This window comes from Oryctolagus cuniculus, chromosome 15 (genome assembly GCF_964237555.1).
Source record: "Oryctolagus cuniculus chromosome 15, mOryCun1.1, whole genome shotgun sequence".
In the NCBI taxonomy this organism is placed as follows: Eukaryota; Metazoa; Chordata; class Mammalia; order Lagomorpha; family Leporidae; genus Oryctolagus; species Oryctolagus cuniculus.
The window spans coordinates 82164848-82223573 of NC_091446.1; the positions used below are offsets into that span (position 1 = coordinate 82164848).

General features: G+C 56.7%; 1 protein-coding gene and 1 long non-coding RNA gene across 3 annotated transcripts; both read left to right on the forward strand.

Annotated features, from left to right (window-relative positions):
- The first annotated feature begins 4637 nt into the window (after positions 1-4637).
- Positions 4638-7637, forward strand: LOC138845419 (uncharacterized). The gene is made up of 2 exons (XR_011382575.1): positions 4638-4915; positions 7344-7637. It is a non-coding gene; the product is annotated as an uncharacterized lncRNA (long non-coding RNA).
- An 8477-nt stretch (positions 7638-16114) lies between these two features.
- Positions 16115-42913, forward strand: C15H10orf71 (chromosome 15 C10orf71 homolog). Of its 2 annotated transcripts, none has more exons than XM_051823700.2 (3): positions 16115-16823; positions 32836-32935; positions 35698-42913. In XM_051823700.2, exon 3 carries the CDS (start codon positions 35849-35851, stop codon positions 40211-40213), a length of 4365 nt encoding a protein of 1454 aa, XP_051679660.2. In that variant the 5' UTR covers positions 16115-16823; positions 32836-32935; positions 35698-35848; the 3' UTR covers positions 40214-42913. The 2 variants fall into 2 exon arrangements, with proteins under 2 accessions (XP_051679660.2, XP_051679659.2); XM_051823699.2 differs by lacking the exon at positions 16115-16823 and adding an exon at positions 17378-19196.
- Positions 42914-58726: the final 15813 nt, after the last annotated feature.

Here is a 58726-nt window from a genome sequence, read left to right on the forward strand (position 1 = left end):
AGTGACAGTCCCCTCCTGTGCTGCAGAACTCCCACTGGAGCCCAAAGGTACAACTGGCATGGCGCGAGCTCTGCAGAGGGACTCAGCATTCTGAACCTGTCTGTCTTAGAGTCCACTGCTGAATCCCCACGGCCCAGCCCACGCTGGTGCTCCTACAATAAGTGAATGATTCAAATCCATGCACACCAACCGTACTTAGATCGCATGGCATCCACCAGACCAAGGGAACCAGTGCTGATAGAGACACATTGCTTCCAGTCGGCCCTGTCAGCCCCTCTACCTCTCCTGCAAGCCAGCAACGCTAGGAGGGGTCTGGAGGAAGTGTGTGCACGCTTAGGCTGTGTCTCCAAGGGCTAACGTTCAGTTGCACAGGCTGTGGACTGCACAAGCCCGTGGGTGTTGGTAGAGAAAAACATGCCTGGCCCTGGATCCCTCCAACCTGCTCCATCCCAGGGTGTCCCCACTAAGCACCCGCTTCCCCACCCCAGCCCAGCCCCAGCTTTGGCTCCACCCCCTCAGCGGTTCCTTCCTTGAGAATGCTGTGACCAGCGAAGCAGAGAATGATGGCAATGACCATCACCTGGGGAAAAGAAAGGCTGGAGTGGCAGGTGGGGAGGGGGGGCCGTGCGACCCCACAGGCAGCTTTAAGTCCTGTCTGTGCCATTTGCAGGCTGCATGCCCCGGGCTCGAGGCTTTCCTGGGCTGCGCTGCACGCGGGGCTGCACCTGCCGCTGTCCCCTTATACTCATGACACACTGGGAAAGACCAAGTTGCCGTTACTTCTTTTTACAGAGGATGTCGCTGGTGGCTCGGGGCAGGGGTTCAGTGGCTGCCCAGGGTCCCACAGCTGCTGGGGGTCAAACAGCAGCTTCCCCTTGGTCCTGCTGCTGGGTGCGGTGGTGTTGCCCCAAGGCCACGGAGACTAGGAGGCAGAGGCTTGATCTCAGCTTCCTCTGCATCGCCTCCCCACGCCCCAGCTGCCTCCCAACCCAGCCGGGTCTCTAGGGTCTGCCCTTGAGCCTAACATCGGAGTAGGGGAGATGAGACTCCTCCTCCACGCAAAACCCCGCCCCCTCCTCGGTAACCGAATTTGACTGGCACTTGGTCCGCAGCCCTGGGACAGTGCCGCTGACGGCCCCGATGACAGCCCAGCTGGGACACCAGCTATATTTAGCCATGTGCTTGACCTAAGTTGCTATCTACCAGGAGCAGAACATAGACCCTCTTTAGGTGCAGGGGGTGGGGAGGTGGCAAGAGTCCCCCACCCTCTCCCAACCCAAGCCACCCACCGAGCAGTGCAACCTCCAGTTCCAAGACAAATGTTCAAATTTTGCCAAGCGCATTTGGTCAGAGAGGAAAAGCCAGCCCAGATACATGGCTAGGGGGTGAGGGCCAGACTCGGGCAGCTCCTTTGGCAGCAGGAGGCATTGAGACCCAAGAGGGTTAAGAAACACAGCAGGCTGTGGGTCACAGCGGCAGCTTCCCTCCTGCATCCCTGGGTGGTTACCAGGGGCAGGGTCTGTGGGCACTGGGGTTGCAGAGTGCTTTGATGGGAAGGCCACACGGGCTGTCCGGTGGGGTGAGTCCAACTCCTGGATAAGACTGCTCCCGCCTTTTAGGGACCACTGCCTGAATAAACACCATCACTCTTCCCTTTCGTTGATTTATTCCCATTCTACAGATTTTCAAACTGAAAGCAGCACTCGACAGAGCCGATGTGCCCAAGGAGTCGCCTGGGACGGCCACAGTAGCTCTGTGGCCCTCACGTCGCTAGTTCCCATCTCGGGGGTGCCCTGTGCTAGACGGGGAAGGAGCGTCTCATTTCCCGGAAGCACTCTTACCTCTGCTCTGTGAAGTGTCACGAAATGGGCCCGCCGGCAGCCTGCCCGCCCCCGGCTGCTGGAAGCACTCTCAGTGCCTGAACACGAAGGCCTGATTTTCCCAAGCAATTACCAGGCTGCGTCTCAGGCGCTCATGAGGAGACAGAGGGGTGGGAAGTGCTGGGCTGTGTGGCCCAGCTCTGCCTGCAGGTGCAGGCGCCGGGCAGCTGGGGGCGCTGTGGCTGGGGGGTTGGCCAGCCGTGGTCTCCCCTCCCAGCGCTCCCCTGTGTCTCTAGCCGTTTAATCTCAGGGTGCCAGAAAGCAGAGACCTCTTGTTCCAAACCACGCAGCCAGGAGCGGAGCAGGAAGAGGCGTCACACCCTGGGCTCTGCCGGCAGCACCCAAGGCTGCCTTCTCCTAAGAGAAGCTCAGAGCTCGCGTTCACCGGGAAGCTGTTCCCTCGGATCTCGCCATCAGCAGCTGGGCGCCCCGCCCTGGAGGTTACGAAAGAGAGCCTGGCCCTGTTCTGCTCGCCACATCTGGCCTCTGGCAGGGCCAGGGAGGGGCCTGTGGACAGGAGTCCCCATTCCCCGGGGCGTGTAGGAAGTAGCACGCAGCCGTGCAGTGGCCACTAAGGATGTCGACTCGCAGGCAGGGACAGTGGGAAGCCAGTGTGTGTGGGGAGTTTAACACGCGTATCTCTTTGAGCCAGTGGTTACAAATGTATCTTTTTTTTTTTTTTTTTTGACAGGCAGAGTGGACAGTGAGAGAGAGAGACAGAGAGAAAGATCTTCCTTTGCCGTTGGTTTACCCTCCAATGGCTGCCACAGCCCGTGTGCTGCGGCCAGCGCACCGCGCTGATCTGATGGCAGGAGCCAGGTGCTTATCCTGGTCTCCCATGGGGTGCAGGGCCCAAGTACCTGGGCCATCCTCCACTGCCTTCCCTGGCCACAGCAGAGAGCTGGCCTGGAAGAGGGGCAACCGGGACAGAATCCGGCGCCCCGACCGGGACTAGAACCCAGTGTGCCAGCGCCGCTAGGCGGAGGATTAGCCTAGTGAGCCGCGGCGGCGGCCCACAAATGTATCTTAAGGCAACCAGCCTCACTAGACCGAGTTCCACCTAGGGACAGCGTCAGTGTGCTGCTTTCTGAAGAGCCACGTACCAGGGAAAGCTCACACCACGGTGTTAAGGCATTCAGAATCGTGGTCCAGGAGAAGTCAGAATAACACAAAATGCTTCCAGTATAAAGTTTATTTGGAGGCTGTGGCTGTGGTGCAGCGGGTTAGGCAGCTACTTAGGACACCCACGCCCTGAATCAGAGCCCCAGCTCGGGTCCCGGCTGCTCCGCTTCCGATCCAGCTCCCTGCTAATGCACCTGGGAAAGCAGCAGAAGATGGCCCGAGTGCTTGGCCCCTGCACCCACGTGGGAGACACGGGTGGAGTTCCTGGTATCTGGCTTTAGCCTGGCCCAGACATGGCTGCTGTGGCCACTTGGGGAATGAACCAGCAGATGGAAGCTCTCGCTCTCTCTCACTCTCTCTCTCTCTCTCTTACACACACATACACACGCACACACGCACTATTTGGGATTCCTCACCGTTTTCACTTTGCTTCTCATTTCCCAGGCGAGAGACCACTGCGTTACCTTCTCCACACCCAGCCTTCCTGGAGTCCCCAGAGTCAGCCAGGCTCCTGGGCAGTCTCAGCTCCTGCTCCTACCCCTGTGCCCGTGACCCTGGGTGAGCCCTCCTCCCAGGGCAGCTGCAGCCTGAGAAAGGTGATGGGGAGAACAGGATCTGCAGTGCCAGCCGCTGGCCAGCAGGGGGCAGAAGGTGGAGCCTGGTGGGGGCTTGCCTGAGTCTGCATCTCAGGGTCCCCATGCCCAGACCCAGGGCTGGGGGAGTGGCTGTGTCTGCAGGCTCTTTTTTGGTGCTCCTTGTAACTGTCATTTCAAATATGAGCTTTTCCGGGCCGTGATGGCGTGGTTCACATGCACCTCCCTAGGGAGAGCCACTACTATCCACCAGTCCCATGCAGGAACCCTGGATCAGGCACCCCCCACAGCTCAGGGCCTCAGTTTCCCCAGGGACATGATGCTGAAGGGAGCTGCCCTGCCCAGGCTGGTTTACCCTGCAAAAGGTCCCAACAGCTGGGGATGGGACGGAGCCAGGTGAACGCCAGGAGCCAGGAGCTTCATCTGGGTCTCCTGTTTGGCTGCAGGGGCCCAAGCACTTGGGTCATCCTCCACTGCTTTCCCAGGCGCATTGGCAGGGAGCTGATTTGGAAGTGAAGCAACCGGGATTCGAACCAGTGTTCTGATGTGGGATGCTGACGTCACAAGCAGCGGCTTAACCTACTGCGCCACAACCCTGGCCCTCCAAATCAGAGATGTTTTACTGCTGTACAAAGAAGTCAGGGTAAGATCTTTAGGAAAGCAGACCCTCAGAAAGTAGAAATCAATCTCTTGTCTGTTTTCGTGAGATGATAATGCAGACAGAATTAGACCACAAACCTGCCTGTGTCATACACACACACACATATGCACACACACATGCACACACATACCTGCACACACACGTGCACACACACACATGCACACACACATGCCTGTACACATTTCCAGCTCTCCCCACCACCCCCAAAATAGGCACCCTGAAAAGCGCATATGGAAAACTCAGGACCCCCCCCCAAGGAGTTTAGGAGGAAAAGATGGAATCTGGGTCTGAATGGGGGGGGGGTGTTGGGGGGGAGTTAAATTGGAGGGAAAACAAGCTCGGAGATTGGACTTAAAATAGATCAAAGACTGGGCTATTTTCGTCTTTCTGGGGAGGGAAGCCTGGGAGGGGAAGGGGGTGATTTTTCCCAATGCACTTGCTAGAGGCAAAGATGTGTCCCGTGGTCCCAGTGCTCGGTGCACGGTGCTCCAGCTCTCTGCCCAGACCCAGGAGGTGGGGGCTGAGTACCAGGACGCCTCTTCCACTGAGCTGCTTTCCACTGAGTGCCAACCTCAGATTAAGGGGTGAATTCCGGATTTAATAGCTGTTGTCTTTACTTAATCGGCACCCAAATGCCAAGTCGACAGCCCGCTTTACAGGTAAGACAACTGAGGCTGAGGGTGGGTACATGACTCGCTCACACTCACATGGCTGGAATGTAAGGGCAGATGCCTGTGCCTTTCCCTTCTCTGCCTGCCTCGGCGGGGTGGGGGCATGTGGGGCGGTCCCCAGTCATCCAGGAAAGCTGGGAGGGCTGGGAGGGGGTGTGGACAGGAGGCTGACATTCCATGGCGGCGGTGGGAAGGATTCGCTGTGGTCACAACTTTGCTTTAAGTCTCTCTCGCTCTCTCTCAAGTGCAGCCATCACGTTGGAGGTTTCCCCCTCCAGTAGAGGCTGACCCGGCGTTTTGACAGCCGTGGCTGCTAGTGAAGTAGTTCGCGAAGGGTGTGGCCAGGGTTCAGAGGCTTTATCTCGCTCCCAATGAAAGCCTCGGCCCCTGGCAGGCCTGGTTTCGGGCGGAGGGCACTCGCAAGGATGACCTTGGTGTTGGTGACATCAGATGTCTGCCTGCCTCGCCTCGTTATGCAACGCTTTGTTTTGAAGAGTTCTTCAGAGTAATGGAGAATGCCGGAGTCTGGTGGGAGATGAGGGGCAGGGGGAGCGCCCGGCATGGATTGTCACCTGTCGTTGGCCAGGCATACGCCGGTGTAAGTGAAAGGCACATCTGTGTGACAAAAAGCTGGCAGAAAATGGAATCGCAAGTATATTTTGGTGCAAAAAGAAAAAAAATTAAATCCACGCGTGGTTGTCTCAGAATGCACATTTCCCGTGTGCTTTTTGAAGTCTCCTTGCGTCCCAGCTCTCACAACTCTTTCTGCAGCGAGGTCAACATCTTTTAATGCCATCCCCCCAACCCGCGGTGAGCCGTCTGAAGCTCCTTCAGACGTCATGGCCGCCATTCTTGAGTCTATATGACCTTGGCAGGGAGGCTGGCTTCAGGGACACCCCCTGTCTTGGTTACCATGCCTACCAGGCCTCGCCCCCCCCCCCATCCCATGCAGTGTGAGGGAAGGCAGCAGTGTGTGGACCAGTGTCTGTAGGAGACTCCCCCCAACCCCGATCCACCACCACCACCTCCGGAATCGCCAATACCGTGGAGCCCGGGAATCTGCACTTCCCACAGCTCCACACGGCTGATGCCGGCGCTAGGAGAAGGTCCGGCTCAGAGTGTGAAGTGTGCACAGCTTCCTTGTGCTGGTGCAGGGTCGTAGGGCCCCGCCCCCACCCAAGGCGGCTGCTCCCCGACCCCTGCCTCGCACCCTGACTCCGGATCCGCGCCAGCACCTGCTGAGAAATGAAACCGAACGGAGGTGTCAGAGAAGGAACCAGAGCTGTTGCAGCGCAGTGGAGGGTGAAGTGGGGGGGGTGCTGGGAGACTGGGGGGCAGCATTGCTAACACCAGGGGAGATCTGCCCTGAGTTGATCTTTTCCCATGGGCCTCTCTGTCCCCTCCCTGACCCCAAAGGGTCGTGCAGCACACCAGAAAGCGCTGACCCCTAACTCGGGCTGCACGTGAGGCTCACCAGGGGGTTCTGTAGCACTCCCCTACCTATGCCACCCTAGACAAGTCAGGGACAGGGGCCAGCATTTGGCCCAACAGCTAAGACACCTGTGCCCCGCATCAGAGGGCCTGGGTTCAACACCCAGCTCCAGCTCTTGACTCCAGCTTCCTGCTAAGGCAGACCCTACAGTGATGGCTCGTGTAATGGGGCTCCTGCCACCCACACGTGGGACCTGCGTGGAGTTTCCATCTGCGGTCATTACCTGGGCTTTATAGATATTTGGACATTTAGGAAGTGAACCAGTGGCTAGGATCTGATTCTCTCTCTCTCTCTCTCTCTCTCTCTCTCATGAATACATAGAACATTAAAAGGGCCGGCGCCGCGGCTCACTAGGCTAATCCTCCACCTTGCGGCACCAGCACACCGGGTTCTAGTCCAGGTCGGGGCGCCGTATTCTGTCCCGGTTGCCCCTCTTCCAGGCCAGCTCTCTGCTATGGCCCGGGAAGGCAGTGGAGGATGGCCCAAGTGCTTGGGCCCTGCACCCCATGGGAGACTAGGATAAATACCTGGCTCCTGCCTTCGGATCAGCGCGGTGCGCCAGCAGCAGCGCGCCAGCTGCGGCGGCCATTGGAGGGTGAACCAATGGCAAAAGGAAGACCTTTCTCTATGTTTCTCTCTCACTGTCCACTCTTCTTGTCAAAAAGAACATTAAAAGAAGAAGAAATAAACCTGGGACATTCAGCACTGCATGAAAAGAATGGGGGGGGGGTGCCTGCACCCCCAGCTCACACTGCCAGGACCAACGGCATGTCCATTCCACCTGCACAGAACAGGACAAGAGTGCGTGTCCAGGGGAGAAGGAAGGATTCACCCTTAAAATAAGACATTGTTAAGTCATGTTTGGATGCTTTCTTTAAAAATTATTTTTGAGGGCTGGCGCTATAGCATTGTCTCCGCCTGCAGTGCCAGTATCCCATATGGTCACTGGTTCAAATCCCAGCTGCTCCTCTTCTGATCCAGCTCTCTACTGTGGCCTAAGAAAGCAGTGGAAGATGGCCCAAGTCCTTGGACCCCTGCACCCACGTGGGATACCCAGAAGAAGCTCCTGGCTCCTGGCTTCAGATAGGCCCAGCTACAGCCATTGAGGCCAGCAGATGGAAGACCTCTCTCTCTGTCTCTCCCTCTGTCTGTCTGTAGCTCTACCTCTCAAATAAATAAATAAAATATTAAAAAAAAAACAACCCTATATTTGAAAAAGACGTTTGGCGCCACTAATTATTGGGGAAATACAAATGAAAAGCACCACAAGGTCCCGCCTCCTCACACCCACTTGACGGTTTCTGTCAATCATAGAAAAATCAAGTAAAAAAAAAAAAAAAACAAATTTCACAAACTGCAGGAAAATAACAAGTGTTGGCGGGGACGCAGAGGGCGCTGCTGGCCGGAATGTCAAGTGGAGCAGCTGCAATGGCAAATAGTTGGGCAGTTCCTTGGAAGGCTAAACATAGAACCAGCATGGGCTGCGGCCGCTCTGCTTCTGAGGACGTACCCTAAAGGAAGCGGGCTCCGGGAGAGGCATCTGCACCCCCACCTTCCCAGCAGCAGCCACACAAGTGCCTGTCGAGGGGGGAACGGGGGAGCACGAGGGGGCGTGCACGTACGATCGAGTATTGTTCAGCCTCCAGAGGAAGGACACAGGGCTGGCGATCGGCACAGCAGGTAAAGCCGCAGCCTGCCATGCCAGCATCCCACACGGGCACTGGTTCGTGCCCCCGATGCTCCACTTCCGATCCAGCTCCCTGCCAGGGCACCTGGGAAAGTAGCAGAAAATGGCCCAAGTCCTTGGGCCCCGGCATCCATGTGGGAGACCTGGATGGAGTTCTCCCTGGCTCCCGGCTTTGGCCTGGCCCAGCTCTGGTGGTTATTTGGGAAGTGAACCAGTGGATGGAAGATTCTCTCTCTCTCTCTCTCTCTCTCTGCCTTTCAAATATGTAAATAAATCTTTAAAAAAAAAAAAAGGAATGGTACCCAAGGACTGAGTGGACGAGAGAATGGGGGGGATTGTTTACGGGTACAGTTTCCTGATGCAAGAGGAAAGTCATTCTGAAGATCGGATTGGACAGTTGTGTGAACACGTGTAGCGTGGAAGCGATTAAGACGGCAAAGTGTATGTTACATGCATGTGACCACAATCGGAAAAGAACAGCACAACATCAAAGAAGCGCCTGGTGTATTGTGGAAACCACCCTAGGATCCCTTTCAGGATAAAGCAGATTTTGTCTGAAGCAAACCCGGCAGGCGGGCTGACATAAGGGGCGAGTGGCGGGCATGTGTGCTAGGGAACAGCCCTGCACAAAGAATGGTGCTCAGAGGGCTTTCTGCATCAGCCCGCTGCACACACTTGCAACTGTGTTTCTCTTTGCCTTCCCTCTTTAGTGCCTCAATCATTGCTTACATCCTCTCCCCAGAGGAGTTGCCAGGCCTTAGAGAGGCAGAGGGAACAGGACGCCCGCCCCAGCCCCACCCAGCTCATCCAGCTCACCGGAAGGGACAGATGGCCCAGCGAGGGAGAGGAAGGAAGAGCAGAGGAGGTGAGCGCCAGGCAGAGCAGGGCCCTGCAACATTCGCAGGCTGGTTGGGAGCTACTTGGGGATGGCCCTGCAGGGCCCGGTGCTGGGAGTGGATCTGTGGACTTTCACACAAACTCGCTGGATGTCACCCCATCCGGCGCGGGACTGTCTGATGCAGAGAGCTTCCTGTCACTGTGTCAGCCCCAGCAGCCTTGCCTGGGTGAGGGAGCAGCAGCTTGGAGCCTGACAGGAAGTTAGAGGGGCAAAGACACAGACTAACAGAGCTGGTGCCAGCCCCCAGGGGGCCCAACTTTTCCTCCTGACCTTGGAGGAGGAACCGGCACTGGCCTTGCCCGCGTGCCCTGGGCTCTCCACTCCAGACGCCTGTGGTACCCGTGCAGCCCAGGGCAAGGGCCCAGGCAAAGTGCTGGCTGGGGACAATGTCAGAGCAGGGCTTACGTTACCAGAAGGACACACAGCAGCCTGTCTCAGCCTAGGGACAAGCTTCAGGTCCAAACCTTGGGTTCTAGGACGTCTCGCTCCTCCTCCGGGGCCGCTTTTGGGGACAGCTCCTCTGCACACCTGTGTCTCTTTCTGGATGGGTCATTTTCATTGCTCGAGCAGCTCCGGCTCTCAGGCTTACTTGGAGAAGACAAAATCCATTACGCCCCCCCCCCACGCCGGGGCCCCGACTCCCTCCCCTCTCCCATCCCCCCCCCCACCAGAGCCCCGAGCCCTCTGGGAGGCTCTGAGCGCCCCTTGGCAGTGAGACGTGAGCTCTTGAGGGCAAAGGCTCATTTTACGTGGATCAGCGGCTGCCTGAGTGTAGGCACTTAATAAATATTCAATCACAACAATCTTAATTACTGGATTACATCACGTCTGTCTAGGGGTCAGATATAAATAAATAACGCCAGGATAATAATGAGGATCCAACGGAGGGCTCCTCTGTTTGAATCCCCACCACCACGCTGGTGGTTTTAATAAATTTGGGTACATTTCATATTTCATGAAGACGTATCTGCTCTCAGCAGGTGCCTGCTTATGTGGATAAAGCTTCTTTAGCATTAATGTGAGCAGAGCCCTTCCGAGCTTCCTGTTTTATGTCCTCCAGAGACTTAATTCTGCTCAGCAGGGCACCCAGTTCCCCGAGGAGCCTGGGCTTGAGGATGTCCACAGCCAATGTCAAGGACAAGACAGGGGTTGGTGGTGCAGGCTTCACATTCCAGCTGGCTTAAGGTGACGTGCTGGGGCAGGATAGCCCAGAGCTGCAAAGGTGTGCATCTTCCAGCCAGGTGACCTCTGTAAACAGGTGTGGGTAGCAGGGGGCCAGCAGCAGGTGCAGGCCCTAGTCGGAATGGATCACCCCGTTCAGCTCCAGGTCCTGCTCCCCGCCCCTACGGGCGCCCTGATCCCCCATTTAGAAGAGCTGAGAAGGCAGCCATTGCCACAGAAATCCTGCTGCCAATCAATCCAAATTAGTTTGGGACAAAACCCACCTGCAGTTTGTGGGGCCACATCTGGCCCTGGGCTGCACGGGTACCACAGGCATCTGGAGTGGAGAGCCCAGGGCACGCGGGCAAGGCCAGTGCCGGTTCCTCCTCCAAGGTCAGGAGGAAAAGTTGTGCCCCCTGGGGGCTGGCACCAGCTCTGTTAGTCTGTGGCTTTGCCCCTCTAACTTCCTGTCAGGCTCCAAGCTGCTGCTCCCTCACCCAGGCAAGGCTGCTGGGGCTGACACAGCGACAGGAAGCTCTCTGCATCAGACAGTCCCGTGCCGGATGAGGTGACATCCAGCGAGTTTGTGTGAAAGCCCGAAGTCCCCTGAATGTTGGCCTGTGGAAGCCTCTGGAAACGGACCCAGCCTTGGAGCATTAGGTCCCGACCGTCAGATACAGACTCTGCAGGAGAGACAGCAACCTGCAGAGCAATTCACCTGATTGGCACAGTCGGGCCCCGCCCAGCTTGGCAGGAGCCCCTGCAGGTGGGACAATGGTCATACAGGAACCTTGAGGTCGGTGTGGCTCACTAGGCTAATCCTCTGCCTAGCGGTGCCGGCACACAGGGTTCTAGTCCCGGTCGGGGCGACGGATTCTGTCCCGGTTGCCCCTCTTCCAGTCCAGCTCTCTGCTGTGGCCCGGGAGTGCAGTGGAGGATGGCCCAGGTGCTTGGACCCTGCACCCCATGGGAGACCAGGAGAAGCACCTGGCTCCTGCCTTCGGATCAGCGCGGTGCGCCGGCCGCAACGTGCCGACCGCAGCGGCCATTGGAGGGTGAACCAACGGCAAAGGAAGACCTTTCTCTCTCTGTCTCTCTCACTGTCCACTCTGCCTGTCAAAAAAAAAAAAAAAAAAAAAAAAAAGGAACCTTGATCCTGCCGGAATCCTTGCCCCAGACATGATCACCAGGCACAGCCCTGTCTGCTGGGAAGTGAACTTGCACAGCCCTTGGGAGGAAGCAGGTCCCTTTGAGTTCTCTGTCGGGATGCCACCTGCGCCTGGGGACAGCAGCCCCAGCACCCGGCACCTCCATTCTAGAAACCTCCCTGTCACCACTGTGGTCCAGCAGGAAAGGCCCTAGGAAGCCAGGCCGGGGAGGTGGCGGTGGAAAGTGTCTCTTGTCACCTGGGGCAGGTCACCTGAAAGAAAAATGCACCATTTTTTTTTAAGGGAAAAACCGACACCCAGAGGCAGGTACTTTGAAAAGCTCATGGAAAATGAAATTAAAGGGAATTTATTTTATTTTGGTGCAAAAAGAAATGTTGCCATCCATGCCTAGGTTTGTCACAGATGCATCCCCGTGAGCTTCCGGAACCCCCTTTTGTATTCTGCTTGCAAACCAATATCTGATGTCTGTATTTCTCTTGGTTTTGCTTTTAATTTAACTTATTTATTTATTTGACAGGAAGAGTTATAGACAGCGAGAGAGACAGACAGAAAGGTCTTCCTTCTGTTGGTTTACTCACCAAATGGCTTCTACGGCTGGCGATGCGCCAATCCGAAACCAGGATCCAGGAGCTTCTTCCTGGTCTCCCATGAGGGTGCAGGGGCCCAAGCACTTGGGCCATCCTCCACTGCCCTCCCGGACCACAGCAGAGAGCTGGACTGGAAGAGGGACAACCGGGACTAGAACCCAGCACCCATATGGGATGCCAGCGCCGCAGGCGGAGGATTAACCAAGTGAGCCACGGCGCCGGCCCTGTATTTCTCTTGTTATCTGATGCTTGCCAATACAGGACTTCAGACATTTTATGTATAAATACCCAGTATGCGTTCTTCTTTACTCAAATGCGCACGTTTCACGTCCATGTATGAACTCCATTTTTAACTGGTTACTTAACCGGTCCCTATAAATATTTTCTCCTATTTCGAGTTTTTCCTCTGTAAGGACAGCCTTGGGCAGCCAGTGTCTGAGGCTGGACGCTCCGTGGTTTCTGGTGGTTTGTGCGCTTGCCAGTATTTGTAGAAATGCCGGCCTCCCTTAAGCCGCTTTATATCAAATATCCCTAAGTGAGGCTCCCAGACAGACTGGAGTCTGCAGTGCCAGCCAGCTGGGCCCAGGTGGCACCTCCTGGGCCACGTGGTGTGAGGGCCAGTCTCAGCTCTCCCTCTGGCTCCCACAGAGGCCTGCCACTGACTCCCCAGTTGCGTCTTTCTCCTTCCTACCTCCCCACTAGCTCCCCACCCCATCTTCTCTCTTTCTCCACCCTTCAAGATTTTTCATTTGTTAAAATTATGGAACATTGCACAGAGAGGCAAATAGAAACTCAGAAGACGCTATGCCATGTGCCCGACTTCTAAAACTTGGCTTCCTCCTTGCCCCAGGCCATTTCCCACACACCATAGTAGGTAGGTAGGTAGGTAGGTAGGTAGGTGGAAGTCCACCCCAGGTATCCTGTTACTCCATTTATCAATATCCGTGTAGGTCTGTCTATATGAAGAAGCCACCTTTTTGCCCAACATGATGGTATTACCATGTGTTGGAAATCAGCAAGAGTCCCCTAATGTCATCATGTCCCCAGGCCATGCTCACCTGTGCACACAAAAGAGCGGCCCTGCCCTCTTTTGATGGACAGGTTCAGCCTGCCTTGTTTCCAGCAGCTTCCTGGGCACATTCACAGGCAGCGCACTGGGGAATCATCACCTGCGGTCGTGGTGGGTCCATCGAGGGCTTGAAGAATTATAGGGGCCGGCATTGTAGTGCAGCGGGTTAAGCCGCTGCCTGCAACACCCACATCCCACACGGGCACCCAGTTCAAGTCCCGGATGCTCCACTTCTGATGCAGCTCCCTGCTAATGCACCTGGGAAGGCAGCAGAGGATGCCCCAAGGGCTCGGTCCCTGCCACTCTTACAGGAAACAAGGATGGGGTTCCTGGATCCTGGCCCAGCCCTGGTTGTTGCAGCCATTTGGGAGGTAAACTGGTGTGTGTGTGTGTGTGTGTGTGTGTTGCCAGAAGTCAGGGTCCTGTCCCTCTAGGCTTCTGAGGACCACTGCCCTGAGACAGCCCAACACTGCAAGACTACATGGGCAGGGAGGGAGGAGAGGCAGTCAGGAGCCCTCAACGGGCATCCTGCATTCACTCCCCCGCCCGTTAGCTGCAGGAAAGAACAAGGCAGGCAAGGTCAAAGTTCCCAGACTTGCATCGGCGGAGGAGGCAATGTAGACAGAGCACACACATCCCCACAAAGAATCAGGGTGGTTTCCGCTCATGGACAGCGCCAACAGGGACAGAAACAGCCTGGCTGATTGATCCAGGGGCCAGGGTCTCCAGATGAAAAGCCCTCCCTGAGAAAAGGGACCATTGAGCTGAGGTCTGAATGGAGAGAAGGAAGCAGCCCGGTCAAGGTCAAGGGCACACAGAGAGGCAAGCGGAGGATCAGCAGGTGCAGAGGCCCTGAGACAGGAGAAAGCTGCAAGTAGAGCAAGGAAGCTGGAGTGGCTGGGGCCTGAGAATCTTCCCTCAGTCCCCCTCTGAGGTTGACACAACCCTGCTACTTCTGCCCCAGAGATGTGGGTGCGGGATACATAGCGGCCATTGTCCTGCGGCTGCTATCGGAAAGAGGGCAGGTGCAGCCAAGGGTCCAGAGCAGGGAGAGAGCTTTGCTCCCCAGCCCTTCCCCGGGATCCTTCTCCTCCCACACGCAGGGCTGTCTGAGTGACCCTTGACCCGGGAGGAGGAAGCAGGACTTGCAGAAGGCTACCTCGGTCTGCCTCTGGAAATGCAGCTCAGAGTGCCCCCCTCCACGGCGCCCCCCCCCCCCCAGGAGGTTGTGAGAACACCAACTCTCCCTGTGCACAAAACAGCAAACCTGGCAAGTGGCTGGTGGAGCCGGGGCAGTTCAGGGAGTTTGTGGGGAGTGGAATGCAAAGGTAGCACGGGGCAGGCATTCAGCCTGCTGGAATGAGGTTAGATGGTGCATCCCCTAGCACAGCTCCGGCTCCCGACACCAGCTTCCTGCCAACGCAGACCCTGAGAGGCGGCAGGTGATGGCTCAAGCAGTTGATCTCTCTCCCATGTGAGAGATCTGGGTTGAGTTCTGGGCTCCTAGCTTTGGCCCAGCACATCGTGGGTACTGAGGATGTTTGGGGAGTGAACCAGTGGATGAGACACCTCTCTCTCTCTTCCCTCTCTCCCTCTCTCCCTCTCTCTCTCTCTCTCTCTCTCTCTGTGTGTGTGTGTGTGTGTGTGTGTGTATGTGTCTTTCTCAGAAGAAGAAAAAGAGAAGAATATAAACCCTAAGCCAAATGGCCACCCCTGTATACTGTGAGCTGCAAACCGGGCTCTCCACACCCCAATCAAACTCGGCTTACAGCAGCATGAGCAAACAGTCACCTCTCCACCCTGGTATGGGCCCAGGGTTCTGAATGAGGGCTTAGCTGAGTGGCCCAGCGGGGCCTGAGCCCCAGAAGCACCCTCCCCGCTGTGGGGATATGCCCTGGGGACACGCCTGCCCTGTGGCCCTGACACCAGAGCACAGAGTCTCCACAGTTCCCATAACAAATGGGTAGCCAAGGGGGTGTGGTGGCTGGGTGTTGCAGCTGGGCCAGGGAGAGGCAGGAAGAACCATGTGCTGGGCTTGGACTGGAGGAGTGGTTTACTAGGGGGTGTAACCCGGATGATCCATAGGACAGGCAGGTACACAGACCCCATGTGTATGCTCAGGGCCGTTGGCTGTATAGCAGCCTAGGACCTCAGCAATCCTCAGCTCCCTCGTTCATAAGGACAAGGTATTCACGGCCACCACACGGGGCGGGGCGAGGGTTAGGTGTATCCTTGGAGCAAATGTTCAGGACCTGTGGGTTCCCCAACCCGTGTCTTTCCCAACACCTTGGCAGATAACAGATCCTTGGGAGAGAGCACAAGGGTTCTGGGCTCGGCGTGGTTCATCTGCTGAGAGACGGGGCAGGCAGGGCACGGCGGGAACATTCTGTTATTAGCTGGCCGGCATTTCCCTCTGTCTTCTTACTACAAAGTCTGGAGGTGCACCTGTCCCTGATGGCATCTGTGGAAGTGACTCCTCAAGAATGCTGAGAGTCCAGCATTGTGACACAGCGGGTTAAGCCACCGTCTGGGAACGCTAGCATCACAGAGGAGTGCTGGTTCGAGTCCTGGCTGCTTCACTTCTGATCCCGCTCCCTGCTAATGCATCTGGGAAAGCAGCGGAAGATGGCCCAAGTGCTTGGGCTCCTGCACCCACGTGTGAGGCCCGGATGGAGTTCCAGGCTCCTGGCTTCAAGCCTGGCCCAACCCTGGCTACTGTGGCCATTTGGGGAGTGAACCAGTGAATGGCAGACTCTCTCTCTCTCTCTCTCTCTCTCATTCTGCCTCTTAAATGCATAACTACATCTTGAAGAAAGAGTGCCACCGGACAAGTCACCTGTAGCCAGGTGGTGAGAGTTGAAGACTCTGTGGAGTTTTTTCGCGTTATCTGGAGGGACACAAGCTTCAAGCATCCAGAACCAAAAATGAGCCTGAAAGCCTCGCTCTGCACTGCCCTCATTATCAGCTTGTGATCGTTTCTAATTAATACAGAGGCAGAGCAGATGCAATTTGCTGCAAAATTAAGTTAGCCATCACCATGGGCATGGAGAGGATGTCAGAGCCACTTCTACTCGCGCCAAAGGCAGCCGCGCCGCCCCGCCGCCGTGCTCCGGGGTGCCCCCCACTGAGAGTCGCCGCCTGTGCAGCCGCTGCAGGCAGGGGCCCCTGTAGCACGCTGTCTGAGGACAGCTCTATTTCTGCTCTTGCGGGACATACAAGCGGGCCTTATTTTTCTGGGCCATCGGGGAGCACGCTGGCTCACATAGCATCCAGGAGTCTACATTTAGAATTGTCTTCATTCACATTCTTTCCACGCGGCTCACGGCTCCTGCTCTGGGAGAGCGTGGTCACTTTGCCTGGGCCAGCCGCTGGAGATCTGCCTGCCCCAGGCCACACAGCCCCTGCGAGCAAGCCGGGGCCGGGTTGTCTGGCTGAGCTCTCCGCTGGGGGTGGCCATGCCTGTGCGTCCACCGTAACCAGCAAAGACATGAGAGGCCACGGCATGGGGCAACTAGAAGCATTTTCCAGGAGCGAGGAGATCCTATGGCAGGCAGCTGGGCTCAGGCTGGGCGGCAGGGAACCTCGGGTCACGGTCTGAGGGTCTTGCTGGGTGATCCGCGTTGTCCTATCACAACCCCTCCTGCCGACATCAAGGACAAGGCTGTCAGCCACTGTCCAGCCTCCTGGCCACTGTCCTGGATTTGTCTCCATCAGCCACTCCACGCAGACACCATCGGCTCCTGCCACCAAGTTCCCAGGACCGTAAACAAGACGCAAAGGGCTGGTGTCCACCTGCAAGGAACGGGAAGACAGACAGAAAGGACGGACAGCAGGTACGGAGGGCGGGGAGGTCTAGGGCCAGCTCCCTCGGTCCTCCAGCTCCTGTTACCGCCACCTCCACGAAATGATACTTAGCAATGCAATGTTTCCTGACCTCTGGAACAAGACGATTTGGGTCGAATATCCATCACGTATGAACCGACTACTAATTTATTTCTAGGTGTAAGAAGGGCGGGGGAGGAATTCACATATGGAACCCATGATTTCTTAGGTGTTATTTTTCCACCACAAAGCTCTGCTCAGAGCAGAGGGAAGTCTGTTTAGATTTTTCTATAAAGGACAGCAACAGGTAAATGATGATATAGATGTTCGAGGGTGTGTTTCTTTCAATATGAGGGATGTCTAAGAAGTTCATGGCAACTGTGTTTTATGAGAAAACCATGTGTGGATTTCAAAATTTTTTTGCGCGAAAAATAAACTTAATCCTCCATTCCATTTTTCTCCAAACACTTTGAAGCCGCCCCATAAACAAATGACTCACACTGGGGACACTTGGCGTATTTGCGTATGTGAGGGCCTTTGATCCCTAGCGCCACACAGCCAAGGCGGCGTCCTGTCCACTTCAGAGATGGGTAGACCGAGGTGCAGAGAGGTGAAGTGATTTAGCTGATGAGAAATAACTGGAAACTAATGGCGCCACGGCTCCTAATCGGTGTCCTCTTTTTAAGGTTGCTCTGCATCTCAAGTTCATGTTTTTCATCTGCCAAGTTGGCCGGTTAGGTTAGGGAGGGAGGGAAGCCAGGGAGGTGAGCATTGTTGGGCCTCCCTCGAACTTTCCCTGAGTGCAGAGCAGTGAGCAGATGTCCCCACGGCCGGGGCCTGGGGTCCCCAAGGCCACAGACAGGTGTTGTGGCACTCAGGAGGGGAGGTCTGGGTGCACCTGCTGGCTGGGATCTGATACCTCGGTATATAAGGCAATGAGGAGCTGTTCTTTCTGACTTGATGGGCACAAAAATGCACAGAGCCGGGTCTCCGTGACCTAGGCCAGCAGCAGGTTCAAGGCCAAAGCTGGTACCGGGCTGCACCTTGGGCTGGGGCAGAGGCTGCTGCCCTTGAGGAAGCCTCGGGGGTGAGAGGGGCAGCTGCAAATAGATGCAAAGGCACAGGATGCCACAGACACGCATCCAGAGGCCTGGAGCACTGGCTGGAGCTGGTCGCCTCCGCCTTCTCAGGCCACAGGCCGGCGGGGGCAGGAGGGGAGGCTGAGAAAAAGTTCTTGCATTAACTCCTAGCAGTAAAGGACCCCTAGCAGGGCCAGCTCAGGGAGGCCAAGGAAGGCAGATGCCCCAGGAGCTGGCCTGGCATGAGCAAAGGCACTGTGGCCGGCGAGGGGAGGAGAAAAAGATGCTTGGGGTTTGCAGGCAGTTTGGGGAACAGGTGACCCCAGAACAGAAAGCAGCCGTTGGGAATCCAAGGGAGCCCATCTCAGGGGCAAGAGGTGTCAGCCCCTGCCGGAGATAAAGCGGGGAGCCCCCACCTGGCCTAGGGGACCTGTCCACCGGCACTGGAACCTGGCTGGGCTTGCTAGCATCCCATAGCCTTCTGCATCTTCCCTCCCTAACCCCAGCCCGGCCTTCCCGCCCCTCCCACAGCTGGGCACGTTATTTTGCACCAAAAGCCCAGGCAGCGTACTCTTTCCTCGAGGAATGCGGTGATGAAACCGGCTATTTCTGCCCCAGGACATCAGCAGGCCTGGGACGGGCGCTGGCTCCCGAGCGTGCACACACACACACACACACACACATAAGCATGTTTGGCTTTTTTTTTTTTTTTAAATGCCTCTCTAGGCAGACGCTCGCTTTCTCACCTTGGGGTATTTTTATTTGAATCTAGGCGCAGGCATAGCTTTAGCAATGGCTTTGGAACTGTGGTGAGGGCCCAGCTAATCGGCCAGCAATTTCTCACCGCCCAAGTTATCTATTACCCGGGGCTGATCTGGATGTAAAAATAGCCACTGAGGCTGTTTGTTTAATCTGACTGTTATTTGACACCACGCGGGTGTTCCAGGGCTGACTGTTTGCCTCTTCCCCACCAAGTACACCACTTGGTTTTTCCGGCTGAGTCTCTATTTAGGTAAAGCGTCACTGACTTCCAGCCTCTGGCCGGCTCTGGGACACAGATTTCCCTGGGCTGGGCAGGTTTGTGAGAAACAGGGCATTCCAGGGCTCAGCTGCACCTCCCTCTCATCTTTGGGGCAAAGAGGGAAAAAGAAGTTTGGACGGCTGAAGCGGGCGGCTGCCGGAAGAACCGGGTTCTCTCTCTCTCTCTCTCTCTCTCTCTCTCTCTCTCTCTCTCTCTCTCTCCCTCTCTCGTCCCTGGGGAAGAGGCCTAAAGCTCCAAGCGCTGAGACCCACAGAGTGTGGAAGGTACAGTCGGGACTGCTTGGGGCTGCTGGAGGCTTGGGGAGGGACAGGGACGCTGGCTGTGTCGGGGGGCATGCAGAACGGGGCGACAGGTGCTAGGGTGCATGTGTGCCGGATGTACGGTGGGGAACTCGGCACAACAGACTCAGGCCCCGCGGGCGTGACTCTGTCTTTCCCTGTGCTCGGCCCCCGCATGGCTCAGCGAGCACATGCCTGGGGATGAGCCACTCCATGGTCACAGATTCTAAGGCGGTGGAGGTGCAAGCGATGACTCCCCTGTCTCCCCCAGTGCTGGGCGGGCGGGACCACACCAGTTGTAAGAGAGGGGGCTGGGACACATGTCCCCGGCACAAAGCCCTCCCCAGACTACCCAGTCTTACCCGTCCCCAGGGCTGGGGGAGAATGACCTCAGGGTGGGCTTGGCCCAATTGAAAACTCAGCTCTGTCTTGTTTTCGCATGGAGAAGCTGATCTTTGAAAAGGACCATTTTGAATACGTGTGGAATGCTGGCTAGCCCTAAGAGAGATTGTTCTTGAGGACTTTATAAAATACCCCATAAGTATAGGAATCCCGAGGTACACATGAAACACACAAGTGCACACTGCAAGGGGCCCGGGGGCCAGCATTTGAGAGTCCAAAGCTCTTATAACAAGGCTTGATCAACTGTGACCAGTGCGCTGCATACCTGATTTTGTAAATAAAGTTTTATGCCACGGCCACACCTGCTCATTTGCATATTGCCTCTTTGATGCCAGCAGGGACCACAGAGCCTGCAAAACTGAAATCGCTTACCAAGGGGTCTTCCCAGGAGGAAGCTGGCCACCCCTGATGTACAGGAACATTTCTTGAGATGAGTAAGATTAGCACAGGTACGCACACACTTGCCCACATACAGAGAGAGAGAGAGAGAGAGAGAGAGAGCAGCAGTTCTCACTGTTAGAATAACCTGGGGACAGGACCATTCAGGCCCCCTGGAGCCTCCCACACCCCCTGCCTCAAGTCCATGCTTCAGGTCTGGCTGGCACAGGAAGTGTTCAGTTTGCGTCGTGGTGCCGCGTGGGTGAGCTCCGTTGCGTTCGGAGTCACCAGATGCATAGCATATCCGTGTGGCCCCGGGGCTGAGCTGGCTGGATTGTGCTTATCATGATGGTTTATTAATAGCCCCCGCCGGGTAACCCCAGGCCAGCCCACGTCTGCCCCCTCGTTCTCTGGGGTGGGAAACATTGTGCCTGCTCTTTTGTAACCAGAAGCTCATTGGCGTGGGAGCCTCCGTGTGTGATGGGGAGGGAGGAGGGAGCGCCCGTGGGATGCTGCGTCCTGGTGTAGAGAGATTTGGGTCCCCTGGAAATGGGGAGAGGGAGCCGTGTGGTGGACACAGGGAAGGCTAGAGGCGGCCTCATGGCCCCGGTTGGGGGACTGCACCTGCTCCGGTGCCCTCCCGCTGCGGCTGCCTTTGCCCCTGAGCCTAAGGAAGCCCTGGAGACCCTTACTGAAGAGGGAAAGCCCCGGGTCTTGAAATAGCGCTGTCCTTGCAGTCTCTGCCAGCAGTTTCGCCCGCCGAAGCCTGCCGGTGGCGCCCAGGCTGGAACGCCTTCCTGGTTGGCTCTCGGCGCTGCCATCTGCCCAGGCTTACTGGAGAGGAGCAAAGGTTTTAAGACAGGATCCTGCTGGGGCACCGGGACCCACCAAGGCAGGAAGGAGTCTTGGTTTGATTTCCATTGGAGGGTTCTGACTCCATTTCACCAAATCCACCCCGGAGCCCTGTAACTCAGGCTAAGGGTGCAGCCAGTTAGCCGTGCGATACCAGAACAGCTCTGTTTCCACCTGGATTCTGACGCTGCCGTGCTGTGAGCGGAGGGGCGCGGGCAGGTGTCTGGAGTGGGGAAGACAAGATAGTCACCAAGGCTGGGAAAGACCCAGAAATGGAGCATGGAAGTACACGCCGGGGCTGCAATGTGTCAGCCCAGTGCAAATCATCAGATGGGTCTAGAACACTCTCGATGTGGGGACTGCGTGTGTGACCAGGGCTGTGTGCGTAATCCCAGCCTCCTGACGTCCTGAGCAGGTTCTCAGCAGAGCTGAACCTCAGTGGGAGACGTGCTAGATTATTCTCAAGGTCACAGGCACAGTAGGTCTAAGATCCTTGCAAACAGGCATGCTTTTGAGGCCAAAGCCCAGAGAGCTGAAGTGACTTGCCCCAGGGGTGCCCAGTGAGGGACTCAGCTGAACTTGGGATCCAAGTCCAAAGCCAAGGTGGTGTCCCAACTGTGTCCATACACCTAGAGCTCACATAGCATCCAGCAGATTCTCTGGAAAGGAAAGCAGGCACTCAGCAAGGGGTCGGAGTCTCCCCCAGGAAACGCAGGTGCACCCAGGGAGGCACGCAGGCGTCACCCCTCTCCTGACACCTCCAGGTTGCTGCAGAGATGGTACAGTGTCCCTGGGGACCTGCCGGCTCTGCAGGGGCTACAGCCCAGGCCAGCTGGATTCACAAGCCAGCTCTACCACCTCCCAGCAACGCCCCTTCCCCGCCCACGGGCCTCAGCTTTCTCTTCTGTTAAAATGGGAAACATAACAGCTCCCCTCTCGAAGGCTCCCGCAAGCATCCAATGAGAAAATGTGTGCAAAGTCCCAGGCACGTGGCCGACACGCAAGGACTGCCTTCTCCTCTCTGGCCATGTATTTGTCCAGCTTCAACTCCAACTTGGGTCTGCGCCTTCCAGAGGGTGTCACCGAGAAAGCCCGACACTTCAGCGCTCAGCTGATACGCACTCCTGCTCAGCTGGGAGAGCAGCTGACACACACACCGTGCAGGACCGACCCCAGCCCCACGGCCACCGCTGGGCATATGATCTCCCCTGCTGTGCCAAGGATTGTGGATCTGTGCACCTCCCCAGGGACTTAGGGCAAAGTCCCAGCCTTGAGGGATCGGATGATCCCAGTGACCTGTGCAGCCACGGATGCCTCAGAGAACATGGACATCAGCCAGGACCACCACCCACTGCCAAGGGAGAGAAGACAGTCAAAACCTTGGGGTCCCACTTCCTGAACTTGAATCTCAACTCTCAAGGGCAAGGGCAGGAGGCTATGCTATAACCGAGCACCTGAGATTTGCCCACATCAGCTCTGGTGACTTCCTAGGAGAGACAGGTGGAGCAACAGTGCCCCTTGTACACTGCAGCTGCTGGGCCCACGAGGCGCTGAGGGACCCTGAGCACCGAGGCCAGCGAGGGCTTCCCTGAGCACAGGAGCCGGATGCAGGCAGGAGGCTTGGGAGGGGGCAGGCTCCGGGGTTCTGGGCAGTCCCAGGTCACTGTGGGGCATCACCTCCCTTCTCCCTCCCCTGCACGCCCAGGAAAGGGACCAAAGCATCCCCAGGACTCCAGGGACCCCAGCCCTGGATTAACTGGGCTCCGTGGTGGTGATGGCCATGACATTGACCGCGTAAGTCGCTAGGTGCCAGCTGCTTAATCTTCACGACAGCCCCAAGACAGACGTCCCATTGACAGACGGAGAAACTGAGGTGCCAGGAGGTTTTTATTGAGGACGGGGTCAGCTAGGTCATCCAGGAGCCAAGGCCAAGGGCAACTGGCCTGCACCCCTGCCCTTCCCACTTGGCTCTACTGCCCCCGTCTGGGGATTAGAAATTAGGGAAGCAGGCACTTGGTGGGCAGTGACCCTACGCTCTATAGACTGCCACTCTGCTCTCCCCACGGCCGGTGCCATTCCTGCCACCATTCCTGCACCCCCATTGCCTGCTTCCAAACCCCAAGGCCTCTTTGGTGACTGCTGTGACCAAGCCACCATCGACATGGACCTGACTCGCTCTTCTGAAGGCTGGCAGGTTCAGACACTGGCTGAGCTGGTGCCTGGGGGAGGGGTTGTTTCTGGATGGCACCTCCTCACTGCATCCTCAGCCCAGCAGGCTTTCTCTGCCCGCTCTTAGAAGGGTCCTGCTCCCTCTCCCGGGCAGGGGTAGGGGGGTTCCACCTGCATGGCCCAAGGCCCTCCCCTCCCTGGGGGTCCAGGTCTCGGCTTGGGTAGCCACAGCCAGACCCCAGCAGGCACTTGTTGCAAACACCTCCATTTGCTGAGTCCATCCTCTGTCTAGTCTGGTCCTGGCTCTTGACCTGTGTCCCTCACAGCTTCCCTTGTGGACGGAGTAGGGGGAGGATGAGGAATGGGAGGCGGCTTTCAGAGGTGGCTCCCTGGCCTGATTCTGAGCCTCGTGCTCTTTCAGTCCCCTCTGCTGTGGACACAGCCAGGGGCTTCTGCACTAACTAGGAACCAAAAATTCTAGGAGCTTCCCGGCTGCCTTCGAGCCAGCTAAGCCTCCCAGGGCTGCCGTCCAGGGGTGCTGCCCCCAACACTTCTCCCTCCCTCCTGTGGGCTCCCTCTAGATCAGGCCCCAAGGAGGAGTGCCTGTGCCACCCCTTCTCACTCCACGGCCACAGGACTCGAAGTGAGGTCCAAGGAAGCCAGGGGCAGGTGGCTCCCCAGAGGGGCAGAGAGGTGTAAAGTGAAGGTTTTCTCAGCTTGCAGCAGACAATGCAGAGGGTGCTGGCGGGAGCCAGGTACACACAGGTGACAGGGATCTCCTCGCCAACAGCCACAGGTCCGAGCCCCATAGCACCCGGTGTCAAACCGCCCCAGGCTCCATGTACTTCCTCTGGAAAGAGCAAGAGTAATTCTGACGTCACGAGGCTGCTGCATTCATTATAGGATAATACATATTGACCGGTAGGACTGGGTTATCAAGGGCGTATTTAATAGCAGGTGCTTAGTCGATAGAAATGTATTTTACTCGTTCAGTTGCTCATTTAACAAAGCAATGGCCCAGGCTAGACTCAGCACTGCACGAGGGCTAGGGCCACAGCACTGAAGCCTGGCCCTGGGGACCTTCTTCCCAGGGTGGGCCCCCGCCCCCTCCCAGGGTGCTCAGACCTTGGTAGTCATGGCGGTTTGAGCCCCAGCTCTCCAGCTCTCTGTCTAGATGGGAGTGGAGCATGCTGGGAACAGGGCAGCATAAAGGCGGCTTCATGGGGGATGCTGAAAGCTTCTGATCCTAGATGCTTTGTAAAAACCACCCCAGACCGTAAGTCCTTAGTAAGTCCCGAAATCTCTCCCTATGCTGCCAACGGGTTCTTTCCAACGAGACTAGAAGAAAACAGAGTAGGAATAGGTGAGGGGCACGTGTTGGAGGGGTGAGTTTTCTGCCTGGAGTTTCCCTTTGCATGTGGATGGATGCGTGTCTCCACGCACGCTCCGTGCAGCGCTGCAAAGGGATTTCTCGCTGTGCATCGGCGGTAAAACCTCTAGGGTAAGGAGGAAGGGTGAGTTGCGCACTCAACTGCTGCCCAGCAGCCCGGCAAGCTAAGTGCAAGGCTGCAGATGGAGCCTCCTGGTCCAGGTGCCCCCAACACCTGGTGCATCAGGGACCCTGAGCAGCCAGAGACCCTGGGACCAACAACTACAACAGTTCCTTCCCTGGCGTGGGGAGCAGCCCTGGGGGTGGGTGGTTTGGGGTTGGTCCTTACTGTCCCTGTGTTATAGGCATTGTGGCACAGTAACACGGCCAAGCTATGGCCAGAACAGATTTCCAGTTCTCTCTGCCACCCAGAACTGCCTATGTGATTCCTCTCTCGTGTCAGCCCCTGCTGCTTCCAGAATCCAGGGCGAGGCATTCTGGGAAATGTGGACGAGCAGAGCCGGAGTCCAAGCACACCTGAGTGACTGAGTGAGCAGGTGCCCGATGCGGATGCTCTCGGACAGCCATTCGCAGCCTGGCGGGACTCGGGCGGGCTCGATCCACAGAGGCTGAGACCACCTCCTCAGGTGCCCCTATTAGCTCCATTTTACAGATGAGAAAGCTGGGGCTCCCAGACTCCATGTCATTTTTATTTATGCCAAAGTTAGATGATTTCAGCAAACGAGGCACAGCGCCAGGGTCTGCACCCAGATCCCAGGTGGACCCAGCACGCTGGCCACCGTGCCTTTCCGAAGAGCTGGGGCCAGAAGTCAGCTTCAGGCAGGGCCCAGTGCCATTGAGCAGGACTGAGCAGGCTGCTCTCCCCTAAGGGCAGCAGAGCCCTACCTGCTCTCGGCCTGGACAGGGCCTCCAGCGAGCCCCGGGCGGGATGGGCAGTCCAGGAGTGCTTACGTGCTACAGGGCGTAGGGGTCCCTTCCTGTGTATTGCTGCTCATGGAGAGTTCAGACTTCTACGAGGCCAAGTTCAGACTCCTGCCAGGCCAGGGCCGCCATCGGGACCCCCAGGATCTACCACCTCGGGCTCCTGGAGCTGGACAAAGCCAGGCTTGTTCTCTCTCCATTCAGCTGCCCAAAGAACAGACAGATGCAGAGCTTCAAGGGCAGCTTCCCAGAGCCCATCTGCTCTTCCGCGTGGAATCTAAGTGAACTTGAAAGGTTTTCCAAAACAAAAGAGTTTGCAAAGACAGAGCGATCACCACGTGGTGGGAATGGCTGGGACGATCTTGGAGTACCGACCGCAGGCTGAGGTCAGGGAGGGGGCATGGCCACTAACCCCGGGGGTCGGGGGAACTGGGTTTTCTCAGGTGTAAGATGGATGCGGACCGGAGCCAGCCCTGCAGACTGGGGAATACGTGTGACTGCAGGCCTGGGCAGCTGTGCACCCGAGCTCCGCCCACTCCACAGACACCTGACCCGATCCGATCCGGACTGCCTAAGGAGCCACACCCCGCTCAGGCTGCTCTCCCTGATTCGTTGCCCAGCGTGCTGGGCGTCTCCCAAAAGCCACAGGTTGAGAGCCTGACCTCCGATAGGCGGGGATTAGGAGGCAGAGCCTGTGGGTAATTGACTCTCGAGGGTGGTGTCTGCTTGAAGAATTAGTTTGCTCAGAAGAGACCAGAAGACAGTGTCTTTCCCAGCCTCCCTCTGCCTCTGGCTCTGCACATCAGGAAAGGGACCGGTCCACCCCAGACTCAGATCTGCCAGCACTCTGACCTTGGCCTTGCCAGACTGCAGAAGCAGAAGAGATGAGTGTCTATCATTTCAGCCCCCCGGGACAAAGCAGCCCAAGCTGAGACTCTCACCCACAAACACAAATGAGGACATTGCCCCCTGACACCTGAGAGCCATTGACGGCTACACAGAGAGGGCAAGAGCTTGGCCCCAGACCGACCAGTGAGCCGCAGGTCCAGAGCGAGGCACTCAGCACGGCGGGGGTGGGCGGCAGAGCTGGGCTGCCACGGGGTCCTCCCGGCCCACACCACACCGCTCCTTAAGGCCTGCCCACGTTGGAGCATCAACCACCCAAGCCAGAAAGCAAAGCAACAGGAATCAATTGCAATTTGTTGGGGTCTTCTGGGTGTGATCAAGCCGACCTCTGTCATCTCCGGTCTGCCTGCTTCCTTCCCTGAGACGGGAAAATGCCATTCAATTAAGGTAATTAATTCACCCGAAGACCTCGGGCCCAGAACCCACACTGCAGGCACGCGGTCAAACCCCAGCAGCAAAGCAAACCCCAGTGCTTCCTGTGGTGAGGCCAGCAGAGAGGAGGAGGAGGAGTGAGGCCGCCCTCAGCAGCCTGCCTGGGCCCCGCCTACAGGTGCCGCCTGAGCCGCCCAGCCAGGAGGGACCCCACGTTTGCCAGCTGAACCCACACTTCCGCTCCCACGGTTGTCTCAAGCCCCTGAACCAAAGAGGACCTTAGCGCACACAGGAGCCGTGGCTGCGACTGTGTCGTCCCGGATTGACACCACCTGCGTATCCACTGACTGTGACCCCCTGTGGGTCCTGAAGGTTGGGGAGACCCTCAGGTTGCCAGATGGAGAGAAAAAACCCAGTAAGTCCAGTGGGATTTGAACTTCATAAAACAAGTCATTATTTTTTTAATATAAGTGTATCCCCATATTGCACGGAACATACTTTTACTTTAAAAAGTACTGGATTTTTTTGTGTGCAAAATTGACATTTTCCTGTGTGCCCTGCATTTTTTATCGGCTCAGTCTGGCAGCCACAGCTCTGTCCAGGGTGGGTCCCAAGCCCAGCTCTGTCACTCACCAGCTCTGAGATGTGAACTAATCTCCTTCATCTGTCTCACAACAGAGTGACCCTGCTAATGCACAGCCGTGGAGGTGATGACAGGTGGCCAGTCCCCAGTCCCGAGGTCACCCACAGGGCTTCCTGGTTCTATGTCCCAGCCCCAGGGCTCAGAAGAGGAGCTGTATATGGAGCTTCGGGATAGGACACAGCAGGTGGCAGTCAACACATCTGAGCCCGCCCACCACTACCAGCCACTTCCTGTGCTCCTAGCCTGGGATGCCTTAGACTGAGCCAACACACAGAACTTGGGCTGTGTGACCCTCTCGGGTCTGGGCTGGCTGCCAGCCCTGGGGAGCCGTCAGGGAGACGTGGAGAACGTGGGGCACCAGAGCTCTCGGTGTCCCTTGCGCCCTGGTCTGCACACCGCACACGTGCCGCAAACCTCTGTCATCACATCCTTGTGGCCCAAGAAGTGCGCTCAGCGGCGGCAGCAGCTGAAAGCATTTGCAAGTGACACCGCCTCCCCTGCACAGCGGGCACCCGGTCAGCCAGGGGGCCTCGCTGCACAGATCTGGGAGTCTCGATGGGCAGTTGGATCCAGAGCAGAGCACGCGGAACACAGCAGGGCAAGGGATTCGGTGGGGACAGGTTCTACAAGGAATCGAAGACAGTAGGGGCAGCGGCGAGCAGGGGACAGAGAGGGACATTCCAGACAGAGGGACCCAGAGGTGCCACTCCAGGACAGGTAGGGGCCTGCAATCCCACCTCTCCCAGAGCTGGGGGGTGAGGGAGCTGGATCATGAGGGACGGGCGAGAGGTCAAGGTTCACCACCCAGAGGGTTTTAAGAGTGATGTGTGGGCACTTGACGGGGACTGGGAGAAAGCAGAAAAGCTGAACGTCCAGTCCGTGCCATGATTCTTTAATAGCATTGTACAGAGTGACCTGCAAGACAGCATCGCGTCGGGAAATATTTGGGGAAGAGTTAGAAATTAATGATGACTGCGCAAAGGAGAATTAGTGCTTATCTGAGACAGGGCTGATCCGTGGAGACACATGCTCAGATTCAGCTCGTTAGGTGTAGTTTCCCTCCCTCCCTCCCTCCCTTCCTTTCCATTCCTTGTTTTTGAGAAACAGAGACAGGCGCCAAGTTCACTGGTTCACTCCCCAAATGCCCACAATGGCAGGGGCTGAGTTGGGCCAAAGCCAAGTGCCAGGAACTCAAACCCAGGTCTCCCCCATGGGTGGCAGGGACCCAAGTACTTGAGCCGTCACTGCTGCCTCCCAGGGTGCACATTAGCAGGTATGCTGGAGTTGGGGAGCAGAGTGGGGGATCGAACCCAGGCACTCATGAGGGGAGCTGGCGGCTCAACTGCTAGGCTCAGCACCTGCCCTCCGTTTGATATATTCTGAATCAGAACAAGGGTCTTGCAATAAGAAAAAGATAAAACACACCCTAGAGGGGCATTCTCCCAGCCTCAAGGCAATAGGAATACATATTCACGTAGTGCCTAGCTTTCCTGGTGGGTGTGTCATCAGACCCTTGCTCTCTCCATTGGCTGAGCTGGAAAATGAAATCCAGTGCAAGTTGTCCCCAGGGCCTGGGATCCTGTTTCCCTCGGTGTGCACTGGTCCCTTGAAGAACGTGCTGGGCCTCAAGCTTGCCCCTCCCGCCACGTGGCCAGATGGACCCGGAGCCGGCAGCCCAGGGAACACAGGGCTGTGGGTTCGCAAGGGGCAGAGAGGACCAGCTCCCCTGCTGACGCCCAGCGTTTAGATCACGTCATTAGGATCACACATTCATAGTGTGGCCCGAAAGAGAACCCCAGCTGATGTGCTCAGCAGATGTTTGCAGGAGTGCAACCAAGCCCCGCCCCCACCTACACACACACACACACACACACACACACACCCCAACTTGGAACACTGAAATTGATTAGAAAGACGGGGGCGGGGGGATGCTGACGTCATGACGTCACATGCTAATCCGCATTCCCAGTGAAGCACACTCCTTATACCAGTGGTACACACCATGGTGCTAACAGATAAAGTTCATGTTTTTGAAAGCTTGGAATTGGTCGGCGCCGCGGCTCACTAGGCTAATCCTCCACCTTGCGGTGCCGGCACACCGGGTTCTAGTCCCAGTCGGGGCGCCGGATTCTGTCCCGGTTGCCCCTCTTCCAGGCCAGCTCTCTGCTGTGGCCAGGGAGTGCAGTGGAGGATGGCCCAGGTGCTTGGGCCCTGCACCCCATGGGAGACCAGGAGAAGCACCTGGCTCCTGCCTTCGGATCAGCGCGGGCCGGCCATTGGAGGATGAACCAACGGCAAAGGAAGACCTTTCTCTCTGTCTCTCTCTCTCTCTCACTGTCCACTCTGCCTGTCAAAAAAAAAAAAAAAGTAAAGAAACTCCACTTGGATTCAAATTTGCAAATTCGAAATATGGGGCAATTCTGCAAAGACTGGATTATAATATGGGGCACGGGGCAGGTACCTTAGAAGCTTGTGGAGAACAGGCCGCAAAGAGAAGTCGATTTTGGTGCAGGGCAACGAGATTCCCATGCATGAAGAAGTCTTCTGAAAGTTCATGGAAGACGTGTGCTTTGAAAAAAATTATGCATGGAACTCAAAATATTCCGTACTCCAATGAACTTCATGTTTTCATGCCATTTTTCCCTCAACAGTGTGCATTGCATCACAATCGTGGCAAAAGGGTTTGCTCATTTATTTGGAAGGCATCTCTTGTGTTGGGCACGAATGCACACTGAGAACAGGCTGGGATGCCAGACAGCCTGGGGTGGGATGGGGCGGGGCGGGGCCGGGGGAGCTGCCACAGGGAGGCACCCAGGCTCAACAGGAGAGCCAGGCAACAAGCCACCAGGTTGATACTTAATTGCACTGCTGCTAAGTGCTGCAGGGGAGGTGGAGAAGTATGCAACAGAGACACTCCAGAGAGCTTGAGGAAGCTGCCTTGCTGAAGGGATCCGAGCCCAGGGCTCTGAAGCATGTGTAGGAGTTAACCAGGTATCAGGCAAAAGATCCCCCGCAGGAGGAATGACACGTGTAAAGGGCCTGAGGCCAGAAGCTGCCTGGGGGAAAAAAAAAGACCAGGAGGGCTGGAAAGGCAGCCGTGTTGGGGAGAGCAGCCCAGGATGCCGATAGGAAGAGAGAGGCTCCTTGCACAGGGCTGACTGTCATCTGTGAAAGCCAGGAAGCCACCCAGGGGCTCCGAGCCGGAGGTGCAGGTGCACAGATTGGATGTTCAAAGCTGCTTTTCTGAGGAAGACCTGGTGGCGCCAGCTGCAGGGGAGTCCACCACCGGCTCCTCTTCCCCCCAGCTCGGCCTCATCACTGTCGCCTAAGTACAGCCATGGGTTTGAAAGAGGCCGGAAAGACGCCCAGGGAACCAGACCGAGGTGGCGATCCACCAAATCAGAGTCCCCCTGCCCCACGGCAGCGGAAGCCCCCACAGACGCCAAGGAAAGGGATCTTGAAGGCCAGGGCCCCTCTCGGATGCCCACCAAGGCTTCGCGACTCACTCCAAGAAAAACATGCTATGGGGAAGGGCCTGAGACGCGGGACCTACCCGGATGGGAAGCCACCAATCACCGACTTGCACAGGGCTCCTGGGACTGTGCAGCAGGTGCTTCTGTCAGCACTGAGCCAGGGTCAAGGTGAAAGCCATGGCAGTGGATGCCCGGCCGTCAGTTGTTTTTTTAAAAAGCTGCTTCGGAGTGCCAGGCGAGAGTAGCTATGGGCTTCTCAGTAGCCAGGGGAGATGTGACAGAGGGAGACGGGGGGAGGGGCACACGGGAAGCATGCAGATGCACAACTGTGGGACATGGAATGCAAGGTGGCCTGGAGGTGGAGGGAAAGGGGAAGGCAGAGGTGCCTCTCACATCTCCCACATCCCCAGAGACAGAACAGGTGCATGGGAGCCTGGGCTCTGCTTTAAACATGGGAGATGCTGGCAGCCGGAGCCAGGCTGTGGGCAGCCAGAGCCGTGGGCTGCAGCCACACAAGTGGCCTGGCCTGCACGTGCCATCTGGGTCTGGGTGCTGGCTGAGACCCCAGCGAGGGGGAAACCCTCCTGTGTCGAGACTGTTAGAGCAAGGACAAAAGAGGCTGGGGGCTGGGAGTGGAGGGGCTCCAACAGCCCAGGCCCGGGAGCTAAGGGGCCGGAAGCATCCTCAACGGTGCTGCCCAAAGGTGACCCCTCCCTTCGACCTGAAGAGTGTCCTGGGAGCCAGACGCTTCAGCGGGTCAGGCCAACTGCCTTCAAACAGCGCAGTGACCCCGTAGCTTTCGCACTGTCTTCTGGAAAATTCACTTCGACAACAATGCCAGGGAGTCTCTGAGGCCACTGGGTAGGGGAAAGCCCACCACACTGGAGTGAGAAGTCCCCCAGATGTTCACTAAACCTATGCAGCGGGTCATTCTGCACCTGAGTCTCCCCACCTGTGGCCCCGGATGGATGCTACCCTCACACCCATATCGTCCCGAGCGCAGCTGCTGGCAGTGCCCTGGGTTAGATATTAATAGCAAGCTGAATGTTTCAAATGCCCTTGATACTGCGGGCCAGGCATGAAAAGTTCTACTATACCGATCATTTCTTTCCCATGCCTCAGTTTCCCTTCCAGGAAAAGAAAATCCAGGGAACTGAGACAACTCAACCCAGAGCATTGCTGCAAAGGTTTGCCAAGCTTCTGGGTCTCTGTGCACAGTGCCGAGGTGTGGAAGACTGCCTTCCTGGCTCAGAGAATTTTCTAGTGAACGAGAGAAAACAACAGCCAGCCATTTCTAAGACCTACGGGTTATGGTACATGAGCTGTGACAGTTCCGCCCCAGCTATGAAAGAGATAAACCCAGGCTGCTGTGGGGACCCAGCGCAGGCCATCTGCACCAGCCTGGGGACTCAGAGAGAGGCCCTCGCCGTATGGTGACAGATACGATGCACCTCGGTGACTCTCCAAAGAAATATGCTCCCCAAATTTGAGCTATTCTGAGTATTAATATTATTAATAAACTGCCTTGGACTCACTTCATAGCCAGGAGCTCCAAGCCAGGGGAGGGCTTAGGGAAACCCCAATGGTCTACATTGAAAATTTGCATGGTGGAAGCATTTTAATAAGTTTACACTGAGCACTGGGAGAATCCTCCTGGGCAGCTTTTTGGTTCTTTTAGCTGTCAAAAGAGATGCTCAAGTCTCCTGCCAACAATAAATGGGATACTACACCAGCACTTGCTGAGTGGCGTTGAGTCTGGCCGCTCCAGTTCTCTTTCCTGCAAATCCTCAGTTAGTCATTCAGTGGGAGACAAGGCCTTTGGCCATGTTTTACCAGCAGAAATAAAACCACTCATACCTGGACGGGTAATGTTAGCAATCCCAAGGATTCCTGAAGATTCCGTGGGCCGCGACACATTAGTAACTTTTGGAAGGGATGTAAATGGATGGTAGCTTGATATTCAATGTTGATTTTCAATGTGGAGTTCAAGTGCAGATTTTAAAAGAAAAACAAACCGAAAGCCAAGTGGCTCGTCGTATCACTGACATTAAAGACACTCTGTCCACTGCCCTCGTGGACCATAAGTTCCACTGAAATTATTTTTCCTCTTTTTTCTAGATGAGCCGTGATGATACGCAACACGGGCATGAGAAGTTTTAAAGCTACAGATCTCGAAACTCACTGAGGCAGGGACCTGCGGCTCCTACTTCTGTAACAGGTACGGAACCAGCCCAAGAGCCCACAGGTGGGAGCACCTGTTGCTAGCCCTAATGCGGAGGGGCGTCACTGGACATGGCGGCCGGGTGAGGCCAGCTTTGCGGCCATCTCCACTGACGCCAGTCTTATCGCATCGAGACTGAGGACTCCCCTAAACAAAGCTAGGTGGAGGAGGCAGGGCTGGGGGGATGGGCTGTTTCTCCTTTCCCTGAGGCGGGGTGCCTTGGTTATTTCTAAACGCTCTGGATAGAGTTTGCAATGATGATGCAAAGGCCAGATAAAGCAGAGACAGGACGTGTACTAAGAGGAAATGGGAGGTCTCATAGATTCAAGGTGAAGATTTGGGGGCGGCGGGGGAGGGGAGAAGCTGGGGAAAGCGTGGGGGACCGGGCAGCCCCCTGAGCATACTGGAAACTCTGGGGCCAGGAGGGTGCCCGTGCACACGTCCACTCTGCATGACCCTGAGGAGGAACAGAACCGTCCACGGGCCTGTCCTGGGTCTCACGCCTGCACTTGGCCCAGGCACCTTGACTTTCAGCCCCCCTGAGACAGAACCTGACCAGGAGAGAAACTCCCCAAAAGGCACCAAGTGTTGTCACTCAGAGGACAGACATGGAAGCTGAGGCTTAAGAAAATAAATAAAAATAAAAAGCCAGTGCCTGCTGGTAGGAGGGTATCTTCTTGGCTGGAGCTGTTTGCCTGAGTGAGACCCTGGATATAGGTCTCCAGCTACCTTCTTGCCATGTGCAGGTGAGGTGTAGAAATCCCAGCACGACTGCCAAGATCAACAGCCCAGCGTTCACGGACACCCAGAGATGCCTTGGCTCTTAATGGGCAGGAAATGTTAACTGACGGAGGCCAAAGTCACTAACGCCCACCACCCCTGAATCCCAGAAACACAAGCTCCACGGTGGCATGGCTCAATCACAAACTCAAGGCTTTGCAGCGTCATGGAGGACCCGGCCACCCTGCCATCCCCAGCAAAGCTGGTTCCTCAGATGGCACAGGGAATGCCTTGTGTCCGGCCCCGACCCCACCCGCCCCCCCCCCCCCAACAAAATGCACAAGTTCAAGTTCTAGCCCCTGTGCCTCAGAGTGTGACCTTCCTCAAAAGTAGGGACTGGTGCAAGTGTCACCAGTTAGGATGACGTCATTACAATGGGCCCTCACCCTTGGGACTGGCGTCCTTATGGAAAGGGAACGTGGGACATGGAGGGAAGCAATACGGGGAGAAGTCGGCCGCCCGCAAACCAAGGTGAGTGAGCCATCCCTGCAGACCCGCGGGGCCACCCATCCAGCCGTTCACCCTGGCAGGAGCGGTTCTGCAGCCCCTGCTACGGGCGCCCTCTGCTAGGCTTCCTGTCTGCATTCAGAGCAGGGAGGGAGGGCACAGCCCCAGTGGAGACAGCGGGGAGGGCGGGACCTCTGTGTCCCCGTCGCCAAAGCAGCATCCCCAAGCCACCATGGCCGGGCAGCAGGAGGAGCGGGGGCCAGCATGGGGACGATGTAGGGTTGGTGGCCCGTCCCTGCCACCCCTGGGGCCGCCACCCTCCCTTTCAAGTGGCCTTCTCCAAGGCGTGCCCTTGCTGCTGCCACTCCCATTGTGAGTCTGGGATCTGCAGCCTGGAGACCCAGGAGGAACTGAGTCCAGACACAGCCTGGGGACAGAATTCCTTTCTCCTGGGGGGAAGCTTTGCCTTTTTTTTTTTTTTTTTAAGCCACTCTGCTGAGGTATGATTGACATCCACCAAGCTGTGGCCATTAAATGCACACAACGTGGTGACTTTGCAAAGAAGCACACTTCCATGGTCTTGATTTCTCACTGGGTCTGTGATAAAGAAACTAAACAGAAGAGCTTCCCTCATAGGAAATGTTTGAAGCACACAGTACAGTGCTGATAACCATGGGCAGCATGTGCTACGCAGCAGGGGCCCAGGTCCTATTCTTTATTTATTTGTAAGGCAGAGAGAGAGAGAGAGAGAGGGAGGGAGAGAGAGAGAGATCTTCCATCTGCTGGTTCACTCCCCAGATGCTCAAAACAGGCAGAAGCCAAGAGCTAGGGAACTCCCTCTGTGTCTCCCACGTGGGTGGCAGGGACTTGAGCACTTGGGCCATCATGGGCTGCTTCCCAGGCAGGTTAGCAGAGCAGCTGGGACTCAAACCAGCACTCCAATATGGGATACCTGTGGCTCTGCCTGCTGCACCACAATGTCCACCACCTTTTTAGATCAGGTTATTGGTTTGGGGAGTTTTGTTTTATTTTGTGCTTTGTTTTGTTTTTTTTTTTTTCTTTGTTCTAGAGTTGTAAAAGTTCCTTAAGTATTTTGCCTATTAATCCTTTATCAGATACATGTTTGGCAAATATTTCTTCTGTTTCATGGACTGTCTTTCCATTTTGTGGATTTTTGCTGCACCAATAATAATAATAATAATAATAGGTTGTTTTGGGCCCTCATGTGCATTTTTCTTTTGTGGCCTGGGACCTCGCTCGTTTTTCTCCCACGGCCACCAACTGCTTAGACAAGGCCCACCTGCATGATGGGGCGTGAGCTGATTTACTCAGAGTCTACCGATTTCAAGGTTAAGCACACTTGGAAAACACCAGCACGGCAACGTGTAGGCTTTGCCAGAACTGGGTACAACAGGCTAGGCTCACAACATTGACCACCAAGGGCCCGGTGGCTCCCCTGGACCGGCAGGCAGTGCCCGTGCAGAGCTGCTCCGCTGAGTGCTCTCCTCACATCCTGTGCTTCTCTTTTGCAGAAAACAGAGAAGAAAAAAAAAAAAGTGCATTTGTACCTGGTCACAGAGGAGCCTGAGTCTGTGGGCAGAGGACTGACCACACCTGACCCAAAACCACTGCCCAAAGGCGCCCGCCGGTTCACCGAGGCCATCTTCCCAGTGCCGTCGGACGATGCAGGGGAACAAGAAGTGCACGGATGGGTTCAGCGACACCTCCAGCATCGGCAGCGTGTTGGACGAGGCCGACAGGGAGGTGAGCAGCCTCACGGACCGTGCCTTCCGGAGTCTGTGCCTCTCCGAGGACCCGTTCTTCCACGACTCCGATCTGGCCCTGTCCCAGGACCCCACCGGCCAGGTGCTCGGGGCGTTCCCCCAGGGCACGGTGAGCCACACCCACAGGAAAAGTGGCATCTGGAGCCAGCTACCGGCATCGCAAGGCACGGAGCATGCGGGCTGGGCGGCCACCTTCCAGCAGCTACCCAAGTACGTGCAAGGCGAGGAGAAGTACCCCAAGAGCAGCCCCCCGCTGACTCCGGCCCAGAGGAGGCTGGAGGTGCCGGTGTCGGGCCTCAGGAGCGGCAGCAAGCCCATTTCCAAGGTCTCGTCACTCATCAAATCGTTTGACAGGCCCGAGAGCCAGCGCTGCGACAGCAGGCCGCCTCCCAGCAAGCCCCCCGTTCTGAAAACCACCCCCAAGTTCGCTCCTCTTCCAGACAGCGGAGTCAACTTCTGCTTCGATTCCGCCTTCTTAACCGTCCGCAGAGTGCCCGCCGAAGTGTCCAACACGCATCAGAACCAACCCAGCAGGAAGCACGGAGGCCAGGAGTCCCCCAAGAACCCCGACATGGCTTGTCCCGGCTCCGGCAGCTTCCTCCCAGGCGTGGACACTGTGACCAGCTCAGCCCAGTTCCCCTCCCCGCCCCACAAGCCAGCCAAGGGCGACCCGGGGAGAGGCAAAGAGTGGGCTCCCAAGGGGACATTTCTACACAGTGAAAACAGTGCTTTCGAGTCATGGAACGCCCACCAACCCAAGCTCTTGGAGAGAAAGGACACCGCGGACCCCACCCCAGACACCAAGGCCCCCAAGCTTTACCAGGATGCGCCCTTGCTAAGGGAGCCCCAGCCCCCCGAGCACAAGGTGTCTCCCTGCCAAGTCCGGGCCAGCTGCGGTCAGGAAGAGAGCAGGTTAGCGGCAGGGGCTCTGTCCACGTCGGGACCCTGGGGGCTCAGGGACCCGGGATCCCAGGCGTTCGCGACGGAGGGCAAAGCTGCCAGCTCAGAGCCTGCCCCTCAGGTGAAACCCAGCCAGCCTCCCTGGAGGAAACCGAAACTTGGCAAAGGAGGGAAAGAGAGTCTACAGGACGGGCCAGAAGGGAAGCAACAGAGCCCCAGGAGGGAGCCGCTCTTGTACACAAAGCACAATCCCCAGGGGCAGTTTCCAGAACAGGAGGCTCCTGACATGCCTGGGGACCCCAGCCAGCAGTACAGCCCCCCCTTTAACATCAGTAAGCTCCTGACGCCCATCATCCCCACCAAGCATGGTCTGGACGCCTCAACCAGCCAGCCGCCGGACACAACCCCCTCCCCGCCTGGCCAGCTCAATGGCTACCAGGAGAAGGAGCCCGGCGAATGTCCCTCACGGGACAGCTACAAGTCCAAGGCCCCCAGCCTGCTGTTCAACCTCAAGGATGTACGGAAACGCGTGAAGAGCACGTACAGCCCCTCGCCTCTCCTGAAAGGGCTGGACGAGAAAAGCAGAGGGAAGGCTGACGGCCAGCAGGAGGCCCTCAATGACTTGCTGCCCCTACCCAATGGGCTCCAGGAGAGCCCACCTCATGAGCTCGCCCAGGACAGCCCCGCCGATGCCCCTCCGGCATCCTACACCGGCACCCAGCAGGACCCGGCAGCCCGCCCCAGTGAGACCTCTGCAGGCAGCTATGCAGCCCTGGGCTCGCCTCCGACTCCTGCCCAAGCCCCGTGCTGTGTCAACGGGGAGGCTGTGGAGAGGAGCTGTGATGAGAAGGTTGAAGCCGCCGAGGACGGGGAGGCAGAGGTGGGTCCCGCCAGGCCCGGCTTCCGGCCGGACTCCAGGAACCGCCGCCCCAGGAAGCACCTGTCCCTGAAGCTTACGTGTGGCTTGGAATCTGAGGCTGTGGCGGTGGAGACCCAGCAGCTGCAGAATGGGCTCCCGAGATCCATCTCCCAGGACACGGAAGCCGAGAGAGAGCTGGGGCTTCCGAACATGCACCCGATGCAGAAATTCTCCCCAGGGCCTCTGTCACCGGAGGAGGAGGACGTGTTCTACAGTGACAGCCAGTCTGATTTTACGCCTGGCTTCCAAAGCAAGGCCAAGTTCAGCACCAGTTCCTCGGATCAGTCCTTTGCTTCATTCGACGAGCCGCAGAAGCCGTGGTTTGCCGCCACCGCCGCCGAGAGCCAGCGGGACGACAGGAGGAGTGATGGGAGTGCAGGTGATGGTGAGGAGAAGGAGAAAGGGGATGTGGGGGGCAGTGAGGCCCAGCCTCAGGCCGCCGCCGCCGCCGGGAACCGGAAGGAGTGTGTGCAAGAGCACAGGCAGAGGGAAGCGTTGTTGCAGAGAGAAGGGGAGAGACTGCCTGCAGGGAGACAGAGGGAGGCATCCACAGAGGAAGTGGATTTCAGAGGCTCTCAGCCCGAGGTGGTGAGGGACAAGGCCCCAGTGCACGCCAAAGACCCCATCCCCTCGCCACCTTCTGTGGCCAACAAGCACATACTGTTTGCCATCAAAGACAACACGCTCAGGGCCACCCCGGTCATCAAGCCGGTAATGCTGCCTCTCCTGAGGGCCATGTCCTCCGAGGGCTCGCTCAGTGGCAGCCACAAAGGGGACGACTCACCCAGGCCAGCGTGGGCTGAGGACGCCCAGCTGGGTGCCCCGGAGAGCCAGGGTAGGCGTGGCAACTGCACCCCTACTGACGAGTGGGGCACCCACCTGAAGCCCGGCGCCTCCCACGGCCTGGAGGACCAGGACACAGCACAGCAGCCCAGGGCGGCCAGCATGGAGGCCTCTCAGCCAGCGCACGAAGAGCTTTTCCCAGATCTGCCACTGGTGGGAGAAGGGGACAGGCGGAAGGTCCCCCTAGAGGTAGCCCGCAAAGCGTCCTGGAGCAAGAGTAGGTCCGCCATGCCCTGGGAAATCCCTACCATAGCTTTACCGGACAGCGACAGCGACCAGGCAACTCAGCCTCGCCCACAGCCGCCGGGCACCTGCTGGGAGGAGCAGGCGCGGGGTTTCCAGGGCCACTTTTTGGCTGCACCCAGAGCAGGGCCCCCAGGGAGAAGACTGCACCCCGGGGAGGCGGCGGCAGTGGCGGCTTCCCCAAACCCCAGCTCCCAGGAGGAGGGCAGTGCGTACTCCCCCGCAGCCAGCAGCCTTTGGGACGACACTTCCCAAGCCCCCAGCGAACCGGCGGACGAGCCCCCGCGAGCCAGCCCCTGGGCCGGCCCTGGTCAGGCCAGGGTCACGCGGCGCGAGGACCTGACGCACGCCCTGGTGTGGGAGACGGACGGCTCCGATCCCCAATTCGAAGGGGCCTCGGAAGATCTCCGGACGCTGTCTCCGAGAGGCGCACTGCGGGACGCCTTCCCTAGCCCCGCGGGCCCCCCGGAGAAGCCCGAGTCTCCTGCTCAGCCGCCGCCGCCGCCGCCACCACCACCACCGCCGGAGAGGGCGGCCGGCAAGCCTCCCGCAGTCCCACCCAAAACGGAGAAGGCCCTGCGGCGCGCCAAGAAGCTGGCCAGCAAGCGGCGCAAGAGCGAACAGGTGCGGGAGAAGCCGGCCGAGCCCGGGGACGCCACGCCCGGCGCCACCGCCGAGGACTGGGCACGGGCGGAGCGCAGGCCGCCGTCCCCGGGAGACGCGCCCCGGCCGCGCTGCGCCGCGCTGCGCTCGCTGCCGCCTCCCGCGCACCGCCACTCGGTGTCCGGCTTCCCGGAGCCCGTGGGGAGGTGGCCCGGGGGCCCCCAGGCGCTCACACCCCTGCCCCCGTACCCCGCCACCCAGAAGGTCCTCCAAGACCCGCAGTCCGGGGAGTATTTTGTCTTCGATTTGCCGCTGCAGGTGAAGATCAAGACCTTCTACGACCCCGAGACGGGCAACTACGTCAGGGTCCCGATCCAGGCCTCCGACGGGGGCTCCCCGGAGCCGCCCCCGGCCGACGCCCTGGCGGCCCCGTACGTCCTGTACCCGAGCTGCCGGCCGGTGCCCGTGACCGCCCTGAGGCCGCTGCGCTGCTCCTCCCAGCTGGCCGCCCCCACCTTCCTGCGGCAGGCACCCCGCGCCCTCGAGGGCGCCCGCGCGCGGCCCCAGAGCGCCCACGACGTGGGACTGCAGCTGAGCGCCGGACCCCGGAGCGAGCCCGCCCCGCAAGCCGCCACTGCCGCCCAGCGCCCCCGGGGGCTGCCCAGGAGCCCGGTCGGGGCAGGCGCGGAAGCGCCGGACCTGGGCATCATTTCCACCGATGACTTGGAGGACTTCGCCACCGAGGGCATTTCTTGAGGGTCGCGGGAGCCTGACCCCACCCCACCCCACCCCCACCAGAGCTTAAGGCCCCTTCCCCCAGAGCCGCCCACGAGTGCACCCGAGACATCAGTAGGCCCCAGGCATTCGCCACCAGCAGGTGCAGGTCCTGAGACAGCCGGGCCTCTGAGGGAGGGGGCTGCTTGCATAGCCTGGACTCTCTGACCTCCTTGGCGATCCAGCCCCCTCACTTCCTCTGCCCCGCCACTAGCATGGGTGGGTCACAGGACAGTGGGGCTCTAAGGGTGCACTAATGCTGCACCCAACCTGCCCGCTCCCAGATCGGAGAGGCCCCCAGAAATGCTGAGCCCTGCTCTGGGCCCCGAGCACCCTACGGGGCCACACACCACACCACCTCGACTCCCGCCTCCCGCCAGGGGCCAGGCAGCACAGGGGTCCTGAAGCTCCAGGACCTAGCCAAGGCCGTGTCCCAGATATGATGAGCTTAGAACGGGTTTACTTCACCAGGGAAAATTTGTCTCCAGAAGCTTCTCCCCCATCAAAAGGAGGCCACCTTTTACAAAGTGAAACAAGTTTGCAGATGCAGTTCTGTCCTGTCTTTCTGTGAGCAGTGGGGGGGGGGGGGGTGTTATGGGGCAGGGGATCTCCGCCAGGAAGGAGAAAGGGAGACCCTCAAAGATGGCCCAGGGAAACTGAGTCAGGCCCTGGCTGCGCCTGTGTAGTGAGCCGTACCTGCCCCAGCCTCCGGGGATGCAGAGAAAGCATCTGAATGGGGGGGGGGGCATGTGTCACCGCCCCTTTGAGAGTCTCAGAGCAGGTGCACAGGCAGGTGCACTGGGGTGGGGGGAGCCGTGCCGAAGCCGCTTCATTCCTGTTCTGGGAAAGACCCACTCCCTTGTTTATGTGGGGACTGTGGAGCCCCGAGCGTCAGGGGACTGTGCAAAATGCCCGGACTGCTCTGCTTGCCAGGTCAGCCCACGCCGCCACTGAGAGATGCCGATTGCAGACTTGCATGCGTTCGGGGCCTCTGAGCTGATTCGGAATTGTGATTTGGGGTCAGGGTCGTTCACCTGTTTGCTTTCTCAACAGGTACAGCCATACTTGAATTTCGTTATGACAATGCTGCACAAACCCCCACCCCATCCCAGTGCTCTGAATTTGGCTACCTCTGGTTTGCCAGCCAGGTGAGCAGCTGTGAGAGCAGGCATGCCGTTGTCCTGTAAATCTGACTGCGTGCGAGGAGAGCAAAGTCCTGCCTTGATGCCACCCCCACATCGAGGTCCCCTCCGCTTTTGTCATCTTCCTAAAACAAGAAAAAGCATGCCTCTCTAACATCTGCAGCGCCCTCACCTCAATGACAACCGTGGTGACAGCAACTGTGTCCCCACAAGGAAAACCGTGACTTTGGGGCATTTATTTGCCTCTGTCTTAGACGTAGCGCTGGCAGGACTGTGGGTGGAGCTAAAGCCCCAGGGACAGGTGCGTGAAGAGCAGTCCCCTTGGCTGGGCTCTGGCAGCTTGCAGCATCGAGGGAGTCCAGCCAGAAGGAAGCCCTCGCTTGCTCACTGCAAAGCGCCCGGGATCCCGGAAGCAGAGGCCTCCAGGGGACAGAACTGACAGTCACTAGCTGAGGACAGCTCCTTGGCCAGGGATGGCTGCTCTCTGTTCGACTCTAAGAGAAGCCATTTGTGCCTCCTTCCCTTCCCCCTTTTTCTTTCTTCTGTCTCTCCTCCCCCCAACCTCTCTCTCATTCCCCCTCCTCTTCTTCTCTTCCTTCCAGCCTCCTCTCTCTCTGTCTCTTTCTCTTTCTTTAGATTTATGTATTTATTTGAAAGGCAGAATTCCAGAGATAGGAAGAGAGAGAGAGAGAGAGAGAGAGAGAGAGAGAGAGAGAGAGAAATTGAGAGGGAGAGAGAGAGAGATCTTCCATCCAATGGTTTACTCCCCAAATGGCCAGGGCTGGGCTAATCCAAAGCCAGGAGTCAGGAGCTTCTTCCAGGCCTACCACATGGGTGTGGTGGCCCAAATACTTGGGCCATCCTCTACTGCTTTCCCAGGTGCATTAGCAGGGAGCGAATCAGAAGTGGAGCAGCTGGGACTTAAACCGGCATCCATATGGGACGCAGGTGGCAGATTTACCCACTGCACCACAGCGCCTGCACCACAGCACCAGCCCCACCCTCTCTTTTACAAACAGTTGCACTGTGCCAGGCACTTTGATGGGTGCTAAAGACACCGGAACTATGAGATCTGGTCTCTGCGCTCAAGACACTAAACTCTAACAGAGGAGAAAGACAGCCACGTGTTAGCCATTGCCTAGGTTGCTCTGAGCGGCTCCTAGCTCCTGCTGGAAGGAAGAGGGGCTTCCTCTGGGAGATGGGGCATGACTTGTCAGCCAACACCAACTGATACGTCAGCTTATGAGAAAAGCAGGCTTCTCCCAGCCCTAGTCATCGATCACAGATGGCGTCGATTAGATGCCGATAGATTTGCCTTACTGTATCAAGGTGCATTGATCTAGCAAATTGTTCTCGAACGTTTCCAAGCAGCAAGAGCTGAGGCAGTGCAGCTCCTCTCTCAGGATAAGACCTTTCTTGATATGCTCCCTTCGGCTTTTGGGCCGACATGTCACTCATCTGACTTGCTCAGAAAAAACACTGCATCTACCATTGTGTTATAGGACGGTGGTGAGAATTATGAAAACATAATTTCTGGAAACTGTGGGTGTCTCTCACATCGTCTGTCTGGACACTGACCCTTTGTTTTTTAATGAGTCAGGGCCTCTCTCGGTGTCTCCTGGGGAGGGCACAGACATGTGAAGCATCTCAAAGGCACAAGCAAAGGTCCTGGGGCTGGTCAGCCAAAAATGACCAGGAGCTCCCATTGTGCAGCCTGTGCCTGAGATGGGGGTGCTGAGCCTGGGCCCAGTGAAGTTTTCCATGTTGGCACCACCGAAGGAAAGGCACGGGAACAGGATGCAGCTACCCACGGTCACACTGCCTCCCACGGAGGGCTCTGCAGGGGACGTGGGCCTCTCCATCTGTGGTCCCCGGCCCGGCTGCCTCACCGTCACTGGGAGTCTGTGTGAAACCTCAGTATGCATCCTCTCCCGGTGCTTTCGGCCTCTGCTTGCCTGGAGAGGACATGCAGGGGAGGCACACGCACTGGAGGTCTTCGCGGCTCCGCTGCACAATCTTGCTTGCTTGCTGGGTGCAGAGCTGCAGGGGGCGGGGCCGCGCTCAAGGTGAGCCGGGACCTCTAAAAGACTAAGAGCTGCCTGCATGCAACCTAGCAGCTCGGGCAGGTAGTGAGCTCCCCATGAGTGGAGACGTACAACAGAAACTGGCGCCCCCTTTCCTTTTTTTTTTAAAGATTTATTTATTTATTTGAAAGTCAGGGTAACACAGAGAGAGAAGGAGAGGCAGACAGAAAGAGAGGTCTTCTATCCGCTGGTTCACTCCCCAGAGGGCCACAATGGTCAGAGCTGAGCCAATCCGAAGCCAGGAGCCAGGAGCTTCTTCCAGGTCTCCCACGTGCGTGCAGGGGCCCAAGCACTTGGACCACCTTCCACTGCCTTCCCAGGTACATTAGCAGGGGGCTAGATCAGAAGTGGAGCAGCCGGGACTCGAATCGGCACCCATGTGGGATGCGGGCACTGCAGGCGGCAGCTTTAACCCACTACACCACAGCGCCAACCCCAGATCGAAAGCTTTGGACGAATGTTCAGCAGCACCGATCACTAGCGAAGTGCAAACGGGAGCCACCAGTAAGACGGTGCTATCAGAGCAAACAAGCAACAGCAACAACAGAAAAACGAACTGAGATGGCAAAGATAACTGGTATACCTTGTGCACCACTGGCCGGTCCCAGAGGCAGTCCTGGGCACCATCCCGGTGCTCTGAATTCCTTGCCCCCAATTCAAACAGGCCCCAGACTTGTCACTGCTGCTTCCCAGGGTCCTTCAATCCATCAGCCATCTGACCCCACTGTCACCCACACGCCCTGATTGCTGTCAGAGACTCCTGACTGCCCCCACTCCCAAACGACTGCCCACTGCGGTGCCCAAGGTCCTGACCCTGACCGGAACATGCTCACCTCAGGGAAGAGCTGAGCTCTAGGATCCAGTGAGCAAGGTCAGCAGGTACTGCAACCCCGGGGGCACTCATGGGAAACGGACAAGAGCAGACTGCAAACAACAGGCCAATAGGAAGCGGACCACTGAGGACCACACTTGGGACCCATAAGCAGGAGACAAGAGAAGGCAGTGAGCTTAGGGCCCCTGGAAGCAGACAAGGGAACACCAGCCGGGAGAGGGTGATGGAGGAGAAGGGAGGGAGGCTGTCACTTTATTAACTCAGCTCATGGCCTTCTCTTGTGCATCTCCTGTGCACCCTGGGGTGCCTCGCCTTGGACACACTGTCCTTCACGGGGGCTGTCCCTGACGCCCTCAGTGCTGGACATCTACCTCGGTCCACCAGCACCACGCACCTCCAGGGTGCTGTACATATCATGTGTCTCCTTTGCCCACCCGGTGGTCATTTTCTGGAGGGAGGGCTCTTGCCCGTAGGTTCTCCATGCATCTTCAGGGGCTGATGCAGATCACCAGTAAACATCGAATACACTAGGATTCTTATTTTAAAGTTGAATTGAAGCCATTACCAAAAAAAAAAAAAAAAAAAAAAATTGGGAGAGCAACCAGTGCTGTTGTGACTGCATGTCCATACTTCCCGCAACAGTTTGCTCGTACAGGTGAGCCTGTACAGGTGAGCGCAGGGTCTGTGCTCCCCTGACGGCTGTGTCGTGGCAGCCGCGCAGGCTACCCCCACCCCACCCCCAGTGGGGTCTCAGGGACTGGAGGCCCAAGAACAGATGTCTTGCCGCGTAGCCCTAAGTGAGTACCGCATTTAACTAATGTTTCCTTGATGAGAGGGCCAGCCCTTGCCAGCAAAAAGAGGCCAAAAGCCTTGCCCAGCACTCAGAGCAGCGTCCAAAACTCTGATGAGAACCAAATTAGCGTTCGGTTTCGTGACCAGGAAATGATGAGTGCATTAGGCGAATTGTGTTAGGTGAGGTTGGTGATGGGGCCTGGATGCTGGTTGAGTGCCACGGGGGACCGCGCGGCAGCCCGCTGTCTTCCAGAGTCTTTTCGTCCTGTCTGGTTGCCAAACGGCGAGGCCAGGCTAAGTGGTGACGGGGGCTTCCCCTGGAAGCCGCCCGAGAAAAACCAAGGGTGCGATAGCCTTAAGGGTTCTTTTATGTCTCCTGTCTCCCGCGGTTCAGTGCACCTGTCTAATCTTAGTTCCATAGACATGGAAATAAATGTTAGCAGAGGGAAAAAATTGGCTCTAACGGACAAAGAGCACCACTACCTAAAGCCTCCACCTAGCTAGGGGTCAACCTGTGACACTGATATATGACCAAGCACAGAGGAGCGACAGAAAATTCTAGAATAACCAGAAGACATCCGACATTTGTGTATGTCAGTTTCCTGGTGAATTTTTGAGACAGGTGATTCTGGAGGCTCTTGGAAAGTCAAATCGGATGCTGCGAGATGTTTCTAGATCTAGATGTCTCCAGATGCTCTAGAAAGTTCTCCCAGCTTCCTATGAGTATGTCCTTCAGACTCCAAAACCTTGAAACCAGCTGGCCCCAGCTAAGGGCACTTGTGCAAGGAGCGCTGACCACACTGTCTGCCCAGAGGGTGTTACCTTTGCCACGGGACTGGGGAAAACCACTGCCGCTTGCACTCCACAATGTGGGGAGGTAGAAGCTTCCAGAAGCCAGGAAAATGCCCAAGTCATATTTGAATCTAATCTGAGTCTTCCGGGCTCATGAATCTCAGCTCTATGTTGCTGACCCTGAAGATGCTCTAGGCCCCGTCAAATTGTCGGTGTGACTTCCTTCTCTCTGTTAGGCAGCGACTCCAGTGAGCCAGGTGAGACAGGTGAGTCTGTCCAGGTGGTATCTGTAGATGCATCCAGGTAGGCCATTCTGAATTAAACCACGACCTTTCGGACTTTTTAAAGGGATTTTTATTTATTTGAGAGGTAGAATTACAGACAGAGAGAGGGAGAGACAGAGAGGTCTTCCATCCGCTGGTTCACTCCCCACATGGCCACAACAACCAGAGCTGGGCTGCTCCGAAGCCAGGAACTAGTAGCTTCTTTCAGGTCTCCCACGCGGGTGCAGGGACCCAAGGACTTGGGCCATCTTCTGCTGCTTTCCCAGGCCACAGCAGAGAGCTCACTCGTGTCCGTTAGAAGTGGTGGATGCACCTGTTTGCTATGAAAACGTCCCCAGCACAGCCATACCTCCCAATCTGCACTGATTGGCTCCCTCATGCAGACACGTTACTACAAATAAAATTAATAAATACACGTGGATATAATCTCGTGCATAAAAGCAAAAGATTGGTGATGGTTTCAAAAACTAAAGTAAAATGGGTCAGGTGTTTGGCCTAGCACTTAAGATGCCACAGCCGGGGATGGTGCTGTGGTGCAGCAGGTAATAGGGCCGGCATCCCATATGGGCGCCGGTTCGAGTCCCGGCTGCTCCACTTCCGATCCAGCTCTCTGCTGTGGCCTGGGAAAGCAGCAGAAGATGGCCCAGGTCCTTGGGTCCCTGCACCCATGTAGAGACCCACAAGAAGATCCTGGCTCCTGGTTTTGACCTGGCCCAGCCCTGACCATTACGGCCATGTGGGGAATGAACCAACGGAAGGAAGACCTTTCTCTCTCTTTCTCTCTCTCTTTCTCTCTCTCTTTCTCTCTCACTAACTCTAGCTGTCAAAAAAAAAAAGGAGCATCTAGAATGGGGACTATGAGGACATGACAGCCCTAAATGCGCCCCTGCTCAGAAACAGAGCTCAAAACTACAGGAGGCCAACGCAAGTCCCAGAGACACGGCATTGCGTCCCCAGCAGCCCGGCAAACGTGCGAGTTCTGACAATCCCAGGGCTGGCAAGGACAGAGTATTCTAGAACACTGCTTGTGAGAATATCAGTACAAAGAAGCGGCCTTATGTGTCTGTTGATACAGGACAAGATGCCAACATCACACAGTTTCGCTTGACGTTTGAAGGCTAAGGAATTTATCCCCACACCCTCGATCATCCCTGAGATGACTCAGAGACTCCTGTAGCCCTTGGTTGCGTGATGGCACTGGGGTAATCCGGGTCCTTGTTGGGTCTCTTGCTGATGGAAATCTGGCAGGAACCAGAGGCGGTGAGCAGAGGGGTCCACAGATGATCCAAACGCAAAACGTCTCAGCATTCAGGAAAAGATCGCGGCCGAGCGCCTCGGAGCGCCGGGAGAAGGGCTGCGAAAGCCCGCCCCGGGGAGGAATCCTCTCCACCGAGAAGCTGCTCCAAGTGTCCGTGCCCCACTCTCGATGCCTTTAAACTCCCCTAAAAGTAGGTTCTGCAGAGGATCCCAGGCAACCAAAGGACCACAACCCGGGCACGGCGTTCCGGTCTGTAAACTGGGACAAAAGTCTAAGCAGAGACATCGCCCCTTTCAAAAACTTCACTCAAAATGAGTTTTGTATCCGGCCATCTAAAACTACTCTTAAAAAAAAAAAATGATGATGAAATCATTTAAAAAAAATCATCTATTATTTTTCACTTTATGTTTCTGTGTGGGAGCAACTGTTGAAATCCATACTTGATGTATACTAAGCTGATCTTCTGTATATTAAGATAATCAAAAATGAATCTTGATGTGAATGGAAGGGGAGAGGGAGTGGGAAAGGGGAGGGTTGTGGGTGGGAGGGACGGTATGGGGGGGAAGCCATTGTAATCCATAAGTCGTACTTTGGAAATTTATATGCATTAAATAAAAGTTTAAAAAAAATTTTGAAAAAAAAAAAAAAAACTGGCCGGCGCCATGGCTCGATAGACTAATCCTCCACCTGCAGAACCGGCACACCAGGTTCTAGTCCCGGTCGGGCGCTGGATTCTGTCCCGGTTGCCCCTCTTCCAGGCCAGCTCTCTGCTGTGGCCCGGGAGTGCAGTGGAGGATGGCCCAAGTGCTTGGGCCCTGCACCCGCATGGGAGACCAGGAGAAGTACCTGGCTCCGGGCTTCAGATCAGCGCAGTGTGCCGGCCGCAGTGGCCATTGTGGGGTGAACCAACGGCAAAAAGGAAGACCTTTCTCTCTGTCTCTCTCTCTCACTGTCCAATCTGCTTGTCAAAACACACACACACACACACACAACCAAAACTGTGCTGGGGCCGCGCCATGCCTCACTTGGTCAATCCTCCGCCTGCAGGGCCGGCCTCCATATGGGCACCGGATTCTGTCCCGGTTGCCCCTCTTCCAGGCCAGCTCTCTGCTGTGGCCCGGAAAGGCAGTGGAGGATGGCCCAGGTGCTTGGGCCCTGCACCCACATGGGAGACCAGGAGAAGCACCTGGCTCCTGCCTTCGGATCGGTGTAGCTCCGGCCGTGGTGGCCATTTGGGGAGTGAACCAACGGAAAGAAGACCTTTTTCTCTGTCTCTCTCTCACTGTCTAACTTGGTCAAATAAATAAATTTTGAAAAAACTCTGCTAATTTTTAAAAAATGCCAAAAAATCCCAAAAAACACAGTGACTTAAAACACAAACCTTTCTCTTCTCAGTGTCATGGATCGAGAAAGCAGGGCTGGCTTGGGAGGCATATTCTGGCTGGAGTTTCTCAGAAAATGGGGTCTTTTTTTTAAGATTTATTCATTTATTTGAGAGGTAGAGTTACAGACAGTGAGAGGGAGAGTCAGAGAGAGAGGTCTTCCGTCCACTGGTTCACTCCCCACATGGCCTCATGAGGCTGACCTGAAGCCAGGAGCCAGGAGCTTCTTCTGGGACTCCCACATGGGTGGAGAGACCCACTACCACTATTCTGCTACTCCCCCACTCAGCAAATACTCAGAGCAGCCCTATGACGTCTGAGGCTGGGGCACAAGAGGGGAGACCACGTGAGGCATGAATGCCAAGCCGGCCCTCGGCTGCCGCAGCCCCCACCCTTCTGACCACAGCCACTGTCCCAGGACACCTTGCGAGGGGCCTGGAGCCAGAGGCACCTGCCGTGCCTTTCCTGCATTCTCCGCCCACTGGTGCTGTCTTCAGCAACTCACTCGGAAGCCACCCGTCACTCATCCACAGAGAACCTGAGCAAGGGACTGTTATTCCAGCAGGTCTCCACTCTGCCCTCCTGTGCTACAGAGAGCAGGGAAAGGTGCCGCGTCTATGTTTCTTTTCCCTGGGGGCCAGCATGGAGGAGGAGGCGGCTGGTTAGAAAGAGCAGGAAGGGAATTTTGGGGGTCTGGCCAGTCTGACCCTGCTCACCTGTGGGCAGGAACGTGCTCCTTCCCACAAAGCCCGAGGCCAACGGGCCTCACCCCTGCAGCTCTCCACATACCCTCCCCTTCAGAAAGATGCCCCGTGCCCAGGCAGCCTGCATAGAGGATGGGAACCCCACCATTAGCCTCTGCCTGGAGGCATAGCTGCCCCTATGGTGGAAGGCCAGGTGCACCTGTCCGTTCCTGGGACACGGGTTGAGCCTGCAGCCATGGGGGGTCGAGCAATGGGGGTGCCTGGGCTGCGTGGGGGCAGAGCTATCAGGTTGGCCCCGCCCCAAACACAAGCCCTGCTAAGAATCTGATAGCAGCAGGTGGGCCTGGGGAGGGGTGTTGGGGTCAGGATTCCATCAAAGTAAAAGACAACCAGAGAGCAAGCTCCGAAGAGTAATAATACTTGTTTGGGACTAGCAAGGCACTGGAAAGAGAACCTGCAGGCCTGCTAAACTGCGGGTGTATCCAGGAGGCTGCGGCCAGGGGAAGATGTTAAAGACTCAAAGGGGGCTGTTTGCAGGAGCAGCTTGGATGGTGCTCTCTGATGCTGGAGACCAGAGGCGAGAGCTGGGGTCAGCCCTTTAGCGGCAGTGCACTACTGGACAACGGCTCTGCCCAGAGCCGCAGACTTTGCCTGATGATCACTCTCCACAGACTGCTGCAGACAAACTCTGTTACAGCGATCTGTGCATACGGGGCAGGCGTCGTGGTGCAGGGGGTTAAGCCGCCACTCGGGACGCCAGCATCCCGCACGAGAGCACGGGTTCAAGTCCTGGCTATTCCAGGCTGCCAGTCCAACTTCCTGTTAACACTCCTGGGAAGGCAGCAGGTGGATGATCCAAGCGCTTGGCTCTCTGGCACCCACTTGGGAGACCCAGATGGAGTTCCAGATTCTTGGCTTTGGCCTGGCCCAGCCCTGGCTGTTGTGGCTGTTTGGGGAGTGAAGTAGCAGATGGAAGTCTCTCTCTCCTTCTCTTTCTGCCTAACAAATCAATCAACAAACCTTCAAAGAAATTCACTTGCCCACCATGGGGGCTCCTGGAAGGAGAAGGAATCTCTTTAGGGCCCCTGGAAATCCCGATGCCCTCTGCCAGACAGCCACGAGCCCTCCCCCTTCATAACCCGCGCTCTCCGACTTGTCTGGGGTCTGATCAGAATGAGATCATCTCAGCTCCGTTCTAAGTTCTCCTGAAGAGGGACAGAGGGCGAGCAGGACAAGAAGCTGCTCAGACCCCTCCCCCCCAGGGGTGGGGGGCACCTGGGGCTGGGCGGGGCAAGGCAGAGGCCGCGGGGAGCGGTGGAGGGGCAGGGAGGGGCGGGGCCGGGCCCTGCTCCCACAGCCCCCTCCCTCCAATTTCACCCCACTGAGTAAACAGAGATGAGTCTTCCCCATAAAAAGGGCCTCCGACTGATGCCATTACTAATCGCTGGCAATAAAACCGCTAAATAAAGAGCAGAGACGCAATGATACATCGACGAGAGGGGGGCCCGACAGGACGATTAGGCTTGAGAGATGAACGCGTGCGTGCAGACATCACCACCGGGCATGCATTATTAATAAAAGAGACATTGCGCTCAGTCGGTAGTGAAAGCCAAGGGGACCCCAGCCTCCTCCTCTGCCCCCATAAAGTCTTCCAGCCCTGACTCGAGCTCTCGCTGATAGGAGCTCCCAGACTGAGTGGATGGATGGGGCTGTCCAGTTCCTGCCTCCCTACCCCAGGGATCCCTACTGCCCACCCAGGTCCCACTCCTGCTTCTTACGGGGATGCTGGTGTCACCCACGATGCTTGCATGACAAAGCACCTGGTCACTTGCAGCTTCAAGCAGTCAGTGTTTAGGGCCTGGACCATTGGTGGGGTGGGGTGGCAGGAAGTAGGCGTGGTTCTGGGATGTCCCTAGCAGCTGGCACCTGGCTGCAGTGCCATCTGAGGACTGCTGGGAAAAAGACCTCCATGTTCGTCAGGTCCTTGAGACGGGGGCCCTGGGAGAAACAGAGAAGCAGGCACCCAAGAGGGGAGCCCAACCTGAGAAGTGACATCCCACAGCTGCTCCTACTCCTTGCAAATGCATGGCTCAGTCCAGCCCACACCCGGGGAGAGGAGACTGCACAAGAGGTCAGCGTTGTTGGGGTCACTTTAAGAAGCTGTCTGCCACACCCACCGGGAGGTGGCCAATGGGAATGAGTGGGAGCTGAGAGGCAGGTGGGGCTACCAGCTGACCGGAAGCCAGAGCCAGAGAGAATAAAAAGTAGGGAGTAACAGAGAGACAGAGGAATCTCCTCCTGGGACCCAGCTGATGCCTGAAGTCCAGGTTTACTACCCAGCTGCCAGGAGATGCAAACAAGAGCCATCGCTGTGCACTGCTGGGTGAGCACAAGTTAGCTCACCTTGGCCAGAGACCTTCAGTTAAATCACCTCTTCTTTTTTTTTAAGATGTATTTTTATTTATCTGAAAGAGTAAAGCAGAAGAGAGAGACAGAAAGAGAGAGAAGAGATCTTCCATCTGCTGGTTCACTCCTCCCCAAAGGACTGCAATGGCCAGACCAGGCTGTAGCCAGGAGCCAAGAGCTTCTTCCAGGTCTCCCATGTAGGTGCAGGGGGCCCAAGGACTTGGGCCATCTTCTGCTGTCTTCCCAGGCTCATTAGCAGGGAGCTGGATCAGAAGCGGAGCAATGGGACTCGAATTGACACTCTCATTCCAATGAAATATTCCAAAAGGGAGTTGGATCTCAAAGGTCCACTGTGCACTTTTTTCTTGATCTGTGTTAACATGTGTGCACACCTACATAGCAGCCACCTTGACGTGCAAACCGTCTATGCATCCATATGCCACTACGTCAACACGGCCAGTCTCAGGGGGCCTTGCTCCATGTCTGGGACTCCCGCTCTTGGCCCTAATCCCTGGAAAGAACAGGGCATGGGGTTCCCGGCTCCCTGCATCAACAGAGAGGGAAGGAAGGCTCGTGCCTCGGAGCAGCAGGGCAGAGCAGGATGCCTCTGACCTGCCCACAAAGCCAGGTGGGCTGCGCGGCGTGGTGTTCACTGAAGACAGTGCTTCTATCCTGGGGCAGCAGTGCTGAGCTTGGGGAGATTCTGGTCCCGCCAATCACCGGCCATTTGACTCTGGAGAAGTCACTTATCCCCTCCCTCTGAGTGCCAGCTATTTCAGCTATGAAATCAGAAAGAGAAAATAATGCCAGCCTCTGGGACAGGGCCTCCGTCCATGTTCTCGTACAGCAAGAAGACTCCCAGCAGGTGCAGCCGTGGTCTTGAACTCCCTAGTTTCCAATATCACAAGTCAATCAATCATTAACGTTCTTTCCCACGAGTCCACCCCAGGTATTCTGTGAAAGCAGCACAGTTGGACGAAGACCTGGGTCTGACAAATGCAGGTGAGCGTCAGAAGCAATGGGTGAGAAGCACCTGGCACACAGGTGGTAGCAATGAAGAACAAAGGTCCTAGCACCAAAGACAACATCGGTGCATCAGTACTGCAGCCCTCGATGCTGCACTACTTCCCGGCATCCCCCATGGGGGAGACCTCGGACCCCTGCCCTGGTTCACGGGCCACCAACTCCTCTCCTCCACCCCACCCCTCCCCCAGTCCTTTCACTTGGGACTACACTGACTCTTTAAACATGCATATATATATCTGAAAGGTAGACAGAGACAGAGAGACCGAGATCTTCCATGCACTGGTTCACTCCCCAAATGACTGCAATGGCTGGGGCTGGACCAAGCCAAAGGCAGGAGCCAGGAACCCCGTTTGGGTCTCCTATGTGGGTAGCAGGGGCACCAGCGTTGCAGGCAGTGAACCTGCTGTGCCACAGCGCCAATCCCTCTATGGACTCTTGGCATAAATATATAAACTTTTTCAACCAGCAGGAAGTCCACACATTTTACTAAGTCAGCTTTCTCTACCAGTTACGCATTGGCAAACCAGCCAGTGAACAGGCATTTTAAGCCACGTTTGATTCAACGCAGCCATCAGTACATCAGCATTTGGGTCACACCATATCACTGGCCCTCAATATATTACAATAAAGAAAAGTAGGGGCCAGCACTGTGGCATAATAGGCTAAGCTTTGGCCTGCGGTGCCAAAATCCCATATGGGCAACGGTTCTAGTCCTGGCTGCTCCACTTCCGATCCAGCTCTCTGCTGTGGCCTGGAAAATCGGTGGAGGATGGTCCAGGTCCTTGGGTCCCTGCACCTACGTGGGAGACCTGGAAGAAGCTCCTGGCTCCTGGCTTCGGATCAGCCCAGCTCTGGCTGTCACGGCCATTTGGGGAGTAAACCAACAAATGGAAGACCTCTCTCTCTCTCTTTCTTCTCTCTCTCTGTAACTCTATGTCTCAAATAAATAAAATCTTTTAAAAAGATATCTAGGAAGTGAAGAAAGAAAGAAAAGTGCAAAGGGGGACAGTAAGCTGCTACCTAGAACTCAAGCAGGAAAAAAATCCCAGCCTCTGCTCTCTGCTGTGTGCGCGGCGGAGGCTACACTGGGTGTGCACCTGTACAAGGATTACGTCAACCCGAGAGCATTAGCCAAATGCTGGGAGGAAGCAGGAAGCTTCGGGAGCTCTAAGTGCATGGATAGAAGGAATGGATTAGCAAACGAGCTGCAAAAGAACATTCCAGAAGCAGAACTACTACACCCCTGCTGCGGCAGCCACCCCCGCCCCCTGAAAAAGAGAACATGTGCTTAAAAGGCAAGGCGCCAAGAGCAGCTGTACATGTGGCATGCTACTGCTGGAAAGGTTGCCTCCAACTCGTGCACAAGTGTGGACTTCACGTCGTGACGTTCAGAGACTGATGGCGCAAGGGCGGAGAGCTGAGCGGATCACGGTGTCTGGGAGAGGCGTGGTGTCGGGGGAGGCGAGCCGGTCACCAGGCACTCGGTTCTTTCCTAGCTTCCGTCTCTGGCTCCCAGCTCACCGAGGCTAGCCCCTCCACATTCACTCCACCATGGCCCGCCCGACCAACACCAATGAACACACGCATTAGGGGCGGAGTGTGCATTTTATGGAGAATCTACGTGTGGGTTTCAAACTTTTTTGCACCAAAATAAACTGACCTTTTAATTCTGTTTTTCTGAGAACTTTTTGAAGGATCCTTGCAGGGATTCATCTCTCTGGTGCCAATATCAGGCCCCTGCATTGTGGTATAGCAAGTTAAACCGCTGCCCGTGAGGCCGGCATCCCATATCAGAGCACCTGTTCAAGTCCACACTGCTCTGCTTCCGATTCCAGCTCCCTGATAATGCACCTGGGAAAGCAGCAGAAGATGGCCCAAGTGCATGGGCCCCTGCACCCGTCTGGGAGACCTGGAAGAAGCTCCTGGCTCCTGGCTTCAGCCTGGCCCAGCCCTGGCTATTGTGGCTATTGGGGGAGTGAGCCAGCACTTGAAAGATATCTCTCTCTTTCTCTCTCTATCTCCTTCTTTCTCTTTATTTCTGGCTTTTAAATAAATAAATAAATATTTTAAAAATGTAACTAGTGGCCGGCGCCGTGGCTCAATAGGCTAATCCTCCACCTGCAGCGCCGGCACACCGGGTTCTAGTCCCAGTCAGGGCGCCGGATTCTGTCCCGATCACTCCTCTTCCAGTCCAGCTCTCTGCTGTGGCCTGGGAGGGCAATGGAGGATGGCCCAAGTGCTTGGGCCCTGCACCCCATGGGAGACCAGGAAAGGCACCTGGCTCCTGGCTTCGGATCGACGCGGTGCACTGGCCACAGCGCACCAGCCGTGGCAGCCATTGGGGGTGAACCAACACAAAAGGAAGACCTTTCTCTCTGTCTTTCTCTCTCACTGTCTACTCTGCCTGTCAAAAAAAAAATGTAACCAGCAAACAGACTCATTTGTAAAGAAAACAGAATGCGGGCCAGCACTGTGGCATAGCAGGTAAAGCCACTGCCTGCAGTGCCAGCATCCCATATGGGTGCTGGTTCAGGTCCCGGCTGCTCCACTTCCAATCCAGCTCTCTGCTGTGGCCTGGGATAGCAGTAGAAGATGGCCCAAGTCCTTAGGCCCCTGCACCCAGGTGGGAAGACCCTGAGGAGGCTCCTGACTCCTGGCTTTGGATCAGCGAAGCTCCAGCCATTGCAGCCATCTGGGGAGTGAACCAGCGGTTGGAAGACCTCTCTCTCCCTCTCCCTCTCCCTGTCTCTGTCTCTCTCCCTCTCTCTCTCTCTCTCTCCTTATCTTTCTGTGTAACTCTGTCTTTCAAATAAATAAATAAATAAATAAATCTAAAAAAAAAACCAAAGCAGAATGAAAAGATAGATTTATTTTGGTGTAAAAAATTTGAAATCCATGCAAGCAGACGTATTCACAAAGTTGGTGGAAAATACCTATTACCAAAAAAAACTGCATAAATTTCATATTTTGCATAAAAATAAACTTTAGCTCTATTTTTCCACAAACTTTTTTACAACACTCTTTCATTTCTGTATATGTGTTTATTTCTTTGAAAGGAAGAGGGAGAAGAGATCTTCCATCTATTGGTTCACTCCCCAAGATGCCTGCAATGCCTGAAGCTGGACCAAGCTGAATCCAGGAGCCAGGCACACAAACCCAGTCTCCCAGCAGGAGTGGCAGGGACCCAGGCACTTGAGCTTCATCTGCTGCCTCCCAGGGTGGCCGTGAGCAGGAAGCTGGATTGAAAGTGGAGCCAGGGGCCGGCGCCGCGGCTCACTAGGCTAATCCTCCACCTAGCGGCGCCGGCACACCGGGTTCTAGTCCCGGTTGGGGCACCGGATTCTGTCCCGGTTGCCCCTCTTCCAGGCCAGCTCTCTGCTGTGGCCAGGGAGTGCAGTGGAGGATGGCCCAAGTGCTTGGGCCCTGCACCCCATGGGAGACCAGGAGAAGCACCTGGCTCCTGCCATCGGATCAGCGCGGTGCGCCGGCCGCAGCGCGCCTGCCACGGCGGCCATTGGAGGGTGAACCAACGGCAAAAGGAAGACCTTTCTCTCTGTCTCTCTCTCACTGTCCGCTCTGCCTGTTTAAAAAAAAAAAGGAAAAGGAAAAGGAAAAAAAAGTGGAGCCAGGACTGGAATGCGGGCACTGCAAGGTGGGGTGCACGTGTCCCAAATGGTGACTTAACCACTGAGCCAAAAGCCCACCCCTGCCAAAAAATATTTTTAAAAAATAAAAAATAAACCCTTGAAATTCTCTCAGATACCCAGGAGAATTGAAGGTGGCATCTCCAGGCGATATTTGCACACCCGTAGGCACAAAAGAATCATTCACAAGAGCCAAAAGGTAGAAGCAAACCTTTCGTCCAGCGGTGACACACGGATAACCAGAAACGTGATCAACCCAGACGAACCACCCTTCAGGCTCAGGAAGGAAAGAAATGCCAACACTCGCCGTGGCGTGTGTGGCCTGAGGGGGAGGTGCCGCCGCCGAGCAGAGGAAGCCAGCAGGAAAAGACAAATACTGGATGATTCCATGTCCACAATGAGCTTAAGCTGCTGGGGCTCAGAGACAGAGACGGGGGAATGGTGGAGGCTGGGGGCTGGTTTGAGTCCTTGTTTGCCTTCTTCCCATGCAGCTCCCTGCTGATGCACCTGCGAAGCAGCGGATGAAGGCCCAAGTGCTGGGGTTCCTGCCACCCATGTGGGAGACCCTTAACCCACACTTCCCATGTAGTGCTCATTAAAACCCTGTACACAGCCACTGTGTGACCTCAGCCACAGTGCTGGAGAGCGGAGCAGGGGTCGCCCGGAGTCCTCCCTTTGGAGAAATGGGTCGCCTCCGTTTCTGATTGCAGTTTCCTGCCGAAGGGCACCTGGGAGGCAGCAGGTCGTGGTCCAAACACCTGGGCCCCTGTCACCCACATGGAAGACCTGGATGCAATTCCAGGTTTCTGGCTTCTGCCTGGCCCAGCCCTGGTTGTTGCAGGCATTTGGGGAGTGAACCAGCAAAGAGAACTCTCTCTGTCTCTCTGACTTTCCAATAAAATGAAAAATATTTTTCATTTAAAATAATAAACCACTTCGGAAACTTTTAAAATATATATCCAATAAATTAAAACCTTTAATAATTAAAAAAAATGTTAACGTATCCAGTAACTGGGGAATGTGTGACAGTGTGCAGCCCCTTGGAACAAAGCCCACTTCCTGTGTGGGGTGGCGTTGGACTTCCGCCCACAGGACTGTCATTCTGTCCCTGGTGAACTCGATGAAAGCAAGGCCACAGTACACTCGGAACCCCAGGGCCACGGACAACATTGCACCACCCGCATCTAGGGGGAGGGCTGCTCCCCCCCCTCGCCGAGGGTCCTCCAGCCCCCGCAGCCGGGAGATGCTCCCGTTGCTCCTCTGCAGTAGTAACCGGCTCAGCATCTCAACCTGCTTAATCCCCACTGCCCCCACTATACAGATGAGAAAACTAAGGCTCAGAGACGGCAAGGAACCTGGCAAGGCCTCACAGCCAGCAGGTGGTGCGGGATCCTGAATCCAAGGCCAGGTCTGGTGAGTGGCCGCCCCCACACCCCCCCAGGCTAGGCTCCCTCCCCCCACCCCCAGGCCGGCCACTGACAGCAGGTGCAGAGCAAGCCAGGGAGGAGGGGGCGCTAATTCAAGACTGCGGGCTGCCAAGCAGCTGTTCTCTGGGCCCGGGCAGATAAAGTGCTCCACTCAGGAGGCTCCCTCCCGGCTGCAGGGCCATTAGCTCACAGACTCCTGCAAAAGCCATTTGGCCAGTGCTGACAGATGTGGCCATTACACAGTCACTTAGCCCCCTCTCAGCTGGTCCAGACCTTGGGAGGGGAGGGGGCCTGCAGGCACGCAAAGCCCTGGGGAGGGTTGGCGAGATGCGCTTCCTGGCGGCTCCCCCCTCTCTGCCCTTAGGTTGCATTTTGCCAGGCTGAGTGGATGCGGCCTCAGACGGGCCGTGTGCTGCCAATGACCTTGCCCTCCTCCTCCTCCTCCTCCTCCTCCTCCTCCTCCTCCTCCTCCTCCTCCTCCTCCTCCGGAGAGCCGCCCACACACAGCCTTCACGTGCCCTGCGCCCCGATGCGTCGGAGACTAGGATTTCCGAGAAAGAAATGAGACACAGCGACTTTCCCGGGGTCACACGGCTAAGAGGGTCAGGCCTCCAGTTCCCAGATCTGTGGTTCTGCCCCTGCCCCAGGCTACCACGATCCTGCAGGGGTGTGGGGAACTCAAGCCGTGTCCCAGGAGGGTGTCCAGGGCTGGGGCGGGGCGG

Coding starts and splice junctions, on each gene's coding strand:
- C15H10orf71 (XM_051823700.2), top strand. CDS start 35,849: ATGCAGGGGAACAAGAAGTGCACGGATGGGTTCAGCGACACCTCCAGC.